This window comes from Tenebrio molitor, chromosome 8 (assembly GCF_963966145.1).
Source record: "Tenebrio molitor chromosome 8, icTenMoli1.1, whole genome shotgun sequence".
Taxonomy (NCBI): domain Eukaryota; kingdom Metazoa; phylum Arthropoda; class Insecta; order Coleoptera; family Tenebrionidae; genus Tenebrio; species Tenebrio molitor.
Genome location: NC_091053.1, coordinates 7,699,714 through 7,771,802, shown reverse-complemented (window position 1 = coordinate 7,771,802; position 72,089 = coordinate 7,699,714). Strand labels below are relative to the sequence as shown.

The 72,089-nt window shown below is 35.3% G+C and overlaps 3 protein-coding genes, 2 long non-coding RNA genes and 3 pseudogenes across 9 annotated transcripts in view; 5 read left to right on the top strand and 3 right to left on the bottom strand.

Moving 5' to 3' along the window:
* The window catches only part of LOC138137010 (uncharacterized), a 10,150-nt gene extending 2,854 nt beyond the window's left edge, over positions 1-7,296 (top strand). Inside the window, exons 2-3 of the mRNA XM_069056312.1 lie at positions 1,826-1,949; positions 6,764-7,296. Of these exons, the coding sequence (XP_068912413.1) occupies positions 1,826-1,949; positions 6,764-7,296 (657 nt within the window). The remainder of the gene's footprint in view (positions 1-1,825; positions 1,950-6,763) is intronic.
* Positions 7,297-20,049: 12,753 nt separating this feature from the next.
* LOC138137223 (uncharacterized) lies at positions 20,050-20,853 on the bottom strand. The gene is made up of 2 exons (XR_011161632.1): positions 20,354-20,853; positions 20,050-20,297 (listed from the first exon to the last, which is right to left on the bottom strand). It is a non-coding gene; the product is annotated as an uncharacterized lncRNA (long non-coding RNA).
* A 2,815-nt stretch (positions 20,854-23,668) lies between these two features.
* LOC138136885 (uncharacterized) lies at positions 23,669-24,767 on the top strand. Of its 3 annotated transcripts, none has more exons than XR_011161475.1 (5): positions 23,669-23,973; positions 24,034-24,174; positions 24,238-24,378; positions 24,442-24,586; positions 24,647-24,767. It is a non-coding gene; the product is annotated as an uncharacterized lncRNA (long non-coding RNA). The 3 variants fall into 3 exon arrangements; XR_011161476.1 differs by having other exon boundaries at positions 24,439-24,586; XR_011161477.1 differs by lacking the exon at positions 24,442-24,586 and having other exon boundaries at positions 23,670-23,973.
* Positions 24,768-42,443: 17,676 nt separating this feature from the next.
* Positions 42,444-44,021, top strand: LOC138136857 (guanine nucleotide-binding protein subunit alpha homolog). Its single transcript, XM_069056180.1, has 2 exons — positions 42,444-43,086; positions 43,839-44,021. The coding sequence occupies exon 1, from the start codon at positions 42,545-42,547 to the stop codon at positions 43,052-43,054; it is 510 nt and encodes a 169-aa protein (XP_068912281.1). The 5' UTR covers positions 42,444-42,544; the 3' UTR covers positions 43,055-43,086; positions 43,839-44,021.
* LOC138137009 (partitioning defective protein 6-like) lies at positions 43,379-49,693 on the top strand (annotated as a pseudogene).
* A 93-nt stretch (positions 49,694-49,786) lies between these two features.
* LOC138137103 (multifunctional protein r-like) lies at positions 49,787-53,238 on the top strand (annotated as a pseudogene).
* Positions 53,239-60,400: 7,162 nt separating this feature from the next.
* Positions 60,401-61,956, bottom strand: LOC138137008 (multifunctional protein r-like; annotated as a pseudogene).
* On the bottom strand, positions 61,653-63,153 carry LOC138137314 (guanine nucleotide-binding protein subunit alpha homolog). 3 transcript variants are annotated; one of them, XM_069056627.1, is made up of 3 exons: positions 62,909-63,153; positions 61,927-62,809; positions 61,653-61,703 (listed from the first exon to the last, which is right to left on the bottom strand). In XM_069056627.1, exon 2 carries the CDS (start codon positions 62,601-62,603, stop codon positions 62,193-62,195), a length of 411 nt encoding a protein of 136 aa, XP_068912728.1. In that variant the 5' UTR covers positions 62,604-62,809; positions 62,909-63,153; the 3' UTR covers positions 61,653-61,703; positions 61,927-62,192. The 3 variants fall into 3 exon arrangements, with proteins under 3 accessions (XP_068912728.1, XP_068912727.1, XP_068912726.1); XM_069056626.1 differs by lacking the exon at positions 62,909-63,153 and having other exon boundaries at positions 61,927-62,066; positions 62,116-62,842; XM_069056625.1 differs by lacking the exon at positions 62,909-63,153 and having other exon boundaries at positions 61,927-62,842.
* Positions 63,154-72,089: the final 8,936 nt, after the last annotated feature.

Sequence of the window (72,089 nt, the reverse complement as noted above, 5' to 3'; positions counted from 1 at the left end):
CGCCGTACACTAGGTCAAATGATTTTTGTTTGTAAAATTATAAACAATTCTATATCGGATGAAAATTTACTTTCATCTTTGAACTTTAATGTTCCTAGACTGAACAGCAGGAGTACGTTAACATTTTACTTGCCATGTGTCAATACTCGTCACTGTGCTAATGGACCCCTAGTTGAAATGTGCCGCAAAGTGGAATACCTATTGTTGTAATGTTGACATTTTTTGTTCCACATTAAAACAAATTAAAGATAAAGTATTAGAAAATTTGGTCAGTTTTGGGCGTGAATGAGTAATTTCTTTCTTTAGTATTAGATTTTTGTTTTTTTCTCTCTTATTTCTTTTTTGTTAATTTGTTATTATTGTATTTCGACTGAGTTAATTATATTTTAGTTAAATAATTGTTATCCTGTAATTAGTAGTGTGTACCTACTGTTGGATAATAAAATTATTATTATAAAATAAATTTATTATTATTATTATTATCCTAATTTTTCTGAAATTGTGAGATTGTTGGTCTTTCCTTCTCATTTTCTACATCCTAGACTGCTAAAGCTTCATCATAATGGTGAATAATAGGCTCATTATCCTTTGAATTTAATAATAGAGAAACAAGCTTTTTAACACCATGAATTGAAGATAGGAAAGCAGGGAGGCAAATATCGGAAATGCGGCGACTTCCCAGTGCACCAAATCTAATCTAATCTAATCTATTGTAAATCAGTTAAACGTAAATTAAGTATTCTTTCTAAAGAAAAATCAATTGAATTAACATAATTAGAAAATTTCCAAAATAAAGTTGTTCTTAATAAAAAATTAAAATTTGGTATGAAAGACAGTTCTTGATTAATATATAAGCCACGTGTCTGCTAAGAAGTTTAGCTTTGTTTAAAAGATTTTCAACTGTAATTAAGTATAGTTTTTTCGACAGTACAACAAGAGATCTCGCATTTGTGAAAGTTTAATTCAAGACAAATTTTCCTGGATTATTTGATAACTTTCTTAAAGTCGGACAAAACTACTTTTGGGTGATCAGCTAAATACCAAATATTCAGTTGAGAATCCAAAGATAAAATAATTGGTTGAATGGCAAGACTAAAAATCATAGGCCCGCAAGGATCTCCTTGCTGGGCTCCAACAGAAGAAGAAATTAAATGATTAAGAGTAAGAAAGTGGAGTTGACATTGCACTTCTTTTAGAATACAATCCCGTTCAACTGAGTTAAAAGCCTTTTTGAAATTTTTAAGAAGAATTTAATTTTTTAAATTAAGAAGAAAGAATTTAAGAAGAACTTTGCTACGGTTTTCGTCGTTATTCACAAAGGTTTTGTGTGGTATGAATTGCTGCGTCGCATCCTAGTTTAGTTGCCATTCCAAGTTGGTGTGCAGATAAATATGAATTTACAATATTAGGTACGACTTTGAAAACAGGCTAGCTTTGAAGTCAACTTCGTAAACAGTTTCCGATAGTGTACAAAATAATGTAATTTTGAATGTTATTGTTAGAAAGAGGTACTGTAGCAGGTAGTCCTGCCTACTTTCTTTGTGAGAGGGGTGAAATCACCCACTCTTATTTAAGTCGAGATATAGCGGTAAAAACCAGAGTCTACCACTATCCTTGGTACTTAACACTTGTACATCAACATTTTGTCATACAATAAAGTTTTTAAGTAGTTATACAAAGACGACTATATCATTTGAACGGCTAATATCACCACCCAACAGACATTAATCGTTCATAATTTTGGTCCTTCGAGCCGGATGATTAAATCCATATCACACGACGGTCGTCTAGTGTAATAACAAGTGTAATACAACAACAATTCAAGAAACAGTTTCGACACCCAGAGGGCAGCAACGATTTCGTCACCTTCAGCAAGGGCAAAAGGGCAGCACGAATAGTCACCGAATTGGGTAGCAGCGAAGCGATCATCACTCAAGACATCAACAAAGGTTAGTGGCTCTCAATCCTTTCAATTTCCCTTCCAAACTGCATTACTACGTACGACTTCTTCTATTGTTCCTAATTTCGCAAATTTTCATCTCGACCACGTAAATCAAATCAATCATTATGCCCGAGACATCCTTATTAGATGAATCAATTGCCAAATTAGAGGCTCTAAAAAGGAAAAGAACCTCATTAAAAGCTAGAATTACGCGTATTCAGAACTTTGTGTCTAATTTTCAATCAAATGATAATGATGTGTCTCCACTAGAAACTAGAAAAACATTCATCGAACAAATATTCAAAGAATATGACGAGGTACAGACTGAAATTGAATCACTCGATCTTTCATCAGAGGCGATTGAGACACAGACTCAGGACCGCGACGAAATTGATTTAAAGTATCTCGATGTATTATCATCAATTCAAACAAAAATTAGACAAACGACGCCTCCACCGCACACTGCGGCCACAGCGAATCCTAACGGTAGTTGTTCCAGCGCTAATTCACATTGCTCTAATCGTGATCAATCAATCAAATTGAATCTGCCAACTTTAAATTTAAAATCTTTCACTGGTTGCTATAAGGAATGGTTGTCATTTCAAAATTCATTTAAATCCATTATTGAAGACGAAAACAACATGCTAAACAACTGTCAACGTTTCCAATATTTGCGATCATGTTTATCTGGTGAAGCTTTGCGAGCAGTCGAGTCATTAACGGTGTCATCAGAAAATTATAATGTAGCGTGGGATATCTTAAAGAAACGGTTCTGCAACAAACGGCTGATCGTTCACGATCACATAATAGCCATCACAAAGGCACCCCAAGTAATTAAAGCCTCGCATTCGTCACTTAGGTGTTTTTTAGATACGTTGAATTCAAATGTTGCCGCGTTAAGACAGCTAGAAGTACCGATTGATACTTGGCACGCTCTTCTAGTCGTAATAATTGTGGACAAATTAGACGACAATCTTGCAAGAGAATGGCAGGCTACATTAACCGACGAGGTTCCAACTTACGGTCAAACGATCGAATTTTTAGAAAAGAAATGTCAGTTGTTGGAATCCTTAAATCTATTGCACCCCAAATCGAACGTCAATCCGAATCACAATAATGCAAAAAACAATATGTCACAAAAACGAAGCACTACATCTTATGTTGCCACAAACAAACTACATTGTACATTTTGTAAAAATGACGATCATACAATCTTTCAGTGCAATGAATTTACAAAATTAAATGTAGAGGAAAGAAACGCTCAAGCTCGAAACCTGAAGTTATGTCTTAATTGTCTAAGAACCAATCATTTTGTTAACAACTGTCAGTCCAAATTCAAATGCCGTAAATGCAATCAAAGCCACAATACGCTGCTTCACAAAGAAAGACAAATCACGCAAACCAATGAAACACCAGCACAGGTAGAAAGTTTAAACGCTCATTCTATGAGGTCCCAATCATCAATTATTTTGTTATCAACCGCGATCGTTCTCATAGAAGATCGTAATAATAAGTCACATAAATGTAGAGCTCTCCTGGATGCAGGGTCCATGAACAGTTATATTACGTCATCATTTTCCAAAAAATTACGTCTACAGCAGAAAGCCGTAAATATAACCGTTGGCGGAATTGGTCAAATTTCGACGAACATCAAACAGGCCGTCCAGGTAAACATCAAGTCTCAGTACAATAAGTTTTCGGCGAACTTAAGTTGTTTTGTTCTGGAAAAAATAACCGGAAATCTTCCCCTGGTGACCATAAACATGTCTGCAATAAATATTCCAAAGGAATTACAGCTAGCCGATCCGAAATTCTTAGAAACTGCACCAGTAGACTTACTTATCGGGGCTGATTTGTTTTGGAACCTTTTATGTCAAGACCGCAAGGAAATAACACTGAAGAACCATAACAAACTAATGCTGCAAAATACCCATTTAGGTTTCATTGCGGGTGGGTCACTAAATATGAACAATAACAATAGCTCAAGCACCTGCTCGCTTTCTCTAACGTCGGTAACCGACATTTTAGAGAACCAGGTGCAGAAATTCTTCGAACTAGAACAATGCAGCAACCCTTCCGAACAAAAATGCTTTTCAAATGAAGAGATTATGTGCGAGCAACATTTTATTCAAAATACGTGCAGACAAACAAACGGAAAGTTTCTTGTTAAACTGCCATTAAAAAATGATCCTCCAATTCTCAAGTCAAACCGCGATAGTGCTGTAAAGTTTTTTAACAATCTGGAACGAAACCTAAACAAAAGGCCTACACTAAAATCAGATTATGTGCAATTCATGCGGGATTACATCTCTTTGGGTCACATGGAGGAAGTTCCGGGTTGCGAATTAAATAAACCGAACTGTACATATTTGCCTCATCACGCGGTACTCAAGGATTCTACATCGACCAAGTTAAGAGTTGTTTTTAACGCGTCATTTCGCTCAGCTGATGCATTAAGTCTAAATGACAATCTTATGGCAGGACCTACAATCCAGCCAGAGCTTTTTGCAATTTTGTTGAGATTCAGAACTTTTAAATACGTCGTAAACGGGGACATAGCTAAAATGTACCGTATGATAGAAATACATCCCGATCACAGTGACTATCAACGAATTGTTTGGCGCGAGAACACCGAAGATCCGCTAAAAACGTATAGATTAACCACTCTAACCTACGGTACAAAACCGGCCAGTTTTCTAGCAACAAGATGTCTTAAAGAACTAGCTCTTCAAAACGTAAATCAGTACCCGGAAGCCGCTAAAGCAATTCAACAGGATTTTTACGTAGACGATCTTCTGACGGGAGGAGACTCACTTGAAAACCTAATCACTTTACGAGATCAAATAATTCAAATTTTAGCTCATGGTGGTTTCTTATTACGTAAATGGGCCGCCAATCATCCTGCATTAATTCCAGATAGTCACGAGCCTAATCTCAACGTCAGTTTCGATAAGGATGCTTACACTAAAACGTTAGGGCTTTTTTGGAATCCTAATCACGATTCGTTACGCTATCAGGTAAAACAGTGCGACATTCCGAAAAGACTAACAAAACGCGAAATCCTGTCTAAAACTGCCCAGGTATTCGATCCATTGGGTCTTGTGGCGCCAGTAGTAGTAAAAGCAAAAATAATCCTTCAACAGTGCTGGAGTTTGAAAATTGGATGGGACGATCCATTACCTGAAACTATTTATTGTGCATGGGTTAAGATCTTGCAAGAACTCGCTCACTTAAACGAAATCGAAATTCCCAGAAACATAATAAAATCAAGCCCCGTACAGGTGCAACTACATGGTTTTGGTGACGCATCGCAAATCGCATATGGCGCTGCTGTCTATCTAAGAACAACTGATCATAGTGGCAATCATCAAGTTCACTTAATTTGCGCTAAATCTCGTGTGGCTCCTCTTCGCGCTGTTACGTTACCACGCTTGGAGCTGTGTGCCGCCTTAACGTTGTCGCGATTATTTAATACAGTTTTACGAACGATAAATGTCAAAATTGATCAGCAATTTCTCTGGACAGATTCCACAGTCGTTCTGGCATGGATAAACGCTACATCTTCAAACTTACAAACATTTGTAGGAAATCGAGTTTCCGAAATTCAAACGCTAACGGATGCGAAAGATTGGTATCATGTCAAAAGCGAAAGTAACCCTGCGGATGTACTAAGCCGAGGTGCTTTACCTGGTCAACTCAAAACTAATAAACTGTGGTGGAACGGTCCTGATTGGCTGTCAGAAAACAACGACACTTGGCCCGTATCTAACGTAAATCTTTCGGATATTGAAATTCCAGAACGGCGAACTGTCACTCTGACCAATATTCATTCTCGCGAAAGACAACTACCGCTTCTTACAAAATTTTCAAATTACAAAAAAACTGAACGCGTAATGTCATGGGTATTACGGTTCATCAACAATTGTAGGAAGCCAAACCAAAGGCAAATCTCTAGTTCTTTAACATGTGAAGAATTAAAAGATTCCATGAAGGCCATCATGCGTTTAATTCAAGAAGTTGCATTCAACGATGAATTAGCTTGCCTTAAACAAAACAAACCGATTAACAAGAAATCACGTTTACTGTGCTTAAATATTTTTCTCGACAAGAATGATAATTTAATTCGCGCGGGAGGTAGGTTGCAAAACTCATCCTTAACTTACGATGTCAAACATCCCATCGTGCTACCAAACGATCACCATTTGATTGAGGCATTAGTCAAACACGTGCACATTGAGCAACTGCACGCTGGTGTTCAGGGAACTTTAGCCGCGTTACGTCAAAATTTTTGGATAATTTCTCCACGCAGTGTGGTACGCAAGATTTTGCACCAGTGTTTGCAATGTTTTAAAGTCAAACCAAGCGTTATGTATCCTATTATGGGTAATTTGCCCAAATCCCGTGTCGAACCAACCAGACCATTTTCAATCAGTGGCGTAGATTATGCCGGGCCTATTTACATCAAGGAATGTCGTGGTCGCAGTAAGCGTACTGTGAAGGCATATATTTGCGTCTTTGTCTGTTTTTCAACTAAAGCCGTTCATTTAGAACTAGTTGGTGACTTAACGACTCAAACCTTTTTGAATGCGCTAAAACGCTTCATATCAAGACGTGGTCATGTGTACCATCTTTATTCGGACAATGCTACAAATTTCGTTGGCGCCAATAGAGAATTACTGGAACTAAGAACATTTCTAAAGTCAGCTTCATTTAGTCAAATTACAGAAAATCTGGCTAATAAGGGTATCTCGTGGCATTTCATTCCCCCCAGATCCCCGCACATGGGCGGTATTTGGGAAATAAACGTAAAATCCATTAAAGGTCATTTAAAGAGAACAATTGGAGAAGTCGTGCTTTCCTACGAAGAATTGTATACCCTGTTAACAAGAATTGAAGCAGTCCTAAACTCCAGACCTTTGTGTCCCTTGAGTAACGATCCTAATGACCTTAATCCCATAACCCCTGGTCACTTCCTCATCGGAGAGCCATTAACTTCTATAAGCGAAAGAGATCTTACGACGACGAGGATCAACCGATTGACGCAATGGCAAAGAGTGGAACAGATGAGGCAGCACTTTTGGCACCGCTGGCAAAGGGAGTACCTTGTTCAAAACATCAATCGTTCCAAGCAGCTCCGTGGTTCCGGTTCCAGACCGTCTACCCCCGCCTTGGAAGTTGGTTCCATGGTGATTCTAGTTGAGGACAACACGCCGCCACTACAATGGAAATTGGGACGCATCGTAGAACTTCATCCCGGAAGTGACGGTGTTGTGCGCGTAGTGTCCGTAAAGACTGTCAATGGCATCTTCAAAAGAGCCACGCGAAAGGTGTGCGTTCTGCCAGCGAATGAATAGACTATGTTTGTATCGTGTAAATATTTGTTATAATTATGCATTAACCCTTTTTTTTACAATTGACTTCAATGTTTGTATTTTTTAATGTTTTTTGTCATGTTTATTATGTAACAATCCTTTTTCTAATAACCATGTTCGATCTTTGCTAATTCCAATATTTTTGAAGTCCGTGCCTTCAAGGGGGGCGGTATATGTACAAAATAATGTAATTTTGAATGTTATTGTTAGAAAGAGGTACTGTAGCAGGTAGTCCTGCCTACTTTCTTTGTGAGAGGGGTGAAATCACCCACTCTTATTTAAGTCGAGATATAGCGGTAAAAACCAGAGTCTACCACTATCCTTGGTACTTAACACTTGTACATCAACATTTTGTCATACAATAAAGTTTTTAAGTAGTTATACAAAGACGACTATATCATTTGAACGGCTAATATCACCACCCAACAGTGATTAATCGTTCAGATAGCGATCGGTCTAATTCCTCCATATTTCTTATGAAGGGCACATAAAGAAGACGCACCGTATAACAAATGACAAATTTCTGAAGGAAGTTGGCCAGGCAATAAAAAATTACACAGTTTTGTTAAAGCTCTTAGTGCCTGCTGACCTGCTTCACCCGCTGACAAAGATATAATATCTTTCAAGTATTGTGTGTGTATTTTACATAATCCAATGCACGTTAGTCGAGTGCTCGTCTCCATATAATCAAGCCGCATGAAGACAAGCCCCCTAGGGCCCCACTGACACCTAGACAGCCCCCGGTGTTGAAACCGGAGTGAAATAAATCAAAAACTCACGCCACAACAGCATTTTTAGTCGACCACATCATCATCTTAGCAGGCGACAAGAGGTGTTTTGCCTGGCACCTCCACCATTTCCACATTCTATCGTTCTAATCTACTATTGAAGTCTCCGGTCCGGCACCTCCACCAGATTCTATAGCACCGATGCAAAATGGCTGATAAGTGCTGCCAATGTGCTCTTAAAACAAATGCTAATGACAGGCCGTGTGCGATTGTTGTAAAATGCAAATGCACTACTGATGCACTGATCTCACTGATGACGACATTAACTTGCTACGGCGATCGCAATCTACACAGATAACTATCTTATGTAAGTTCTGCAAATCAGGTCTCTCGTCAGTTCGAGACCTAAAGCTGAACATAGAATCCCTCCAATTAAGTTTGAACTAACGTCTCTCTGCAATAGAGACTGCTATAAAATCGCCTATAATTTCTAAGGATCAAAAAGAGGAAATAATACGGGAGTCAGCCGAGAGATCCCTGCGCGCAGCGAATATAATTCTTACCAATGTTCCTGAGACCTCAAATGATCAAGATGTCACCGTGGCTAATAATATCCGTGAGTGTATTGACCCATCTGCCATCGTATCACCGGAAAATGTCACTCGCCTCGGTAAGAAAGTTCCCAACCATCCCCGTCTTTTGAAATTAAAGGTAAAGAATGTGGACATGGCTCGAATGGTACTGACGACCAGACTCCGTATTAAAGAAATTATTTTTTGTGTTCGTTTCCTGAGATACATAACCGGGAAAGTGGTATATAACTAAATACAGGGTGTCCCAGAAAAAGTGTAGGAGCTGTTAACCACATTTTCTGCTACGTTAGCTAATACTAATATTGAAAGAAAAAATGTTTAGGGTCCAAAAACGTTTGAGTTATAAAGGCTTGAAACTGACCAATTATGAAAGCCTCGCTCATACCTTGCTGCTACCTATTTTTTGATCGCTAGGAAACAGAAGAAGAATAGGGTGATGCAAAGCCATGAATATTCATCTGGTCTATTGTAAATTAGTAACGTCATTCATGACATTTGACAAGTCAATTTCAATTCAAAATTTCGTCTCTAAAAGGAAAGCGTGTATGCTACGAGTGGCTACGAAGTATGCAAATTGTTCAAGCAACACATTTAAAAGTAATGCAATATGTTGGAAAGTTTGGACACAACTTCTGCAAAATGACTTTAATAACTATTGAAAATTGAAACGAAAGAGGGTGAAGAAGTAGGTTTGCATCTTGGAGAAGAATCTTATGAAACTATTTGAGTTATTTATTTTTCCTAATGGCCCTTTCAATGTAGTACCTATAGTGTAGTTATTATGTCTTAATGACACGATGGTATAGTTTTCCCAGTTTGGTAAGGTTATGGCCCCCAATAAAAATAACAATGAGAAGATTAGTATTAGAAAACATCCATTGAACATATACATACTGAGCTTCCGAAGTTACATCACAATAACTCTAATTGTAACAATGTTATGTGGAAAATTTTTAAGCAATGAGGACGAATTTAGTGTCTTTTGGGAAAATAAACTAACAATATTTTTTAACATAAGCAACAAAGAACTTTTTATTAATAGCTCGAATAAATCAAAAAAAGAGAACTGAAAACAAATAAAATAAAACCAACAGAACAATAAATAAACGTTAAAGGAGTTGTTCAAAATGACCACCATGCATTTCTATACAAAGATTGGCTCTTCTAATTAAACTCCTTCTTGTATTCTGTAACATTTCTGGTGTAATCGTGCGATTGGCTCGGAATAAATGTAATTTTGCATATGACCCCATAAAAAGAAATCAAGAGGCGTTAAGTCCGGAGATCTCGCTGGCCAATGAATAGGGCCTCCTCGTCCTATCCATTGATTGGGGTACATGTGATGTAAAATATCTCTCACATTTCTTGCAAAATGTGCCGGAGCACCATCGTGTTGGAACCACTGTGGCAAATGCTGAAGGGGGACATTATCTAGCAGATCTTCCAAATTATGTAATTGTAATTCAGCATAATTTTCCGCATTAAGTATACGTGGCAGTTCCACAGGTCCTATCTAGAAATCAATTTATTTTACCATACGTAAATGACATTCTTACAATTTATTCTTACTATACGATCTCCTAAGATGCCAGCCCATAAATTTATGCTAAACCTATGTTGAAAAGCCCTTGGCCTCGTAGCATTAGGGTTTTCCCCAGCCCACACATGATAGTTACGACTGTTGAAAACTCCATTGCGCGTAAAACATGATTCGTCAGTAAAAATTACTCTGTCTAAAAAGTTTGGGTTGTCAGCATGTTGACGCAATAACCACTGGCAAAATTCCACTCTTGCAGGATAATCTTGTGGTTGCAAGTGTTGTACCTGTGTATAATGATATGGGTGTTGATGGTTTTCCTTCAGTACCCTTTGAACTAAACTTTTGGATACGCCATAAAGTCTCGAAATCGTGCGAATACTGGTTGTGGGTTCTTGTAAAAAAGCATCTAGCGCCATTTCTTCCACTTCAGGTGTTCTTGCTGTACGTGGCACGCCAACAAGACCATTTTTTTGCGGCATTAGAGACCCAGTTGTTCCAGCACGAGCGATCAAACGCAGAAATGCATTTGACGAAGGGTGATTCCGTTGGGGAAATCGTATGGCATACTGCCTCGTTGCCTCATTGGCATTTCTATTGCATTCGCCGTACATAATTACCATTTCAAGGTATTCATCAGGAGCAAACATTTTCACCAACACTATTTAGACCACGAGAATGGAAAAAACACTCTAAATAATAACGGACAAATACAAGTGACGTTTCTCGTGACAATTTATGTGACACTGACCCTTGACTAGTTGACCAGATATTTTTTCAAAGAAACCCAAACTTTCAATTTTTGCATTTAACTTGGCAACGTAACTTATACCTAAGAAATTAATTAGAAAATCCCTCACGATTAGCCAATTTAAAATGTTAATCATTTAAATTCTATTTGAGATCGAAATTATTTTCTTTCAAATACGCCATTATACTTCGCAGAAGAATCTGCAGTCCTCGGCTCCTACACTTTTTCTGGGACACCCTGTATATAAATTTTCCCGATTATATACCTAACTTGGAATCTGTCAAAGATAACCTCAAAATGTACAATAAATTGATGTTTTTTAAGATTTTGCCTAAACGAACACGAAAAATGTTATTCAATATTCGTGCGCTGTCAGTTTTCAGGTATTCCGCCTGTTTTGCAGCACCTGGCTGACGCCTCGTGCTTCAAATTTCGGCCTCATATCTAAAAAGTGATCTGACAGCGCTATTCATATGAAAATAACTATGAAACACCTCCGTGCTGAACTGAATCAGCGGCTTTCTAAATGTGAAAATCTCGCCATAAAATACATCGGCAACATACCAAAAATTATACATGAGAAACTGTTTAAAGCACGAACGAGTGTAGCGAGTGAGTGCCTTTAATAGATGAGATTACACAAGTCTGCACTGATTTCGATGTTTGCATAAAATTGACAGTTTTTGAACAATTTCGACCCCCTGATTACGAAAATGATCTTGGTTTTGCGCTATCACGTCTAGTTTTTTCACAAATCGTTTTTTCTTAAAATTGGAATGTTCACCTAGAATGAATGAATTATTTCAAAATTTCGATATTGTAATATCGGACAACAATATGGATATTCGAAATTTCCTTGTTTTATTTGTGAGTGGGACAGCCGGGCACGAGACAAGCATTGGACTCAAAAGAAGTGGCCTTTAAGAACTAGACTTGTACCGGGAAGCAATAATAAAAAATAATTTAGTTATATCCTAAAAAAGTAGGATTAGGTACCACCAAAGCACATCAAACTCTGATGAAGCAATTTGGAAAGGCTCTTGATAAAAATGGACAATGTTTCAAGTATTAATGTACAGTTACCAGATCTCTCCAATGACAAATTAAAAGAGGTTAGGACCTCAAATAAGATCTTTGTGCAAAGGTAATGATTTTCAAAATTCTATGAATGTTGTTGAAAGGAATGCCTGAACGGCATTTAAGAACGTCATAGAAAAATTGCTTGGAAATCACAGATGAAGACTACGAAAATATTGTAAGAATCATGTTTAAAAATTTTCACATCTTGGGATGTCATATGAGTTTGAAAGTGCATTTTCTATCTTCGCACTTAAATCTTTTTCTTACAAATCTTGGTGCTGTCAGCAAGGAACAAGGGGAACGTTTTGACCAAGATATAAAACAAATGGAGAGGTGATATCAAGGAAGATAGAGGGTGTGAATAATGGTAGACTTTTGCTGGATGTTACAGCACGATGTACCCAAAAAAAACATACAGCAGACAATCAATTAAAAGAAGTTTCCTCACAAAGCGTCAAAGACGCCATTCTCATAAGGAATAAAAAATTTAGTTAGATTTTTTACCCAGAATTATTATAAACATCTTATTTTCCTAAATAAATTGCTTAATTTTTTTTCTGTTAATTGTGAAAAAACCTGACGTGATACAAAAAAATGAATTATATTTTTGTAATCAGGGCTCCAATGTTATACAAAATCAGTTATCAAAATCAAAACATCGATTAAAAAGTTTTGTTTTGTAGACCTGTGTTATTAGTCGCCCATTAACAAACGAGTTGATTACAAAATTTTTTCGTTGACCGCAAACTTTTTTTTGTGACAAAATTTCAATTTGAAGCCAAATCAAAACCAATTTCATCTTTTTCGATAAAGATGAGACCTTATAAAATACCTTCATTATTTTTTGTCCTCACACATTCAATTTCACCTTTTGTTTTATAACATTAGAGACATAATTGTCTTTCAGTAATACTTGATTTGCCACAATTAGTTTATTTTTTCTTGCCTTAGATTTCTTGTTTGTTCATTGCAGCACTAGAGTTTTCTCATTTCCTTTGCCGCACGCTAATCGTCCACTTAAAATGCCAATTGCAACTACGGCAGCACAAAAATATAATTACAAACACCTTTGGACATTTGTTAGAGATGAGAAAAACCAGTCCCGAATTCCGGGTTCAATGACATTCAATCATTTAATTTATACCAAACCGAACGAAATTGTGGATAATTATACCAAATACTTTGAAAGTGTATTCAACCCCCACCGAGACGTGGGCAATCCAAATATTCATCACTTGCATCATACCGGGTATAGTCAAATCGATATTCCTCAGTTAACGATTGCTGACATTGAACCAGCCTAAAACTCACATCGTCTGCCGGCTTTGATCAGATTACCGCCTTTATTGTGAAGGACTGTTCCGCAGCTTTAATTGAGCCTTTGACTTTCTTATTCAACCTTAGCGTAAAATCGGGTATTTTTCCCTCTCGATGGAAATTCTCTAAAATAACTCCAATTTTCAAGTACGGTGACATTAGCATTAGATACATCCAATTATAGGCCGATAGCCCTTCTGTCTGTCGTTTCAAAGATCTTCGAAACTGCACTATACAACATACTTATCCCAACCCTGAAGCAGCTAATAACCGAAAGACAATATGGCTTCATTTCAGGGCGATCGACAAACACCACCCAATTTGTGGCTGAGGTCTTGGATAAAAATGTTCAAGTAGACTGCATTTATACAGATTTTTCTAAGGCCCTTGACAAAATTAATCACAATGTATTACTTAACAAGCTGGATGCCTACGGTTTCAGTCAAAAGCTGTTGACGCTCTTCCAATCGTACCTCACAGGCAGAACACAAGCGGTTGTCTACAATGGCTACACTTCTCATAGTTATTCACAGACCTCCGGGGTCCCGCAGGTGTCAGTACTTGGGCCTTTTCTCTTCTTAATGTATATTAATGACCTTTCTTACCACATAAATTGTAACTTCCTATTGTTTGCCGACGACTGTCAATCTTTACAAAAGGATCTCGATGTCATCAGCGAATGGTGTGCTGAGAATGATCTGCAACTAAACATTGCGAAATGCAGCATTATGACATTCTCAAGGAAAAAAACAAAGAATAGCTTATGATTACAAAATTCAAAATACCATTTTGTTGAAAAAGAGCCAGCAAAAAGATCTCGGAGTGACATTTGACGAAAGGCTTAACTTCAAGGAACACATAAACTTGATCATCAATTCATCTATGAAAATGTTGGGTTTCATTATTAGATCTAAGCTTTGTCTTCGATCCTCGGAAGTTCTAGTGCGCTTGTACATCGCTTATATCAAATCAAAACTAGAGTACTGCATCCTTATATGGTCACCATTCTATAATTACTAGAGAATACGTATTGAGAAGGTTCAACGAAAAGCCGCAAAATATATATTCAGTACTGTTTACGGTCATTTTCCTGCAAGAGTTTACAACCATACTGTACTCTTAAATATCTGTGGACTTGATCTCTTAGAATACAGACGTAATATTAACTTTACTAAATTTTTACTCAATATACTGAGAGGCAATATTGACTGTAGTGAGCTATTATCATGTCTGCGTCTTTATGTACCAACGTATAATTCAAGGTATCACTATTTTTGTATCTAAAAGCCAAAACAAATCTCGTGTTAAATTCACCAATTGTTAAACTACAGGCTGTGGGAAACAAAATTAACGCAACTTCTGATCTTTTTATTGATTCATATAGTGATATAATATTTAGTTTAGAAAACACACTAATTGTCGATCTTAAATCAAGCTTGTCATTCCAGTAAGTAATGAACTTCTCTTCGTGCCTTTCATTCTTGAAGAGCTAATTATTTAGAATTAGATTTAGATTTAGATAAGTTCGAATTTCTTTTTCTTTTTGTCCTGTAATTGGAATATGATTCTGTTTGGCAAATAAATGATTATTATTATAATTATATTCTTTTTTCATAACTTGTTATATACCGGGTGTCCCAACGGTTTGGCAAAGTACATACTTATAGTAGCGCTCGGCGAGTGACGGCGTTAAGATGAGTGATTGTTCAAAGTGCTCTAAATCTAGTAAAGATGAAATGTTACACTGTGATAGTTGTAAACGCTTCCTGTGTGAAGGATGTTCTGAATTATCAGCAACGGAAATGAGATGTATGCAACTAAAAATTAGAAAACTGCTGTTTTTGTGTGAAGCATGTAAAAATGGCCTTGGTGAAGTACCTGTATTAATAAAAGCAGTCTCGGAAATAAAGAAAGAAGTGTTGAAGTTGCAAGGATCATCATTGACACGTCAGAATAATCCGAGCAAGGATATGGAAAATAATCATGATATTATAAACGAGATTGAGGAAAGAAGCAAGCGACGTAAAAACGTTATCATAGCCAACATTAAAGAGTCGGAAAAAGTGAATGGACATGAAAGAAAAATTGATGATAAAAACACGGTAATAAAAATACTTTCACCTATAGGGATTACAATGGACAGGATCAAGGTTTTTCGTCTAGGAAAATTTAACAAAGAGAATAACCGTCTTATAAAAATTATCTTTGAAACGGAGGACGATGCCATCACGATACTAAAAAATAAGAACAAAATTAAGGTTCCCAGGCTACGGATATTTAATGATCAAACTAAAATGCAAATTGATTATTATAAAAAATTAAAAGGGAAACTACAGGCCATGCAAGACAACGGTGATATGAATAAAGGTATCAAGTACATAAATGGTAGACCCACCATAGTATCCACCACAGACCACCAGCCAATAAAAAACTAGAAACGTCACCTAATATACTTTACAACACCGATATGCTATATACTAATATTCAGAGTCTCCAAGGTCATATGGATCAAATAAATGAACAGCTAATTCATTACAACCCAGCTATTTTACTATTTAGTGAAACAAGAACTACAGTAGATGTCCGCAACAGTGAACTCTTTATTCAAAATTATTGTGCAGTGCGATGTGACTCCAATAGCAAATGGAGCGGTGGAGTTGGGCTTTATATAAAGAGAACAATATCTTTCTCGCATTATAAAACTTTGGTATTAGATAATAATTACTGGTGCAAAATTGTTATGGTATTTCTACCGTCGGGAAAGTGGCTAATTGGTTGCTTGTACCACTCTCCAAGTGGGTCGGATGCTAAATTTTTGGAAGATTTTGAGGGTTGGTGTGATCAATTAAGTGGAGAAAATCAAAGATTTATTTTAATAGGAGATTTTAATATAAGTTTTTTAAAGAATAGCTTCTACTGTAATAAATTTAAAAGTATTGTTAGGATATATGGTATAAAACAGCTGGTTGATAAATGTACACGCACTACGATAACTTCATCCAATTTAATTGATTTTGTGTTGACAAATGTCGAAAAAATGTTAAAAGTAGAAGTACATGACATACCAAAAATCACTGATCATAATATTATTACTGTAAACATATGTAATCAAAGTCAATATGATAATAATTGGAGTGAATACAGGATATATAGAAAATTAAACACTTTTAATTTGACGAAAATGAATAACCAGTTAAGCAGTCAGTTTTGGAATCTTGATTCTAGTAATGTAAATGAGATTTTGGAAGAGTTAGTCTATACATGTAAGAGAATTATAAACAACGTAGCACCTTTACAAAAAATAAAAATAAAAAACAGAGCAGTACCATGGTACGATGGGGAGGTTAAAAATTTATCTAAAGCTAGAGATGTTGCTTATAAAAAATTTAAGATTACAGTAGGTGATGAGGCTAGTCAATATTGGAAACAATATAAACAGTATCGAAACAAAGTTGTAAACCTGCTAAAAATTAAGAAACGACATTATTATACGTCCAATATAAATAAACATAGAAACGATTCCAGGATGATGTGGAAAACATTAAAGAAAATAATTAATAAAGATAATGATTATCTCCCAAATAATGTTAGATTTGAAAGGAATGACAAGATTGAAACGTACACCGATGACATAGCAATAGCTAATAATTTTAATACATATTTTGTAACGAGTATTTTAGAGTTGAATCGGAGTATAAAATGTAAACAAGATATTTCTTCATTAAAAACGGTCCGAGCTCAATGTCATTTTCATGAATTTTCCCTCATTAGTTTGCAGGACCTTGGTAACATAATCAAAGGATTAAATAATAACAGTAATTTAAATGAAATACTTAATGCTAAAATTATTAAAAGTAGTTATAAGGTGATAGGGCATGTTATTCTTAATCTAATAAATACCTCTCTCAGATACGGAGATTTTCCCAATGATTTAAAAAGAAGTTCTATCATTCCCATTGCAAAAGTTAATAATACAATTTTGGCAGCTGAGTTTAGACCGATTAATACACTACCTATCATTGAAAAGATATTGGAGAAAGTGGTTTATCACCAGCTAAGTAAATATATTAATGATAACAATTTGCTCTATATATACCAATCTGGTTTTCGTAAAAATCATTCGTGTGAAACGGCATTACAGATAACATTATCAAAATTTAAAAAAGCAATAGATGACAATAAAATTGTGATAGCTGTGTTTCTCGATCTAAAACGAGCGTTTGAAACTATAGATAGAAACTTACTCCTAAAAAAATTAGAAGACGTAGGATTGGGGGGTAGTGTGTTGAGTTGGTTTAAGTCATATCTTAGTGGTAGGACACAAAATGTTAAAGTAAGGGAGACAACGTCAACCAACATAACAAATAATCTTGGTGTTCCACAAGGAAGTGTTTTGGGACCGCTGTTATTTCTATTATATATTAATGATATGCATTTAAATGTAGTTTGTGATTTTCTAAATCTGTTCGCAGATGATACATTAATTGCGTGTATATGTGACAATATTGATCAGGGAATAAAAAGAATAAACGAAATATTAGAAAAGGTAAAAATATACTTAGAAATTAATAAATTAAAACTTAATGTAAGTAAAACTAAAGCCATGATTTTAACTACAGACAACAGGTACAAAAAAATCAATATAAATCAAATTAATATTATTATTGATAAGCAACAAATTGAAATTGTTAAGGAATTCAAATACCTGGGTTTTGTCATAGATAATACGATATCGTTTAATAGTCATTTTAGATATATAGTTGATAAAATTTCTAAAAAACTTTATTTTTTCTCTAGAATCTCAAATTTTGTAAATATAGATATTTGTTTAGTGATATATAAATCAATAATTTTACCACACTTTGATTTTTGTGCCTCTGTTTTGTATCTAATGGATAAAACAAAAGTTGGTGTATTACAAAAATTACAGAATAGAGGCATGAGAATAATACTTAAATGTAATAAATATACACCTATTCGACTCATGCTCAGCACTCTACAGTGGATGTCAGTGGAACAAAGATTGTATTATATGTCAATGATTTTTATGTTTAAGATGGTACATAACATGTTACCGGCATATTTTAAATGTCTTATTAAATTCAATTGTCAAGTTCATCGGTACTCAACTAGAGACAAGCTTGATTTAAACATAACTAAAGTCATGTTGAGCCGAACAATGAACTCAATTTTCTACAAAGGAATGAAAGAATACAATGAATTGCCGATGAATTTGAAAATTTTAGGCAATGTAGGTGAGTTTAAAAGACAATTATCCAGATACATGCAATTTTAGAGCATAGTTGTAGATGAATAATGGTAACTAAATATTGTAAAAAGTATATTGTATCGAGACAATAATAATAAAGTTCTTCTTCTTCTTCTTAAAAAGTAGATTTACTAAGTTAATATAAGTTCTTTGAAAAATATTATTATTTCATGTTATACATACAAGTTATGAGCACGGTTTAAAAATATTTTAGATTATACAGGGTGTTTGGTGTGTCGGTGGCAACACAAAGTTTATTTTTTTAAATGGAACACCCAGTATTTTTTTGCGTTTTTAGGGGCGCACTCGATTTCCCGTCTGACTTATTTCTTGTCATAAAGTAATGCAAGAATTCCCGTCAGGTAATTATCAACTGATATAATCCATAACTCGAGTTCCCGTCAATCCCTTACTTACCTACCCCTCTAGCCGTTGCCCGGTACCATTGTTGTTTACCATTACGTGGACCAAAAAAATGTTTAAAATTTTAAAAAGTTACAAATACCCTGTGATCAACAATTATACAGGATGTCTCAAAAATGGCGCCCAATCTCTTGAGGGGTTAAATTATTTGAAGAGTTGAGTTCAATTTCGTTGCGAATTTTTTTTCCTTTGACTATTTTCTAAGTTATACACATTTTAAAATAAGCAAATTTGGCAACATCGGTTGGTATGCACAATCAACTAAACCAATTCTCCTTTGAGGTCAATGTTGCCACTGTTATTTTAGCGTATTTTGCTAGGTCATTACTCTAAAAAGAATTACTTGGGTGTTGTTCCACTACCTAAAGGGGTCTTGGAAAAAGTAACATTGTAAAGTAATTTATAATTCAGCTGTAAAATTTGGTAATAAAGGAGATACATCTCTTTGAAATTATCATATTTAAGAGCAAGTTATACAAAATCTGTTGGTCCGATCAAATTTTGTATTGAGATTTACCTTCCCAGACTTCTATTCTTTAAGACCCTTAGGAGATTGGGCGCCATTTTTGAGACACCCTGTATACTTAGATAAGGGGCGGCTGTGACTTTGACAGTGTCAGATTTTTCGTATCTTTGCTAAGTCAGCTAATAAATGTGCAGGATTAAAGGGCCTATGTCCAAGCCCAGGTATAAAATATTATGCTGACAGGAACTCGTGTGCACCTGTTTTTGGAAAGCTTTCGTCAAAACAAAGAGGAAGATACCACATATTTAATGGGTCTAACTTCTACTGTTAGTAAACTATTCGCTCTTTTGTGTCCGGACAAACCAAACTTTGAAAATTTGGAGAAAATATAACAGATGATAATTATTTAGATTAGGTTTTTTTAGAACATTGTAAATATCGTCAATTTTACAGAGTGATCAACAAGGACTGAAGCTGTTGGCAACAATGACATCCTGATGAAAATTTCAGTGGAGTTGGTAGCATTACATTTTCAGTTGTCAGTTTTGACGGGCAAATTTAAACTTCAAAATCAAGTGTCATTTTTGTATCAATTTATTAATGAAAATGGTTTTTACACTAGAGCAAGACATTTTTATTGGTATGGCGTACTTTCGGACTGGAAATTTTGATGCTGCTAACGGTTGGCAGTATTCCACGGAGCACGGACGATACATTGCACCAATTTCAACAAATGTTCCCCGAGCCAGTTGGTACTTTGGGCGGCGCGGTACCTTATTCGCGTTTAGGCAGCATTGCACGAGATGGGTGCAACGTTACCTACAAACAGGTGATGTGAAAAAGGCAAAACCTACTGGTAGAACATTTACACTTACAGAAGATGTAGTTGAGAATGTTCGAGGTAGAATGGAACAAAACCCTCGAAAGTCAGTGCGAAAGCTTTCACTCCAAACAAGCGTGATTCTTATGTAAAACACACGCATCCAAAGTTCTTTGTTGGGTACGTTTAATGCAGGCCCTAATAATCCTTACCATTAAAAATCCCGTCATTCCTTTTCCTTACTTTACCGGCTTGTCATATGGAAGTTGCCTAACCATTTTAAAGAAGAAATTAAAGTTCCACCCTTACAAATTTTCCCGGATCTAATCCCTGCATCCCGCAGACTTTCAGCTCGAAAATAATAACGCATAAAACATGTTTCTGTTTCTCAGGGGGGGCATGCGTGCACGGCCTGTCGCTTTTATGAATATCGAAACAGTGGGCCATTATTAAGTACCGCTAATTACATTTTATACTGTTTTTGGTCGTTTTGTACGTATCGTGTTTTAAAACTACCAACTCGTAACATAACCTAAATTTTTTGACATTCACAACTTGCAGCGCTGTATTTCCTTCTTGAAAAACATTAAGATTTTTACTTAATTACGTAGAGGGCGCTTCAAACGCAAACTCTTTATTTAGTCATTTTTTTTTTAATGGAACATCATGTATTTCGATATACCGTTGGATAGCTCTTTCAATGAGCGTTCAAAAGATATGAGGTGTTTGGCATCTAAAATAAATAGTTTATCCACAAATTTCATTTAAAATATAAAAAAAATTCAGATTTTTCTTTAATTTAACTGAACCAAAAAAATACATTTCATCGAGTTTAATATTACTACAGATTTACAAAATAATTCAAACGAGAATAAATTTAACCTTTAATTGACCATATTAAATTCGAACTGTCATAATGACAGACCTTTATATTTGATATTTTCATGTAGCCCAATTTACTCCAACAAAATTTTGCTGTACTAGATTTTCATGAATTCGATAGTAGGTACAATAGAATTACCAACTGGTATCATTTGCACTACCGAAATGGAGCGGAATTTACTTGTATCGTGGGTTCCGTTTATCTTCTGCGTGATACAACAAATTGATCAAATTTTCTCTCAATATAAATTAATACACAGATCAATGATTCACAACTTTTACGTTGTGTCTTTATCACATAAGTATGTATTATGTATTATTATTATTAAAACTTCTTAATCCTCAAGAACAGCTCGGATTTTGATGATATTTTTTAATGTGTGTTTTTATACGAGTATATTATTTGAAATCAGAAACATTTTGGTTGGGGCACATAAATATTTATATTATTTAAACAATAATTATGCTATTTATGGAAAACATTCAGTTTTTCACGATATTTATTGAAACTTTGAATAGTAATGGGTATTTAAGTCTTGTTCTTTTCATTGTCATTATAAAAAACTTTAAATCATATCAAATTTTCCAAAAAATTTTACAAACAATATTGAATAAGATTTTTTTTTTAAATTATACTAGCAGGACAACCTTTTAGCGTTTAAAAGATACTTATCTTAGAAAGCCTTACAAAAAAAATTGACGTTCTACGTTAAATATTTTTTAATTGAGGGTATCTTAAACACTATTCTATTCTATTCAGTAAAATGTCTCAAGTGAGTCAAATCGAGAATCGAGCTGTGATAAAATTCTTAGTAAAGGAAATGTTGACTCCCTAAATTATCAAATAAAATTTGGATGACGTGTACAGGAAGTTCTCCTTCCTGTTCTGTAGTAAAAGAATGGGCAAAGCGTTTTCGTATGGGACAAGAGTGCCTCGAAGATGATGCAAGATCTGGTCGACCAGTAGAGGTTCACAGATGACAAAATTGCCCTTGTTGAAGAGTTGGAATTAAGTGACCGCCGTCATCAATATCAGAAATGGTTAAGCCTTCTAATACAAGTCTTCGCCAGATGCTGCTTGACCATTTGGGAATGCATAAAGTCAGCGCAAGATGGGTTGCCAAACTTCTTTCGGCTGTTCAGCGGCAACATCGAGTTGAATGTGCACGAACACTTTCAAAACTCTGTGGATCAGACCCAAAAGCTGTGTTGGAAACCATTGCAACAGGAGATGAAACAATGGTCTTGTACTATGATCCTCTGTTGAAAAAGGAATCGATGGAATGGCGACGTAAGGGTGAAACACCACCCAGAAAATTGAGAGTTTGTCAATCAACGAGAATGGTAATCGCCACAATTTTCTGTTATTGTCATTGCTTCTTATAGATTTTAAGGAAACTACTCGTAACACCACAGTCAGTGAAAAATGTTATGCAGCATTGCTTCATAAATTGCGGGAAAACATACGCGAAAAGAGACGGGGGAAGCTAACCAGAGGCGCCCTGATACAAGTCGTCATCCTGGATTTTGGGGTCGACCAAAGCGACCATCCTCCTTATAGCCCAGACATGATCCCTAGCGACTATTATATATTTGGATATTTAAAAAGAAATCTACGTGGGTGACATTTTAACGATGATAATAATGAGCTAAAAGCAGCAGTAGTAGCCCGTTTTGAGAATAAACCAAAATGATATTTTTTAAAGGAATTGGCTTGTTAGTTAAAAGATGTAACAAGGGTATTGAAGTGAAGGGAGATTATATCGAAAAATAATTTGAAAAATTTTGCTTTATTTTGCCTCCTTCGTAGTCAAGCCGGGTAATTCTGGCGCTACCCCGTATACCTCGTATACCCTATGTAACCACGATTTAGTGGGTTTCCTCATTCCAGCATTCTTCTTCTTACACATGGCCCTTACATTAAAAATTTTTAATACAAAGGATATTACATTTTGAAGAAGATTAAAGGAAAATTCTTTTATGCTTTTATGATATGTGATGTGTGAAAGTGAGTGTTGGTTGAACTACAACGATAGCAGGTTGCGATTCAGTTTAACAAACAGATTTGAAAATATATTTACGAGTTTTCAAAATACTTTAATGATGAATTACATATCCATTGTGCTGTTCATTACAAGTATGTACAGTTAGTAGTGCTAAAACTATATGTAAATAATATGTATACATAACGCATGTACAGTGCATTTTTTTTAACTGTTGCCATAGGGAATTGCATGGTAAAACTTATACCCCCTGTTAACTTTTGTTCTGATGAAAATATTCAAACCATTTTTGGAACAATGTTGGAAGATTTTTTAAACGATCGCATAGATTGCAATTCAATATCCTAAACTGTCAAAATAGTATATTAAGTTTAAAGAACGGTAATGACAATGTACGGATCGAAGACAATTGTTTATATTGTCTGAAATCCGTACATTGTCATTAACGTTCGTCATGCTTATGAGATTTTTTGCGCGATTGAATATTTATTACAAAACATTCCCAACTAGAATGCAATGCGATACGACGCCCTTCACATCGTGTTGCCACAATGTCGATTTTTGTATCGCGTTTCTAAGGCAATCTGCAAACAACTACCGCCATTGCAGTTTTTGTGCGCAAATATCGCCAGTTGTGTTGAAAAACAAGCAGTAAAATGAGTGATATTAGTGATTCCGAAAACGAAGTGGATATTGTAGAAGAAACTTTGAATGTGGGGTGCGTCACAAATAAAGAATTTTTGAAACTAACGACCTCAACGTGTAATTAAGAAGACAAGGAAAATTTGTGGTATGAAAATTTTGATAATACTAATGTCGCGGCAAGTTCGCTAATATTATTTTATTGCAGCGGCAAGGAATGCCGACCACAAGAGCCGTGTGAGTTTCCAGAAAGTGCTAAAATCTTGTCTTCAACTTCTGTCTACATAAATCAAGAATTTTCGAAACCAGCGAACTCAATATGAATTCAAGAAGACAAGGAAAATCCGGGGTATGAACATTTTGACAATTCTAATGTCGCGGCAAGTCTGTTACTAAAATTGTTTCATTGCAGCGGCAAGGTAGGCCGACTACAAGACCCGTGTGAGTTTCCAGAAAGTGCTAACATCTCGTCTTCAACTTCCGTCTACATAAATGAAGAATTTTCGAAACCAACGATCTCAATTTGTAATCAAGAAGACAAGGAAAATGCGGGGTATGAAAATTTTGACAATGCCAATGTCGCGGCAAGTTTGCTAATGCTATTTTATTGCAGCAGCAAGGAAAGCCGACTACAAGAGCCGTGTGAGTTTCCAAAAAGTGCTAACATCTTGTCTTCAACTTCTGTCTACATAAATGAACAATTATTTTCGAAACCAACAACCTAAATGTGTATCTAATCAAGAAGACAAGGAAAATGCGGGGTATGAAAATTTTGACAATGTCAATGTCGCGGCAAGTTTGCTAATACTATTTTATTGCAGCGCCAAGGAAAGCCGACTACAAGAGCTTTATGAGTTTCCAGAAAGTGCCCCCACATCTTGTCTTCAACTTCTGTCTACATAAAAATTATTATAATAATCGATTAATTTTGAATAAACTTTACTTACCGTTCTAGAACACCAAAAATTACTTACCATCGAGTTCATCGTTACAGTGCGTCTATCGATATTTTGAAACGACTTTTTAAACACTAGTTAACATTTTGGGTCGTTTATGATGGTCTCATTACTAGGGGATTATTTACCTACCCCGTAACAAAAACTCTCGATGGTACCTGCGGATTATTGAGGATGGGTTACCCACTATTTTTACGACAATCTTTGTTAGCTGGCAATAAACCACTGAAGGAAGCAAAAGGTCGTTTTAAAATATCGATAGACGCACTTTAGCAACGAGTAAACAGAGCTTACCATCTTGGAAACAGACGTGGTAAACAACCAAATAGAGTACAATCGCGCAAAAAAGTTGTGAAAAAAATATTTATCTAAAATTTTGAATATAAACTTACAGACTCATTTTCCAAGGAGGTATCTCAGGTATCGAACAAAACCAAATACAGCTTGACCAGAATAGCTTGGCGCCTGAGATGCGCCGACCAGGAAACGAGCGAGTGTCTGTAAGACAAGGATGTGGCTACGGTTGTAGGTGCGGCACACTCAACGAAGCAAATCTGCTGAAAACAGCCCGGACATGCTGTTCACTTGAAGCTTGAAGCGCTGATTTTAGCCCGATTGTACACGATCTGAACACTTCCAGACACAACAAACAAGTGCGCTCCGCTAGTGGGCGGGACTTCAGTCCACTGTGTCACTAGCCAAGCTGTTCTGGTCGACCTGTACACACTCGAGAGTAAGGCCGATTTTGTTCACTTGAATTGCATGGTCCACTCCGCTGCGCGTCGTGGTCGAACATGCAATTCGCGTGAACAATAGTATACTCGTATTTCATGCCGCCGGCCATTATCGACGGTTTTGCCGCCGGGAACGTAAAATTCCCGGCCTAGTACTTACAAAAGTGACCTTGATTAGAGAATGGGCAGGCAGCATTGAATATAGCCAACGGACTCCATTTCGGCTCAGGGACGCGAGGGTCGCGGGTTTGATTCCGTTTGTAAAACAATTTTTTTACTTTTTAAAAATGATTTAAATTTGTCGGCATGAAAAATTTTGTGGATTACACGTCCAGAAAATGTTTTGGAGAGTGCTCGTGTTGCTCGCCTCGGCTACGCAATATCACTCACACTCGCAAAATATCATTTTCTGTGATCCAAATAACTATTGTAGGCCTAGGCAGTAAAGTGACATTTTTCCAGGCTGAAAGAAGAAATGTACAGGCGAGCTTTAGCGAGCCTGGACACTTCTTGAAGCCTGGAAAAATCACTTTGTGGCCAAGGTTGACACATTATTTTTCTTCCTACACAACATGACTGCAATAATTTTATACTGAAGCTGATATTTGCCTCTTGATTTTTCCGGTAGCAAATTAAGCGAAACGTCGAGCGCTTTGTCTTGCATTTCAGGCGGCGTACAATACAAATATTTTTATACAAATAAAATTTGTTTTGTGTGTCAACAAACTGTCAACAATAAGCATTTGATATAATAACAAAACAAACAGTCCGAAACGCAGCGGCACCTACACACAGTTAGATATAACTTTCTGCAGAAATCTATATCTGTTGGTAATTTTAAAATAAAAATTTACTTATATTAGATTTTATTAACCAGGTTATATTATAAAAAGAATACAGCTTTTGTTTGAACCAAAAAAGTTACCTAAAATCGTAAAAATCTTTTTTTTTTGTAAATTTAATTTAACTTATTATTGCAGTGCCCTCTATTGAAAAAAGTAAAAAAATTTACTGCCTAGCTATTTGTGTTTTTTTTTTTGCAAGACTAGCCGTAGAAACACCTACTTTCTCGTCCCTATGGAGACGGTAAAATTGAACTTCACCATAGTGTAGGAAGAAAAAGATTTTTTTCCCTACCGGTTAGAAATGTAGGCTGTGGATACCTCATTTGAGGTGAGAAAATTCAACTTTTTCGCTAAGGTGAGAAAGTTAATCATGAAATGTTTATGGTAAAACTGTCCCAAAATACAAATGTCAAAAGTGTCAAAAGTGAAATAAGTTATTGATAAATGAAAGCCAATTCAATAAAGCAAGTTGGTAGATCAATCATATAATCTGGAAAATAAACAGATAAGCTAGGTAGGTAGATTACTTTATCCTGTTTATATCAAATTTTCGAACAAACGTCAAATCTTCAAATGCGATGACAAGTTAATTAAACAAATAATAATAATAATAATGTTTATTTGCCCAACAGTTCTGGAAGAACCAATTACAGAGCAAAAATGACAAAAAAATGACATTAGTAATAATAATACATGAAACTAAATTAATGCTAAATGATATTCATCCTAACATTTATTTACAAAATAGATCGTAAGAGATTTTCGAAAATAACACCCAGAAACGTAATAGATGTCAAAATCTTTACAAACTGCATTGTACAGACTTGACATAGATTGAATAGGTGCACGAAGTAGGGTGTTAGATCTAGGCATAGCCGCATACAAAGGCAGAACGTTTCTATTATTAACTCGAGGAATACAAAGATATAATCTCTGAAGTAGATCAGCACAATCAATTCTACGAGTATAATGGATCAATTTATGAAGGAATAATAATATAATAATTTTTCTCCTATTAGCTAATGACAAAAAGTTAAATTGCTCGTAAAGAATATGATTATGAGTTCCCACCAGAAGAAATACACCAAATACTTTGAAATGCAAGTAGATTAAAAATTTTCTTTGAACAGCCTCGATAGAAGTTACGTGACATTGATAAAAGGGGTTCCAAACTAAACAGGCATATTCCAAGCAGGGAATGACATAAGTTTTGAATAATAGTTGAAAAATTTCAATGTTGGTGAAGTCCCTCGAGTTTCTAATTATGAAACCCAACATACTTAATGCTTTATTTACTGCAATGTCCATATGATAGTTAAAATTAAGTCGTTCGTCAAAGTATATACTATCGCGGCCACGGAATTTTAGCCGTCATATTAGGATCCTGGAAAATGTGATGCGCCCTTCAGTGACTAGGGTTTATCCCAATCAAAACTTTATCTTTCAGCAGGACAACTGCTCCGTGCATACGTCTCATAGGGTAGCAACATGGTTCCAGGATCAAAATATAAACGTCCTCGCCTGGTCCAGTCGTAGTACAGATGTGAACCCGATAGAGAATATGTAGGGTTTTTTGGTAAGGCATTTGCAAAAACAGAGACAAATTTATCGTAATAGACAGGAACTCCTTACTGCGATCACTGATGCATGGCACGCGTTACCTCAGGACTACATCAGAAATCTATGCCTTTCCATGCCCAATAGACTAAGAAAAGTTTTAGACGCAAATCGGGCAGTTACAAAATACTAGTTTCTTTGCATGTTTCTAATACCTACCTATTTATTATGTTTTTTTTTTATTTTTATATTTATCATCCCTACCTATTTACGCTTTCTTTCTCTTTGTCAACATTAGGTTAATAAAATATCATTGTTTGATCGTTTCTTAAAGTAGCTTTACAAGATATCGCATTATGTGCAGGAAGGCATGTTTGTGCTTATTTAATGAAAGGCGTTATGCAGCACATGCGCACCTGCGTTAGGGTGCACAGATCTTACCGAGACTACAGAGAGCTAAGATTCAAGAAGATCCAAGAAAGTCTTGTCTTGAATCCGAGGGGAATGAATCTTTTTGCCTTATTCCTGCATATACATGTAAATATGTGTGTGCCTGACTTGTTGCAGGCAATGAGGAAGCGCGTTTTCATGCAAGTCAGTCAGCGTCAAAATGACAAGTCTTGAAATAGCAAAAAGTGAGGTTAGGAATACGTAAGGGCCGCTTTACATCTCATGTCAATGGAATGACAAGTGACGGCCAAAATTCCGTGGCCGCAATTGTACCAAGATCCTTAATAGTATTTTCGCGTTTTAAAATTAAGTTATCTATATGATAGTTAAATAGCAATGGTGACTTTTTATATGAATAAGAAACAACTTTACACTTTGAAACATTTAACGCTAATTTATTAAGTATACACCAAGAAGAAAGTCTATTCAAGTTTTCCTGCAAGGTCAATGCATCAGCTAAGTTATTTATGGTGGAATACATATTATTATCATCAGCATACAAGAGACTACCGCAGGTTAATGCGGAAGGTAGATCATTAATAAAACATATGAACAATAACGGTCCAAGATTGGAGCCTTGCGGAATGCCTGATGTAGAATGGTACAAGAACGAAGAGAATCCATTATCACTGACAAACTGCTGTCTATTAAATAAATATGATTGTAATAGATGTAAAACTTTGTTACTTATACCGAACATGTCAAGTTTAGATATGATTAAGCGATGATCAACGCGATCAAACGCCTTGGCAAAGTCAGTATAAATAGTATCAACCTGTGCACCTTGATTAATTGATTCGGATACGTACTATGGCGGCCACAAAATTTTGGCCGTCACTTTCTTGACATTCAAGAAAAGTGTAAATAAACCTTTAGGAATCGTAACCCTACTTTCGATTCTTGTCATTTTGACAATCAATTTAAACTGTTTGAAGCTCAGATATTCCAAAAATCCGACATGAATGAACAAAATTAGAGCAATCGTACATAGATAACCTGAGGTAAACGTTCTGTGTAGTAGAAATGACAAAATAATTTTGAGTTTTGAAATTTACTATCCAAAAAATAACGTTCATAATCAAGACGGTAATCATGATGACAATAAAGTACGGATTACAATTTTTTTTTTTTTAATTGTCAGTCAATGACGGCCAAAATTTTTTGGCCGGCATAGTACTGTGAGAAGCAGGCAAGCTTTGTAACTGTAGAACGTTTTTTAGAAAACCATGTTGTTGAGGGGAAATAAAGTTAGTTATGTACGGGTAAATATATGAGTATAAAACGATTTCAAAAATCTTGGAAAAATTGGATAGAATAGATATTGGGCGATAATTGTCTATAATAGAACCATCACCGTTTTTGAAAACCGGAATAATTTTGGATATTTTCCACAAAGAAGGAAATTTAGATTGCCGAAGAGAAGCATTAAAAATTGTCAACAGCGGCTGAATAAAAATGGTTTTACAGTCTTTTACCAAGAAGGCTGGTATTTGGTCATGTCCTGCAGTGAAAGAATTCTTAATCAAGGTTATAGCTGCAGAAATATCAGTTTCAGAAATTTGAATTATATTTAAAGATTAGCCCGATACTACATTAACGCCCGAGATCAGGGGATCTGGATCAGATGCTATAAAGACAGATTGGAAAAAGGAAGCAAATGCATCAACTATATTTTGAGGTGCATCAAAGACATCACCATTGCACGTTACTCTTCCCGGAATTCTAGAGACACCTTTTTTTGAGTTAATATATGACCAGAATTTACGTGGATCATCTCTTATGTTATTTTGTACGCTACTTAAGTAAGCAACACGCGCAGAGGCGATTTGCCTTTTGATCAACCTGCGATATTCCTTAAATCTCTGGTAATAATATGCATTATTTGAATTCTTGAACTTGCGAAAAGAATCGTACTTTAGTTTAATGTTATTAATAATAGAAGAAGTGAACCAACATGGAAATTTATTATTTTTTCTATTATTTGTGTTGTGAACTGGAACGTGCTTATCTAGTACGTTATATAAATATTTGTAAAATTTGTCAACAATAACATCGATCTCAGAGTAATAATTAAGAAATGACCAGTCAGTAGCTAATAGATCCTGATACAATAGGTCGTAATTAGCTCTCTTAAAATTGTAAGTTTTAGCATTATTAGATGGAACGAAATTTATATCATAAGTAGACAAACATACAGATATTGATATATGATAACCCAGCCTACTATTCAATTCTCAAAATTTTCGTTTTAATCAGGAATATAACCATCTTTTTTTGACTTTTTTCAACGAAGTTGTGCCGGTAGGGTAAAAAATAGTATTAAAACCTTGTTAAGAAAGTGCCCTTGCAGACCTTAGGCACTTAGAAACCTCGCCTACGGCTCGGTTTATAATCTTTGCCTGCGGTCTGCAAGAAAGCACTTTCTTACCTTGACTTAAAATATACTATAGCTTCCTCTCTCGGACGTAGACGAGTTCCTCCCAGCGGTCAGTTTACACGACAGGTGGTCGGTACTTGGCTGTTATCTGTAGACGAGTTGCTCCGGCTTATTGTCGCAGGATTAAGGAAGGCGGCAGGTATATTTTTATATTTTTTAGTGCAAGATAAAGGAATATTTACTAAATATTAAAATAAAATTTTTTTTGTTCGACATTGTGGAGCCTTTAAGGGGCTCGTCGAACAAAAAATCCTTGTATTCAACTCGTTCGTGTGTAAATTGGGCCTTTCTTCGCACTCGTGGTCCCTTAAAATGCTCCTTGTAATATTATTACAACGTAGGTTTATTGTGATAAGAAATTATTTGTACAAAATTTATTCTAGGGAGTATTTCATTTTCATTTTTTTCTATTAATTTTTGTAATGTCTCCTTTTTGTTTCTTACGTCGTTTCTCAACTTTTTCATTCCTCTGTTTGCAAATTGAATTTTGCTATACGTATATGTTTGAAAACTAATAAGTACATCTAAAAAAGCAAAAATGGAAGGATGACTAGAATAAAAATTATTTTTTAAATGTGCAGATGATAATTACCACCCCTGCAAGGCAGTCTAATCCCCAACCCTTCGCTACCTGCATCCTAGATTAGGATATTTTGGGGACCGGGAGGAACTCGTCTCCGCCGCCTCTCTCGTAGTGTAAATAACTATTCTAGCGCGCCGGAATAATATGTAGTACTATTGGGAGCATGGAATTTCCGGCAGCAATTTATATGTCATTTAAAAAAAACCAGTGTAGTCTAAGCTTTATTGTCATAATATTTTTTTTGACTGAACTTCAAAATAAACTGTCACAATTTTGCACAATTATTTTTCATTTTAGTTATTGATTTTTGATTTCCAAAGTTTAATAAAAGACTGTTCAGTTTTCAGAAAATCACATCAAAGGACTTGCAACTTTTCAGGATTGATGCATGCAATTTGTCAGAATGAGTTGTGACAATAGTAGATATTAAAATGAGGTTATGCACCTAAAGCCTATTTCACATCTTATATCAGTCAAATTTTAAGTCTGGCCGAAATTCCGTGCCCCCAATAGCACGTCGAGCGGTCCCCAGAATAGCGTCCCTTTCGGCTCAACCAGCACCTGACCATCTCCATTTTTGACTTTTGTCACTTTCATTTAAAAAATAAATAGCGAGATCTCCTCGAGGCTATGATCAAATTAGCTTTTGGAAGCAGAACATCTAAACATTTATTCATTAAAAAAAAAACAGAACCTAAAAACGTTAACGCACAAGTAACTCAACAAATTAACGGAAATTGTCAAAGGAATTGTTCAAAGTGTTTTCCTTCGACTGCAGCTGGACAATGTACCAAGCGATCTTGAAAATTTCTTCGCGTGTTTTATAAATGTCGCACTGTAATGGAATTACAAGCTTCAGTTATTCTTGCCCTTAATTCCTCCACAGTTTCTGGTTGACCTCTTATGCGTTTTTTTACTGTTGTCTAAGGGAATTACATAATTGCATGGTAAAAATGATACCCTCTGTTAACTTATGATCGACTGCAGATTTGGTGCTAATTTTTATTTTTGTAATAGATCATTAATAAGACTACGTAATGCATATTGTTTGAACAACGACAAGCAGTTTAATTTTACTAATTTTACTCTTCAATGTTGAAATTAATGAACGTAAATAATTTGACAAAAAACGTGGTATGCGATATGGGAACAAAAATTAGGTTTTATATTTTAATTTATTATTTATTTTAATCATAGCCTCGAGGAGATCTCGCTATTTATTTTTTAAATAAAAGTGACAAAAGTCAAAAGTGGAGATGGTCAGGTGCTGGTTGAGCCGACAGGGACGCTATTCTGGCGACCGCTCGACGTACTATTATAATTCCGGCGCGCTAGAAAATATTTTTTTCACAACTTTTTCGACAGTTTAGGATATTGAATTGAATCTATGCGATAGTTTAAAAAATCTTCCAACTTTGTTCCAAAAATGGTTTAAATATTTTCATCAGAACAAAAGTTAACAGGGGTTATAAGTTTTACCGTGCAATTCCCTATGGCAACAGTTAAAAAAACGTATTTCTCGATTCCCGTTGTACCGCATTTTTAAGTTGTAAAAATTGAATTTTTACTAAAAATTTTAACTTGACAACTATCTTTATACTACAGTTTCAATATAAAATATTCCCTTTGGAATGAAAATCGTGAAAAACTGATTTTTTCCATAAATAGCAAAATTATTGTTTTAACAATAGAAATATTTATATTCCTCCTCCAAAATGTTTCTGATTTCAAATAATATATCAAAACAAATATTCAAAAAAAAAATCAGCAAAATCGGACCTGTTCTTGAGGATTAAGAAGTAAAAACCTTCATTGACTCGACTATGTGGGAATTTATCAAAAAATCTTGAGAGTGAAAAGTCTATTAAGTTTTTTTAGCCTTATGTATTAGATACTTCAACTTTTCAAATAACATTCTTGCATTTTTTTTATTAATTTGTTGGAAGTATAAACCAATTTCACAACAATCAAAAAATAACTGTATATGTATTATACATTCAGAGGACTTGCTTTTATTAGATATGTTTCTTGGAATTTCGATTTCGTTTAAGTGAGCAAGTTCTTGTAAAATCCTAATCCATGCACAATAAATACTTTCTGGCAATAAATCGTCCCATCTTACTCCAGCATTGTTGAAGGATTGTCTGTGCTTTTCTGTTTTTACTCTTACTGGGGCCACAAGACCCAACGCATCGAACACCTGAGCAGTTTGAGCCAGATTTCGGGTTTTGTTAATTTTTCAGGAACGTCATATTGCTTTACCTGATACCGTAACGAATCATGACTAGAATTTCACAAAAGCCCTAACGTTTTAGTGTAAACTGACGTTGAGATTAGGTTCATGACTTTTTGGAATTAATGCAGGATGATTTGCGGCCCATTTGCGTAACAAGATTCCACCATTGGTAAAAGTTTCAATTATTTGATATCGTAAAATGATTAGGTTTTTTTTTTTGGTTTGAGATTTGGAGGATTAGTTATAAACGGCAAGTAGTTTGCACAAAATATTGCTCAGATGGGTTATTGCAGTGTTCTACCCCAAAGAATTTTTGTACCTGGTTTTCTAAATTGTCGTTTACTGATGCTAAGGATAGGGAGCAAATACTTGAGCTATTGTTATTATTTATACGTATTTAGTAATCCGCTTGCAATGAAACCAAGTTGGATATTTTCACGTATTAATTTGTTACGGATTGATTTCTCTAGGGTCTTGACTAAAAGGGTCCAAAAAAGGCCATCCCCTATGAGTAAGTCTATTGGTGCAGATTCCGAGAACTTGAGATCGGTTATATAGCAGTAATTCTCTTGGAATATTTATTGAGGACATATTTATGGTTGCTAAGAGAAGATTTTCAGTTATCTTATCTAGTAGTAGGTAATAAAACTTGCCTGCTTTGACACTGTCTTTTCCGAAACTCAGTGAATCTAAAACTGTGTTCAATATACATATAGGGATCCAGCATGAAACATTGTCTGTTTTTAGGTAGGTACATTAAATAATAATAATGTCTTAGATATGTGGAAGGAAGCTCTCCAACACATTACCCCAGAAATGTGGAAGCTTTAATATTTGCTGTCAATACGGGTGAATCATTAAACGAATTTGATTCAGAAGACAATATTTTTTTTATGTAGACATACATACTTATATTTATATTTTATTTATTTATTTACTTTAAAGTATTCATATACCTACATAATGGATAATTTATTAATTGCTCTTATTTCTTCATTTCGTAATCTTATTTCTCAAAATCAACAATTTTTTGGTCACTGACCGCAAAATTTGTTTTCATTTCTTTTTTATTTGTGGATATTTTAACGTATCTTTCTTTTGCTCGTCGATAAGATGGTGAAAATACACTCAGTCAGTCACTCAGATACATTTATTTCCAGCTTGTTTATAATACATACATTTCATCTTACAATTAGGCAACAATAATTATACAACGTGTCTCAGAAATAAGTACATTAATTTTAACTGGTAATAGAACTCGTTAATAACAACAATATATTTTGCATATATTTTTTTCCTAGACCTTATAGTTATCCAATTAAAATTATTGAAAGATTTGGCACAAATTTCGTTACCCGCCTATGGGGATTAGTGATTACTTGTTTCGCCGATACCGATAAGCGAAGAACAAAAAACAAATGCAAGAAAACTTTCACTTGTTTCTTGCGAACTTAAGTACCTATAATGATTAGGGTGGAAGAGAAAAAAAAGAATCATGTGGTAGATATTAATTGAAAACAATTTTAATAATAAATATTTTAAACTGACCCTAATGAATTGCCCATACTATACCCAAATTCATAATGACAAAATGTCTACGAGTATTAATCTGCAAAAATTGTCATGAAGTAATTAGAGTACTAATCACTTAATCAGTAATTAGTGTAATCACTAACCATTACAAGAAGCGTTCAAAGTGATCGCCGTTATTGTCATATTGTCAATACAATAATGAAGGCGCCGACAAAATACTTCTTCCACACTTTCCAACATTCCTCTGTTATTGCGAATTGTTGTAATGTCTAAGGCAGCATTTTCCACCGGTTTTCTTTAAAACTTCCGTTGTCAATTGGGATCGAATATATACCATGTCAATAAGTAGCACGGAAATTCTCTAGACTCGAGGAGTACTCCCGACGCTTCACCACAATATCTATGTATTCACTATAATAAAATACTCGAAAATAAACTCGCCATTTTCACAAAATTTTAGCTTAAATCACAGAATCAACACGTAAACACCTGCCTTGCGGAGTCGAACAAAACAAACTAAAAACTACAAGTCGACCGGAGAGCGTAAAAACTGTATTCTAATTCTAAAAACACAATGTTTTGCGTTGATTTTACAAAAAGTATTATTTCACGGTCACTGCCATAGGGTCAAATAACTAGAAAATACGAGTAAATGGATAGCTCGTTGATTTATGGGGGGGAAAATACTGAAATGAAAATTGTAATTCGAAACAATGATACATAAAAATTTTGTTGTTCTTGACGAGAACTGTCACTGGTTAAAATTAATGTACTTATTTCTGAGACCCGTTGTATAATGCAAGGGCGCTGTTGAGGCTTAGGACCTTTTCAGCGTTGGGAGCATTAGAAATTTGGTGTTTTTTCAAGTTTAAGAAAATTTATACCTATTGAATATCAAAAGTTTGCAAGAATTTAAAATTAGGAGAATACAAAATTAGTACCTAGTTTATTTAACGAGTTGGCGTGAAAATTGGGCTTTTTTTGGTATGAGTGGGCCAGTTCAAAACGGGAGTGAAACGAGTCAAAAAAAAACCCAATTTACACACTAACGAGCTGAATACGACGTTTTTTTGTTCGACGAGCCCCTTAAAGGTTCCAAATCGGTTAAAATCTTTAAAATTAGATTGACGTTTGGTTTTGACACGTGGTGACATTTCTCAAAATCTGTTCACATAGGAGAAAATTCTCACATTTTGACAGTGTTGAACAAAAAAAATATATACAGTATGTCCACAAATTGAGTTACAAAGATGTATGATTGACAAAAAAATTTTGAATTTGAATTTTGTATTCAAATCAAGGAGGCTTTGGTGGTTTAGATAAAGGCAAAACTAAAAGTTGTTCACAATGTAAAATGATCGCCTTACGCAAAATTTCAGAAACATTGGCTTACTTTTATGAAACCGTGTCTGCTCATTGTTTGGAAACCCAATTAAAAAATAAATAATAATAAAGTCAATTCCACTTTGTAAAGCTCTATTTTTAAGTGACATTTGGGTATTTTCTTCAACTTAATGAAAAACTAAAACGGATGCTCCATCATTTTCGTCTAAATATTTTCTTATTTTTTTAACATTTAGACTGGAACCAGTTTCCACAAATTTTTTCACTAATTTTCGGATGGCCACGTCAGAAATTGTTGTTTTAGGATATTTTTCGTTAAAAATGTTAATCACTTCACGATAGCAAAGATCGCCAGTAACATAACCTGAAAACAAGCAGATCAGGAGTGACTTTTTCTGAAAAAGAGATTTTTTTTTTCCTCTTTGTAACTCAATCCGTGGACATACTGTATATTAAAAGGAAAAATGGTTTGTTCTTCTGGGGATCCTTGGTGGTTCTGGGGGTCTTTCAGTCCTTGGTGGGGTGGGGCTTCTGGAAGGTCCAGTCGGTTCCTGGGGGTGGTGTCGGTTCTTGTATATTCTGTCGGGTCCTGGGGGCTCCCGTGGGATCTTGGGACCTGAAACAAGGAGACGAAACAGAATCACAAAAAAAATGGCGGGAGATACCTGGTCGGGAATCGATGTGCTGGGCAAGTCCTGGTGTCACATGGCCAAGAGTTTTGAATCCACTATCTAGCTCCTGGAGGTTCTCGGATAGCTCCATGCAGGAGAGAATGGCATTTGGGGGGGGGGGTGCTTGAGTTTGAGTTTGGGAAAGGTTAATGTTGCAATAGTCCGAAGAGTTTCGTTAAATTAAGCATTTTTAGTTTCTCCATAATTTCAACGAAATATACAGATTCTTAAGATCAATTTATTAGAGGTGAAATATTTGTCAGTTGTAAGTTTTAATGTTTCTTAAAATTTTTGTCCGCACAATAATCCTTAATTGTGGTGATTTAATACTCAAATGAAATTTGCCGTGGGTCCGTGAAAAGATAATAAACGTCTAACTGGGGAAAATCGCCCCATTCAAACACGTGTTGAGGAATTTTAGTTGATTATTTCATTCATGTGTCTAGCAATCAATTGCGTGACAAATATTGACCAATCAAAACGAGAAAACAAAAAATAAGCCGATAAAATTTCTCTAAAATGCACACTGTGCAATAATCGGATAAAAAATGTCGGTACCTGATTTTTTTTTAAATAAATTATTTTGAATAAAAAGGATTGGAAATAATGCGTTTGTTTTTATTCTATTCAGGAAATAAACAGCCGTATAATTCAAATATTCGAGCTCTTTGATTGGCTTAAATTTTTCGAAGGAAATAGTCACATATTATATCCCAAGTGCAAAATTTTTTAACATCCATAAATTATTCGGTCAGAAGACCAATTATTATCAAATAAAAGCCCTCGACTTCGTCTCGTGCTCTTATTTGATAATAATTGGTCTTCTGACCTCATTTATGGATGTTTTCGTTCATTAGCAAAAAATTTTCCGATAAAAAATTTTGCACTTGGGATATAATATGTGAGGATTTCCTTCGAAAAATTTAAGCCAATCAAAGAGCTCGAATATTTGAATTTTAGCCAATAGCGATCCAATTACAGCGATAATACTGCACTAGTACAATTATCGATAATTTGCACTAGTGCAAATGTGATAACCGTCAACGACAACATAAAAATTTAAAGAATAATCAATTTTTAAACACAGAATTACGTTTATTTGTACTTACTTATCATGTAAATTTTTCTCAGGAAATAGTCTGCCAAAATATTCTCTCGTGCATGTCAAACTGTCGATCGAGAGAAACACCAAATTAACATTCACTAGATCAAGTTATTTTTTGTAAAGCTCACATTTTTGTCAAATGTAAAATCGAATGGCGAGAACTGTATATTATCAACAAAAGACTTTATCGTCGAAAATAACCAAAATCGTTTGAATTTGCATTTAGAAAAGTAACAGAACCAAACAGAAAATGAGTTGGTAAAAAACACAGAAAGGTAACATAATTTAGTTCAAAATTATGGTGGAAAACAAAAACGGTTCCATAAAATCTTCAAAAATATGGAAGAGCTATCGCGATTGGCTGAAGTAATCCATTTTGAATCTAAGGAAGTGGATTGGTCATTTTGGTCGAGTAGGGGTGAGAAAGTGGGGTGTTTGAGAAAAAGGAAGCGGAATCATGACAGAGGGTCTCTCGGGGTTTGATTTCCAAAGTAGCTGGAGGTACCGCCGTGACCACGTGTTTTATAATTACAAGGTAAATTATTTCTCTAACTCTTTTACTCTTCTACTTTATTAGCATTGAAGAGTTAATTTCTTGCACTAAATTAAAAGTATATCAGAAGAAAACGTTCTTTTCAAAATTTTTCATTTAATTTGTTTTAACTTCACCACTCGCCAAAGTAATAATAATTGTAATAACCAATATATGTCATTAGTCTGTGGGTTTGATCTCCAAAGTAGCTGGAGGTACACTTCTATTAAAAAAAAAACGTACAAGTAGTGAGCACAATTTTGGCTAGATTGCCATATTGTAAACCTATCCTTTAATTGTTGTTACTTAGAAACCTGTAACAAAACCCATGCTGATAGCCGGATTTTATCGATATATTTTTCAGAGATTTTAATGTGTGCAAATGTTTTGCCTTATTTATTAGGCAAGTATTACCAATTACTGAATTACTACAAACACAACTCAAACTTTTATTCGTAAATTTATAGAAAAAGGCAACTCTCAACAATCTAACAACAATTTAAAAATTTATAAAAAGCAATTTTCACACATTTGACATACAACAAAATGTCAGTAATACCGTAATACGTTTTCTTGGAAACGATTAATTAATTTTATCCCCATTTACATTAGCTCTCAATACGTGTACGCTTTTTTTTTTAATAGAAGTGTACATTCAGGTTTAGTAGACCACGTATTTTTTACTACTACAAGGTAGTAATTCTTCTAGTTTTCTACTTCATTTACATTGAAGATTTAATTTCTTGGACTAAAGTAAAAGTAAATTAGTTTCTTCGAGAATTCAGAAGAAAACGTTCATTTTGCTCTAAATTAATTTCTCGCTAAGGTGATATAATAATTGTAAATAATTTTTTGAACTCACTGAGCCGTATAATTTCCCTTTCATTAAAGTTAAAGAACGTCGTTAAGTTATTTTGTCTCTGTCTAACATAGTGCCTGGCATATACTCTCACTTTGTCTAATCAATTATTTAGCTAATGAAAGGCTTAACGAATGGAAAATCATACGGCGGCCCATTAACTTTAAAATGACATTTCGCAAACACAACACAACTAAGCGGGAACGTAGATTTCGCGCACTCGTGCTTCAAAATCATCCAAAAAGCACTGGCCTTTTTGAGCATTCTGAAAATAATTTGACTTGATAATAATAAAATCTGGTTTGCAAAATATCATTTCTCCAATTTGGATGTTGAAAATTTCGAAAAAATGAAAATAAATCCCATTAATTCAACTGACACTTGGGCAAGCGCCATCTATTCACTAAATTGGAAACCATTGAGTAATCATTTAAAAATACAAGAAGAAAAATGTTCCTTTCAAAAAATATTGTACAAACCTCGATGCGCACTCGGTTCGTAAATACCTAACTATTTTTTTTTCATTATTTGTTCCCTGGGATCTCTTGAAACACCAAATCATTTATTAATTTCACTCGTTTATTTATAAATTTTGTTGGGACCACTCAAGCATGTTTTCTTGTTAAATTAAATTTAAGTGAAACGTATTCAATTGTTTAATTTAAGTAGCTCTTCAAACAATGCGGCCTCTCGAATGATCTTAATTTATTAATTTTTTTCTTTTTTCAAAAATATCAGAGGAAAAAATAAGAAGATGACACCAAAATCCGCAAAGGTCGCAACTTTGCAAAGTGCATTTCGTGTTGAACAATTTGTGAAAATGATTTTATCTTCTATTCTCGAAAATGTCCAAAAATAAGATTTAAATCAAAACTGTGCTCAACAACAAAACCGAAGTAAAAAATTAAGTTTTGAATTATTAAATTTATGGGTCCAATAAAATTCTTTTGCCTGAATTAGGATACATCAGGAACTTAACTATCTTTCAAGCGAAAAGACGAGGAATAAACCAAAATGAATTGCACCTTCCATACAACATGGCAGGTCTGGAAATTGCAGAATTTAGAGACTCACGACAATGCAAAATCCCTTCTAATAAAGTCGATAAAAAAACTGTTCAGTAGCAAAATCCAAGTAAAAGGAAAGTGAGTATTTGATTGTATTATTACAAATTCCTCAAACTGAAATTGTTGTCGCAGGTGCACATCAAGGCTCCATTGAACAGGGTGTGCGTGATATGGTGCCTGAATCTGGAGTGGCTGGACGAGAGAGAGTACTGTGACGACCAGATCGACAGGTATGACAGAGCAGCGGGGCTACACATACAGGTGAGTCACAAGGTTTAGTAGATATTCAAATCCCATACATATTTTGAAGCTCCCAAATGCCAATTTAAAACTATATGATGTGGTTTAAAATGTTAAGGGGCCTCATCTCGAAATCGTGGCCTTATACTTAACCAATGTAAACGCAAATTACTCCTAAAAACTTCAAATTTGAAGTTGAAAAGCTCGACGTTTCTATCGATTCCTTTTGACATAATCAAGTGCAGGGAAATCTTGATTTTTCGATTAAGGCAATAAATTGGTCGTTACGATTAATCGTAACAATTGCGATTTCAAAATTGCTCCTAGCGGTCTCATTTTTAACTTGTTTGAGTTCTAAAGTAGCTCATTGTAATCATGAATGTATAATCTAATGCAGAGAAATCTTCGTTTTCCTTAAAATCGGTTAAATTCTGCCTTACAAGGCAAAATAAAAAACGAAACTCATTGTTCGAAAGAGTGATGATGGCAACCAACAATATCAGCAGCCCATGATTTATAACACCCATTAGTTGAGCCAAGGGGCCGGCCGACTTCTCTCTGCACCGAACTAATTTCCATTTTACTACCTACGAGTATTACTTCGAATACAAGTTATACTTTTAGCCAAACACCGAGCAATCATTTAAAAAATAAATCGAGTTTGCTTTGGATCCTATGCTATAGCATGGGTTGCCATAGGTAACACGCCGACTCGATTTATTTTTTTATTGATCGTACCGTACTTCCTGATTCTTTGTTATTTATTCTTTTCCACACCACGATAGAGGTAGAATAAAAGGCGCGTTTTTTTAACGTGGTTTCTCCGATAGGCATAAACCACAATGCTGTACAAAAATGTAGATATATTTTATATGCGACGATAAAATTTAATTATCGGCTGCCAAAAAATATATAATAATAGGTTTATTAACGGCAAACAATACCATGTAACAGTGGAGAACAAATAAAAAAAAAAAACAAATACAATAACATAACAAAAGCAATAGGTACTCGTGACAACTCCCTAAACAGCGTTTCTTAAACTAATTTTAAAACTATTATATTTAATATTATAAAATTCAACATTATGAGAATGTAAATTAACATTCCTGCAGATTCTGGATTCCAATAAACGGAATGGTTCAAAATAAACAATTCTGTAAGTATGTATAATAATAATGATTAGGTATAACATAAATATTCAAGGCCGCAGCCAGATAATAATAATAATAATGATATCAATAATTTTAGCACTGCCATGCCATTTTCCATAATATAAAAAATGCTATAATATTTACATTTTCCTCATATGAGATTAATATAGATTGTTGTTGTAGTATTTTGAAGTTTTGCTTTAACGCATCAATGAAAAGGTATCAAGGATTCTACAAATTTTGAATGCAAATAAAAACATTAGAACATATGTGATATGAAAGTAGTGGTATTCCAATAAACGGAATGGTTCAAAATAAACAATTCTGTAAGTATGTATAATAATAATGATTAGGTATAATATAAATATTTAAGGCCGCAGCCAGATAATAATAATAATAATAATGATATCAATAAAATGTCCACTTTAATGTGGTCGTGTCCGTGTTGTTTACGGTTCAAGTTCAGCCCCGAGGAGATAGAGCAGCGGTACAAGTCGCTGGAAATCGACAAAATGCTGGAGAAGGACAAGCAGGCCCTCAAACGCCAAGTCAAGCTGCTCCTGTTGGGCGCTGGGGAGAGTGGCAAGTCAACATTTCTGAAGCAGATGAAGATCATCCACGGAATCAAGTTCGAGAGCGAACTCGTGATGGAGTACCAGCAGATCATCTACCAGAACGTGATCAAGGGGATGCGCGTCTTGGTGGACGCCAGAGACAAACTGGGGATCCCGTGGGGCGACCCCTCGAACGCCGCCCTCGGCAAAGAAATGCTTCAGTTTAACGCACCGGTGCTCGACTCCAGGACCTTCATCCAGTTCTGTCCCCTGCTGGTCAAGCTCTGGAGGGACAGCGGCATCCTGAGGGCCTTCGACCGGAGGAGAGAATTCCAACTGGCTGACGTGTTTGGAGCTTGTGGTGGAGCTTAACGTTCGGAATCTTGATAAAGAGACAGACACGGGTGAGTAAACACCGAAGAGCGACAATGAATAAGAACGGCAATCCGGGATGGAGTTGCGGTCCTGGAAGGGCGTTTAAGTGCACCAGAACTTGTTTCTGAACTGTCGTTTACGCATTACATTAGGGCAAAATGTCCACTAAACTTTGTCCTACTAATCGGACTTATTATGGGTTGGAAGGCTCTCCTTCGGACGATTTTATTATATATCCATGAATTTCGGTGCGACCAGATTTGGGTCCGAAACAACCGAAAAGCTCGACTTTTCTGAAAAATGCAGCGCCATCTATAGTCCATGTCAATGCAGGCGCGTAGCCAGGGGGGGGCCTGGGTGGGCCTGGTCCACCCCAAAATTTGCCGGCCCACCTGTGTGCCCACGTTGGGGAAACTAAGAAAATATTTTTGAATTAAATAAATGTTAAAAAAAAAATTTTTAGAACAAGAAAAAAAAAAAGGCAGAATATAGCCTAAGGGAATCCGTTTGGCTCAGGGACGCGAGGGTCGCGGGTTCGATTCCGACCCAGGGCGAAAAAAAAAAGGCTATATTCTATCTCGTGATTCGGAAGTCACGTTAAGCCATTGGTCCCGGTCTATTGAGTTGGTCATCATGCCCCTCATAGATTTGTAAAACCAGTCCTAGACTATGTAACAACATTTCAATAATTTTAGCACTGCCATGCCATTTTTCATAATATAAAAAATGCTATAATATTTACATTTTCCTCATACGAGATTAATATAGATTATTGTTGTAGTATTTTGAAGTTTTGCTTTAACGCATCAATGAAAAGGTATCAAGGATTCTACAAATTTTGAATGCAAATTTGGTTAAGAGATGAAAATAAAAAATGATGGAATGCAAATAAAAACATTAGAACATATGTGATATGAAAGATAATTTAGTGGTATTCCAATAAACGGAATGGTTCAAAATAAACAATTCTGTAAGTATGTATAATAATAATGATTAGGTATGATATAAATATTTAAGGCCGCAGCCAGATAATAATAATAATAATAATGATATCAATGATTTTAGCACTGCCATGCCATTTTCCTTCTGCTTGCTTGTTGTATAAGCAAGCACCGGATGTGCCTGCTGACATTGGATAAGGAAGTCAAAGTGGTAGCCGAGTATCGGTGTTAATGTTTTTTGTTTCTTCGAAACCTACAGTTCACTAAATCGAAAGTGTCCTTATTCACCATTTGGAACCCGCAATGTAAATATTTTGGTGTTCACTAAATTGGAAGGTTCATTAAATTGGGTGTTCACAAGATCGAGCGGCTGGTGTACTTAGAAACGACACATGAGTAGGTATTTATTTTTGGTGTAAATTGTTGTTGCAGTTTTTATTGACCCAATAAATTTCGTTTACCCTAATTAGGATTTATTATATTTATATATTTAATACTCTTTGTTATTTAATTGATTCTTTGTAGTTTGACGCAGAATTTGGGCGATTTTCCATCGAAAGGGACCTTCAAGCCCCGTTCGAAGAATTTCGAGACTTGCTAGAACGTCTCCATCGTTTACGAGACATCGCTCGACCCAAGCGACCAGCATTTATTACCTATTAACAATGATGATAATTTACGCAGAGCATTAACGAATGCAAAACCCTCTCTGAGGGTGACCATACAACGAAAAGGTACTTAAAAAAATGTTCTTGTCAAAATCCATTGTGACTTACACTTACAGGGCATAGTCTTGTAGAGTTGAATGGGTACGGATTACGGAACCATCAAGCCGCGGAACTTAATATCTACCATATTATGTGGTACTCCAGGAAAAACAAAAACATTAGCCATATCCAATCCACATGATTTTCGACAAGTGTCATCCATTATAGATGTGGATATTGTGCCTGAAACTTGCAGACGTGTGAGATTGCTGAAGCATGGCTCAGATAAACCGCTTGGATTTTGCATCAGGGATGGCACCAGCGTGCGAGTCACACAAAGTGGTCAGTATTCACAGTACGTATTTGGAAACGACACATGAGTAGGTATTTATTTTTGGTGAGAATTGTTGTTGCATTTTTTATTGACCCAATAAAGTTCGCTTACCCTAATTAGGATTTATTATATTTATATATTTATTTCATCCTGTGTCAAATTTCAATACTTTACGTCATCAGTTTGAATCCGGGAAAACGCAAAAAACGGCCGGACGCCGGTTAAGTGTTGCCATTGGAATCACAAAAGTAGCAATCGTAATAACAATTATTCAGGTTTAAGAAATGTTTTATTCAAAACTAGATCTAAATACAAATTAATAATTTAACTATTTCGGCCACAAAGAAGATGATGCACTTACTTTCACTAAAAACGTTAGTTTACAAATAAAATAATACAACCATTTAAACCACATCTAAAAAATAGGTCAGCTTCCTAGACCTCTTCCGTAATTTTCTTCACATTATTTTCTAATTTCCATTTACAAAAATGGCTGAATTGTTTTTGATACCTTTCACCAGACTTGCTACTCTTGCTAGGTATTAAGTCAGCACAGGCTTCTGCAGATTTTCTTACAATTTCTGGAGGATTTGCTTTAGAAGTCAATTTGACGCACCAAATTAATTCAACAAAATAAACAATTGCCAAACAGCCGTTGCTAATCATGTTCCAAAAATGTGACTAGATTTGGAGCATTTGTTGAATTATTTTGGAAATTAATTTCAATGTTTCTTTCAAACAAAATTTGAGGCAGGATGAAATAAAATACATAACGAGATTCGTCCGTGAACTCTTTTTACAGTACTCGTTTCGAGTTTCAAGACTCGGCTCCTTCCTGGCCTCGTCCTTAAACGTCTCACTCGTACTGTAAACTATGAGTTCCCGGACTTATAACGTTAATTACTACCTATAGTCCAGTCAATATAAACATTCGACCTTGCAAAAGGTCATGTAGTTCTGATTTTTTAATATGTTCTTTGGACCTCAGCTAAGAGTAAAAAACCAAATTTGCAACTTCGAAAGACTTGTGCGCGCTGCGTGGTAGCCGAAGAACAGCAAAATTTTCGCACTATTTTCAGTTTTTGCTCAATATCTCTTAAGATATGAGTCTAACAGAAAAAGTTGAAGAAATCTTTTTTAAACTAGATTAAATTCACTTCAGTTTGAGGCCTAAGCAAACTTTGTGCGTCCAACAGTTTCCGAGATACAACTCTTCAAAAATTTTGTATTTTTTCCAAGAAGTGAAATTTTTTTGTTTATTTCTCTTTTTTTATTAAATATCGTCAAAAATACTCGCCCCATGAGAAAAGTCAAGGGCATTGAACTTGAAGCGTATTTATTTAGCTTTAAACTGAGATCTGATGGGCAGCTGCAGGTCCAGTGCTTCTCTAAAACCTCGAAAAAGGGAATTTGGGAAAAATAAATGAAAACAAGTTTTCAGCGAATCAAACATCACGTATAGGGCCTAAACCGATCAAATAAGTTATTTTAACGTAATTTAGTATGTGTGGTTAACAACTTGAAGGGAGTCTGTGAAGTCGGTGGAGAAATACTGCCTTCAGCGCCAGACTTGTTCTCATTGTATGGAAAATCATCAACTACCCCAAGTATGCTCCTTTGGAACGGGTTCATTAAGCAGGTGAAAAGTGGTCTTGATTTTTATGGCTCAAAAATTATTTTCCTCTCATTTATCCGCACCCCACCTACTGATTACGATACAGTGTTCATATCACCTTTTGAAGCCACTGAGAGAAGTAAAGGTCATTTTCAAAAAACCTGCTTCGTTACTTTTGATCAACCACTGTTCTTTAAGGCCAGAGATATTGTTGAGGGTGGCCAACATTCTGAGTTAAGCTGCGTGGTTGTGAGGCATAGAGAGTTCCATCTCCTCATGTCATTCATGGGTTGTATCGGTGCAATAATGGCAGGGAGTTGCTTGAAGGTGCTATTTTATGACTATTTATACAGATCACAGGCCTGGACAAGATGCTGAATGGTCATGCCTATTCACGAGCTGTACGAGCACACATTTTGACTAATCTGATATTGGCTGGCATTATTTTGGATGAGGTAGACTTGACTGGGAAAGAAAGAGCCGAAACTGAGAATAAGCTACGTGAGAGTGAGAGGTCTCTCATCTTGTTTGTAAAGGAAAATAGGACTTACCAAAGCCTAAGAGCTAAATTCAAAACTGCATTGCATAATTTGGAAGGTAATCAAAGCTGTGGGACCAATATTTTCACACGTCTACTCCCGTAAAACTATTCATCCAGGCAGGGTGATTAAGAACCTTCACCTGTATACATACTATCGATAAAATGCTACCTTGTTTTCATTCAGTTGGTCACTATTTCTTCACAAAGAGTGCCCACTTATATTTGCAAGATATGATGGCTCTAGAACAGCGGATGGATCCAATTGAGTTTAAGATATTCATAGAACAAAATTTTACAATCCGCCGATCCGATAAATTTTGGCCCGACATATGGTCAGATTTGATTGCTGGTGTGGTTTATGAAAAGCTACGGTGGATTGGCACATGCGCGTGGAATCTCCAGCAGTGAGCTAGCACAGTGGACCGTGAAAATGGGGTTCATGATAAACATACTTGTATATGCCAGGACATGTACTCGCCGAAGCTCAAATTAAAGCGCGCCAATGAATGAGAGGAAAATAATTCTTGGTCGATCAAAATCAAGACCACTTGTCACCTGCTTCATGAACCCGTTTCAAACGAGCATACTTGGGGTGTTCGATGATTTTCCATACAATCAGAACCAGAACAAGTCTGGCGCTGAGGGCAGTATTCCTCCACCAACTTTACAGACTCTCTTCAAGTTGTTAACCACACATACTAAATTATTAAGTTAAAATAATTTATTTGATCGGTTTAGGCCCTATACGTGATGTTTGATGCGCTGAAAACTTGTTTTCATTTATTTTTCCCAAATTCCATCTTGCGAGGTTTTCGGTTATATGCCACTTTTGAGAGAAGCATTGGATCTGCAGCTACCCGTCAAATCTCAATTTAAAGCTAAATAAATACACTTCAAGTTCATTGCCCATGACTTTTCTCATGGGGCGAGTATTTTTGACGATATTTAATAAAATAAGAGACGTAAACAAAGAATTTTCACTTCTTGGAAAAAATATCCAATTTTTGAAGAGCTTTATCTCGGAAACTGCTGCATGCACAAAGTTCGTTTGGACCTCAAACAGTAGCGAATTTAATTTGTTTTAAAAAAGGTAACTTCAACTTTTTCTGTGAGACTCATATCTTAGGAGATATTGAGCAAAAACTGAAAATAGTGCAAAAATTTTGCTGTTCTTTGGCTACCACGCAGAGCGCACAAGTCTTTCGAAGTTGCAAATTTGGTGTTTTACTCTTGGCTGAGATCCAAACAACATATTAAAAAATCAGAACTACATGACCTTTTGCAAGGTCGGACCCTTTTTTATATTTATATTGACTGGACTACTATTAATACGCTTTGTTATTTAATTGATTCTTTGTAGTTTGACGCAGAATTTGGGCGATTTTCCATCGAAAGGGACCTTCAAGCCCCGTTCGAAGAATTTCGAAACTTGCTAGAACATCTTCATCGTTTATGAGACATCGCTTGACCCAAGCGACCAGCATTTATTACCTATTAACAATGATGATAATTTACGCAGAGCATTAACGAATGCAAAACCCCTTCTGAGGGTGATCATACAACGAAAAGTGACTTACACTTACAGGGGATAGTCTTGAAGGGTTGAATGGGTAGGGAACCATCAAGCCGCGGAACTTAATATTTATTTGTGATTCCTCTTTCGCTCTAATTAACAACCACAATTACGGATTGAATGAAAACGCTTTTTTTTGTTTGCTTTTTCTTTTATTTTTCTCGGTTTGTAACCGCAGGGTTGGAGAAGATTCCGAGGATTTTCATATCGCGTCTTGTGTCTGGCGGTCTAGCAGAATCCACCGGTCTTGTGAAGCCGGCCAATCACAGAACGGTTGCTCCGGTACGGCGAGGGAGCTTCAGTAGAAATTCCCAGCTGTCCAGTGGTTCTCAACAGTTAAACACCACGGCCGGTAAGATTAAAGAAACATTCCGCTTTTATTCCAAATGTATTTGCGATTGGAGAGTAAATAATAATAATAGTAATAATAATTTTAGCAATTTGATCCTAGCCATCAAACAGCCGTTCAGCAACTCTCTGAACCAAGTCAAATGCTTAAACATGCGGTGGTCAATTTAATCAATTTATAAGACGACGCTGATTTAGCGACCCTAGCGATACCAGAATTGATCAAATTGTTGAACCATAAAGATCAAGTAGTGGTTTCGCAAGCTGCCATGGTGGTACACCAATTATCAAAAAAAAGATGAAGATTATTATCGTGAAGTCGGCCAATTAGAGAACGGTTGCTTCGGTGCGCTGAGGCAGATTCAGTCGAAACTCTCAGCTTTCCAGTGGTTCTCAACAGTTACACACCACGGCCGGTAAGATTAAAGAAACATTCCGCTTTTATTCCAAATATATTTAAACCTTAGTTTTAGACTATTTACGAAGTATTCAATATCCGGAAGTGCGGACCAACAGGAAGATGTGGTCGAAGCAAAGCTGTGGACAGCGATATGGCGTCGAAGCTACATAGTGTACAGTATAATCGAGGGTATTTGATAACAATACATTATGATAACAATCATTATTATTTTAGAAACAAGGTAAGAGATATCAGGCGAACGTTCACATCAAAGACAACGGAGAACCACCACATGAAGCGCCTAATTGTATTTCTTAGTGGTAGATTCTGACAAGAAACCACCTTCAATTGAAGTACAGCTTGACCAAAATAGCTTGGCGCCTGAGATGCGCCGACCAGGAAACGAGCGAGTGTCTGTAAGACAAGGATGTGGCTACGGTTGTAAGTGCGGTACACTCAACGAAGCAAATCTGCTCAAAACAGCCCGGACATGCTGTTCACTTGAAGCTTGAAGCGCTGATTTTAGCCCGATTGTACACGATCTGAACACTTCCAGACACAACAAACAAGTGCGCTCCGCTAGTGGGCGGGACTTCAGTCCACTGCGTCACTAGCCAAGCTGTTCTGGTCGACCTGTAGTAGATCATCAAAATGTCCTCACATTGAAAGAAAACGAAAACGATTTTGAGAGATCTCTTATTTCGCTTGCCGCCAAGTGAGGTTAAAATTTTTCTCAATTTTATTAGAATCGAATTCGTATAATTTTAGTTCAAATATCAACGACACGAGTGTGGCTTTTGAGTTAGTGAAAGACAAAACGATTCAAACCAATAAAGATCAATCTTTTGTGTTGAGTCCAAGCGGACTCACTTCAGCAACCATTACATTAGCACGTCCCTTGGACTACGAAAAACGAAAACGTCATCGGATACCAATTGACCGTTCGTGCTCCAAACAAAGACTCACTGTACGCTTCTGTCAATATAATAGTCAAAGTAGAAGATGTCAACGACGAAATTCCAACTTTCATTCCTGTTCGAAATCGACCCGCAGACAGGCGTGATCACGTCGAAAACGTCGTTCGACAGAGAAAAAGAAAAAGTTTTATCACGTGACCGTACAAGCACGTGATTCGGCACTGAGCGCCCTCTTCCCCAACAAAAACAAGCCGAATTCGGGACATCAGACGTTCCAAATTAGCATCGAAGATCAAAACGATAATCAACCCAAGTTCACGAAGAGTATTTACGAAATATTCAACATATCCGCAAGTGCGGACCAATAGAAAGATGTGGTCGAAATTAAAAGTGTGCTCAAAAAAATTGAAGGAAAAACGGTGGGTTTTTGAATGGGTGGTCGCCAATAGAGCCGATTGGAGAGTCAATAATAATAATAATGATATCAATGATTTTAGCACTGCCATGCCATTTTCCATAATATAAAAGATGCTATAATATTTACATTTTCCTCATACGAGATTAATATAGATTATTGTTGTAGTATTTTGAAGTTTTGCTTTAACGCATCAATGAAAAGGTATCAAGGATTCTACAAATTTTGAATGCAAATTTGGTTAAGAGATGAAAATAAAAAATGATGGAATGCAAATAAAAACATTAGAACATATGTGATATGAAAGATAATTTAGTGGTATTCCAATAAACGGAATGGTTCAAAATAAACAATTCTGTAAGGATGTATAATAATAATGATTAGGTATAATATAAATATTTAAGGCTGCAGCCATATGATAATAATAATAATAATGATATCAATGATTTTAGCACTGCCATGCCATTTTCCATAATATAAAAAATGCTATACGCAAGGCGTTAACGAAAGCAAAACCCCTTCTGAGGGTTATTATTATTATACAGAGAAAAGGTACTTGAAAAAAATGTTTTTGTCAAAATCCAATGTGATGCACTTACAGGGGATAGTCTTGAAGAGTTGGTATGGAACCATCAAGCCGCGAAATTTAATATCAAGCATATTAGGGGGCACTCCAAGAAAAACAAAAATCCCTTGGATTTTACATCAGGGATGGGACCAGCGTGCGAGTCACGCAAAGTGGTCAGTACTCAGAATTAAAAAAAAAAAAAAAACACTATTAATAAAATATATTTGAAATTGCCAATTACATTAGTTCTTTGATAATAGTTATATCATAAATATACAGTACATAGTAATAGTAAATAAAAGAGTGTAAATTGTTTTTGAAGAAATTTTGTTTTTTATCACTGAGAGTTTAATGAATGTCTTACTTTGCGAGGCATTTTTAATAACACGTTCAAATTTTAGCTGCGAGTTTGCGTACTTTCAAGGACATTAAAAATGATGGATAGACGAATGGGATTTTTAAGAAACTACTGTCGGGTAACAAAGTACACTTTTCCAGTACTAAAGACCTTCACGTTGATAATCGCCTGCGCGCCGTGACTTCACCTACTCCTCCTTTGATCGGTGGAAGGATCAGAACTGACAGTTTCTCGCATTTAGAACCAGGACATCACGGTCACAGCCTCACGGGCAAACACGTTCTCTCGGTTGACATGTTCACAAAAGACCAACTGAACGACATCTTCAATTTGGCCCAGACCTTCAGAGTTTACGTAGGAAAGGAACGATCAGTGGACCACATTTTGAGAGGCAAAGTTATGGCGTCAGTCTTCTACCAAGTCAGCACCAGGACTAGCTGCAGTTTTGCTGCTGCTATGCAGCGATTAGGCGGAGGTGTGATCTACATGGACGAAACCAGTTCTTCAGTTAAGAAAGGAGAAACTCTAGAAAATTCGATTGCTGTCATGGCGGGATATGCTGACGTTGTTGTATTAAGACATCCTACACCTGGATCGGTCCTCGTAAGTGTTTTTCTTACCCAAATTGTGTTAAATTTAAGGTATATTAATTTTCAGCGAGCTTCTCATCATTGTCGCAAACCTTTGATTAACGCCGGCGATGGAATCGGCGAGCATCCGAGTCAAGCATTGCTCGATATCTTCACGATTCGTGAAGAAATCGGTACTGTCAACGGGTTAACGATTACTTTGGTTGGCGATTTAAAAAATGGACGTAGGTACTGTACATCCGCTCGCGCGATTATTGACATTGTACAACGTTCAGTTGCGATACGTCAGTCCTGCCAGTTTGAAAATGCCAAGTCATATAGTAAATTTCGTGACTTCCAAACAAATACCTCAAGAAGAATATAATAGTCTTGAGGAGGTGCTTCCTGATACTGACGTGTTGTACATGGCGCGAATTCAAAGGGAGCGGTTCAGCTCTCAGGAGGAATACGATAAGGTGAGAATGTTCTAGATAGCGAGATTAGGCTAATGTCAAGGTTTTAGGCTTGCGGACATTTCATCGTAACTCCGCAATTAATGACCAGAGCTAAAAGGAAAATGGTGGTGCTTCATCCGTTGCCTAGGGTGTTCGAAATGAGTCCCGAATTCGATACAGATCCTCGAGCGGCCTACTATAGACAAGCCGAATGCGGAATGTGTGTACGCATGGCCATTTTGCCGATGGTGTTAGGTAAATGTTAAACGTATAAGGAATTGTTAGGAATTTTATATAAATAAATACACCCTAAAATGGCATATACTGTTTTTGTTATTTTACCATCAGTCTTTTCGTTATAATGTTATAAATAATAAGATTACAAGGAAGAAATATTTATATGTAATAAGGTACATTAAATAATAGTTGTTTATATCTACTATAGGCTCTGCCATTTCTATTGAAACACCACCTGTTGGATTTTTCCTAAAATTTAGCAATGTGTAATAGGTTCGCTTGGTTGTAAAACGACTTTTAGTGAGAAATTTGAAATTTTGACATTTTCTAGTTCCTAAAACGTGAAAGCAGATCATCCCTGTCAAAATAAGTATGATAAATTGATAAATCAATGATCTAACTACACATTTAGCAATTATTTTTCTCGTCGACGCATCGTGCATTCTTAATACGGTGCGATCAATTAAAAAATAAATCGAGTCGGCGTGTTACCTATGGCAACCCATGCTATAGCATAGGCATCAAAGCAAACTCGATTTATTTTTTAAATGATCGCTCGGTATAATTTAATATACAGGGTCCCCCAAAAAAAAGACGAGTCTATAGCTCCCTTATTTATCGGAGGATTTTAATTATATATACACCAAATTAAATAGTTGTTAATAGGCTACAAAAATGATTAACAAATTCACGTATAGCTCCAAGGGCTTTAAGACTAAACTGTCAAAAAAAATTTTCAAATAGGATTACATACTTTTTTTTTTAGTAATTCTGATAGAGATTTTAATTCTGAAAACAACAATGTATCACAAGTATAACTTCACATAAAAAAAATAACACTAACTTTTGAAATAAATGACGAGTACCAAGCGAAAAGCTATCAAAATGCATTGCGTTACAATGTAATAACCAAATTAAGGTAGCTGGAAAAACAAATGACAAATAATAACATGTGAGATTGCGCAGATATGCCAAATTCCAAACAACAATTCACAGCAACAATATTATTCAAAACACCTTTAATTTTTCTTTTTCTGAACGGGGAATTCAAACCACTGACAGGAGTACCACGCTACCACGTCAAAACATTTAGGTTAAGATCAACTGACAGTTGACAGCACAAAAGTACAAAACAGCAGCACACTGAGCCGCTACATAGGTAGCAGAGCGGTAGATAGCGGTAGCGCTTTTGCTGCTGAATGATACCAATGTTTAGCGCAAAATGGAACATAGACGATAGTAGCGTTTTTACATTTTTTTTTTGTGAATTTTTGGCATTTAAGTGTATACTTGTGATACATTGTTGTTTTCAGAATAAAAATCTCTATCAAAATTACTTAAAAAAAAATATTTTGACAGTTTACCCTTGAAGCCCATGGGGCTATACTTGAATTTATTAGGCCATTTTGTAGCCTATTAACAACCACTTAATTTGGTGTAGTACAGATAATGAAAACCTTCCGATAAATAACGGAGTTATGGACTCGTCTTCTTTTTTAGGGACACCTGTATATAATAATTTAATATAAATGTTAAGAGAAATATAAAAAAATTACGGCTGGGAGACCTACCACTACAAATGTGAGCGGGTGGTTTTTAGCGTGGATATCTGTCGTGGTTAGTGTTCCTGCTGGAAGGTGGAGGGTAAAACCCAAGGGAAACTCAAAGAATTTTAATCAATGAACAAGGAAATTACAAAATCAGAGGATTGGCGCCAGTTTTGGAATCTTGAAGGATTTTGCCTCTCAGGTGTGATTGGGTAATTTTGTAGACAGCAATATCAGATATCTGGAAAAAGAAATTGGTATTATGGGGGTATGTGGGCAATATGGGACAAGATTGTAAAGATTAAAAAAAAAACAGGAGTTTGGGGAACTTAAAACTCACAATTGAATGAATTGGGGAAAAGTTTAAGTAAATAATAGCTTTACATTTTTACATTTTTGTGAAAATGTCTCTTGCCAACCCATACGAAAGTCCCTAGTATAATATGAAAGCTTGAGCGGCTGAAATTCAGGAATTAGTAAAGCAAAGTAGATAAAATAGTATATTACACTCGTTTAACAAGACGTGTTATCTCATTCGTTCCGTTAAAGCACTTCTCGCTACGCTCATAGTGCTTTAAACACACCCATGTCATAATACAACGTCTTGCATTAAATAAATATTCACTACGTGCTTACTTACACTCATTCCCTACAACCTACAATACTTAATGACAACGTCAATCAATTCAAAGTAGGGTTAGAGCAGAAAAGGGTCATTTCACATTAAAATTCAAGACAGTGATGTTGATGTCTCAGTTTATTTGCTTCCAATAGTACATGACGCGGTTTTCGCTTTGCAAAAATTTCAAATAATATTGAGAATAAAAATGAATTTTTATAAAATAATCAAAATAATCGAAGAAAGGACGCTTCGCGGTCATGTTACAAACTAAAAACCTCGCGCTGTAAAATGTAACCCACCGCATACGTAATGTAAATAACTATTTTTGAAAAATATTTGGATTGGTGTATTTTTATTTTTCTAGTTTTTGAAATTATAAATTTACGTTCCAACATTGTGACTTTTCTGTAATGAGAAGCAGACAAAAATAATCTGTAAAAGCCCAAAGCTGTGTCTTTTACAAATCTATTTTTTTTAATCAGCAACGAGTAGGTAATACACGAAATTATCGAGTTGATGAAAGTTTTATAAAAATTACTGTAATGATCCAAACTCGATCATTATGGACACAAGCCATTATAGTTTTACTTGAAGAAATTGCCTAGTTGAAGGCTCTAGGAAGCTTTTATTCTTTTTAAGTTAAATATGATCACTGATCAGACTCTACTAGACTCTTTAACCATCTGATTGATTTTATATGTTTTCTTTTTCTCTTCTGGTTAAGCTCTTCCCAGTCTTTCTCTTACAATTGCGATCACAATTTAAGCATAACAAAGTCCTCACCGTTCACAAACTAGTTACAATTTCCCATAAGCTGTTTGGAAAACAGGAACACGTCAATAGTTTCATAATTTATGCTAAATAAATAAATAAATAAATAAATAAATAAATAAATAACCAAAAATGGATAGATTGGGATAATAGGTATAGCTAAAGCCAGGCAAAAAAATGTTTATAATCTTCACCAGGAAACGGAAGAAGTTTCTTCTTTGGCAAGAACGAAATGTGGTTTGTTATGATTGAAAATTAGCTGAGCGCTTTTAACCTAGAGGGGTATGGAAAATTGACTGTAGGGGTACGATGAATTGAAACTTTGTTCATGGAAGGTACAACAGTTGGCTTCAAAAAAAACGGGAAATGAAATTTGACCTAATGTGAATTGGAAATTTAATTTGTCAATTTATGTCAATTTGTGTCTGTTTGACAGTAGTATTTCTGACACATAAGTGCAGTTTTTTAAAATAAATTCTAAAAGGCCGTTTCAAACTATAAAAATTTAATAAAATCTGACAGACCTTTTTCTGACAGTTCCCGTTTTTTTTGAAGCCAACCGTAGGTATAATGAAATGGCGGCGTAGCGCTAAGTAAGTACTATTTACTACCTTAAAAATCTTGGTAAAAAGTGAAATTTGCATGGGCCTGTGAAGTGAACCGGAATCACAAGAAATTTGTCCTGACCTGTGCATACATTCTGCATCTGTAACGGATTAGCAAAGAGCTGCACGAGCGGGACGCGTCATCGTCGAAATGAAAGAAAAAAACTTTTAGGTTAGCATTCTTGGTGTTGCAAAAAGCTTGAGTTACACGATGGTTTTGGACAAAAGATCAAGCGCAGTGGGAGTTCTGAAAAACAGAAGACAAAACTGGATTGAATTAACCTATTTTAGCTTCATTGTTAGTAAAAATTTAAGACCAAATTTTATAATTTTTTTTGTTCGACACCGTCAGAATTAGAGAATTTTCTCCTATGTGAACGGATTTTGATAAATGTCACAACTTGTCAAAACGAAACGTTCAGCTAATTTTAAAGGTTTTAAGCGATTTGGAGCCTTTAAGGGCTCGTCGAACAACAAAACGTTGTATTCAACTCGTTTTTCACTCGCGTTTTAAAATGCCCCACGCGTGCAAAAAAAGGCCCAATTTACACACAAACTCGTCAAATAAACTACTATAAACGATGTAGAATGCAACAAATTAAATAAGAAACATGTAAAATAAAAAATAAGTTATAACAAGTGTTCAAAATGACCTCCTTCCATGTGAAGGCATAGGCGAGCTCGTTTTATTAAATTTTCCCTTTCCAGTCTAATCATATTAGGAGCAACAGTAGCCAGTGCTTCATGAGTTCGGTCATTCAATTCTTCTAAATTATTGACAGGTTCGCGATAAATATAGTTCTTCAAATGGCCCCACAGAAAATAATCCAAAGGTGTGAGATTCGGCGATCTTGCAGGCCAATTTACAGGTCCACCTTGACCTATCCACGAATTTGGATATCTTCTGTCAAGTATTTGCCGCACTTGTCTAGAGAAATGTACCGGAGCTCCATCGTGTTGAAACCACTCATTCAAGAAATGTTGTAGTGGGACATTTTCCAATAATTCCGGCAAATCTCGTTCTAGGAAGTGTGTGACCAAAAGTTGGCCAGTGACTGCACCGGGCTCTCAGGGGGTTTTCGGGGCATAGGGTGTGGGTTCACAAAATAAAAAAATGGGCGCCAGGCAACTTGCTTTTGAGCTGGTTTCAAGCTTGTCCAGTTGCCGGGACAAGGGCTCTGATTTTACCCGCCTAGGGAGTATAGTCCAATTTTTACCCTTTTGAGGTGACGTCACGATTTCCTTCCTCACTTTCTCTTTATTGAAACGACAGAAACAGAAAAAAACAAAAAAAAGGCACGTTTATTTATTGATGGTCACTTTGAGGTTATTTTATGCTCCTGTCAATTTGACAATTTTTAATTTCTTTCACTTATTACATTGATTACAAACATAACCTTTCGAAGCAATTGTCAACAAATTTGACACATTTATAGTTATTTATGATCAATTCAAATTTGTTTCTGATCCTAGCTCCAACATACGTAAAGTTACTAGATAATGACGTCATCGCAAAAGGGTAAAAATTGGACTTTATGAACAGATACTCATATCAGTGGCGGCTGGTCAGGGTAGGCAAGGTAGGCACCGCCTAACCTTCGAAATTTAGAAAAATAAAAATTTTATTTTAATACTGTTACGTATATTGTATTAATTTTAATTCTCATTTTCATCGGATCTTTTTGTAACTTTTCTAATGAAGTGCGAAATAAGTCGTGCGCCGTAGCTATCCATCTCATTGCTCTGCTCAGCCTTTAGCGGGTCGGCCATTTAACCTAGAAAACAAATCTTCGATTTCGGCAAAGTTTACAGACGTTTATTGAAGTTGTAAGCAATAATTATCCCAGAATAAGTTGTAAAATGGGTTTTACCATTAAAGAGAAGGCATTTTTATTAGATTATTTTCGAAAGAGGATGAAACAAGAAAATGAAAACTAGCCTTACTTTGTACCCCCTTACACCGAAGAATTTCAAGCCAGATGTCCGAACCAGATGGTATTGGTTATCAACAAGTTTATCAATGTCTTAAAATTATAGTGCCTAATTTTAGCAAATCATTATCCATCATTAAGAAGAAGTAAGGTCAGTCATTAGTTCAAATTTTAGAAATGGTGCAAAATGTTGGACAAATTATTAAGGAACATCCCTCAACTTCCATAAGGCGTTTAAGACAGCAAGTTAAATTGTGTAATGGCACTTATCAGAAAATTTTTAAGAAGGATATTAATTTGTTTCCCTTTGTGTGTTGTAAGAAATAAAACCCACACATTACCCTAAACAAATTGACAGCTTCATAAGGGTTTTTGAAATTATGAGAGGCGAGTTTGATTCTGTCTGGACCACAATGGAGAATATTTTGAGCAGTTTTTGTGAAAACTTATTTTTTGACCTTGGAGTAATTGAAATGTTTTAAACACTGCTAGAAAAATACGAGTAAGTTCTCAATTACCCAAAAAGAGAATAATAACTTTTACACTTACAGAAAACAACAAAACAAAGTAAAAAATAATTATTTTTAAAATTTTTTAACTCAAGATTGTGCCTTATGAAGGAATTTTGTGTAACTGTGTGTTTTTTCCTTAATCAATAATAAATAATAATTAATTATAACTTGCTTTTAAATCTATTATTCATGAATTACAAAAAATGTATAAAGGCAATTTATAATAGATTTTTGAGAGGTAGGCAACCAACAAAACGACTGTGCACAGCAAGTAAATAAAAGCGGCTGATTCATGTTCGAAATACGTTTCGATAAAACAAAAGATGAGGTAGCGGCTCAGTGTGCTGCTGTTTTGTAATTTTGTGCTGTCAACTGTCAGTTGATCTTAACCTAAATGTTTTGACGTGGTAGCGTGGTACTCCTGTCAGTGGTTTGAATTCCCCGTTCAGAAAAAGAAAAATTAAAGGTGTTTTGAATAATATTGTTGCTGTGAATTGTTGTTTGCAATTTGGCATATCTGCGCAATCCCACATGTTATTATTTGTCATTTGTTTTTCCAGCTACCTTAATTTGGTTATTACATTGTAACGCAATGCATTTTGATAGCTTTTCGCTTGGTACTCGTCATTTATTTCAAAAGTTAGTGTTATTTTTTTTTTGTGAAGTTATACTTGTGATAGATTGTTGTTTTCAGAATTAAAATCTCTATCAGAATTACTAAAAAAAAAGTATGTAATCCTATTTGAAAAAATTTTTTGACAGTTTAGTCTTAAAGCCCTTGGAGCTATATGTGAATTTGTTAAGCCTTTTTGTAGCCTATTAACAACTATTTAATTTGGTGTATATATAATTAAAATCCTCCGATAAATAAGGGAGCTATGGACTCGTCTTTTTTTTGGGGGACCCTGTATATTAAATTATACCGAGCGATCATTTAAAAAATAAATCGAGTTTGCTTTGATGCCTATGCTATAGCATGGGTTGCCATAGGTAACACGCCGACTCGATTTATTTTTTAATTGATCGCACCGTATTAAGAATGCACGATGCGTCGACGAGAAAAATAATTGCTAAATGTGTAGTTAGATCATTGATTTATCAACTTATCATACTTATTTTGACAGGGATGATCAATGTCAAAATTTCAAATTTCTCACTAAAAGCCGTTTTACAACCAACCGAACCTGTTACACATTGCTAAATTTTAGGAAAAATCCAACAGGTGGTGTTTCAATAGAAATGGCAGAGCCTATAGTAGATATAAACAACTATTATTTAATGTACCTTATTAGATTACATATAAATATTTCTTCCTTGTAATCTTATTATTTATAACATTATAACGAAAAGACTGATGGTAAAATAACAAAAACAGTATATGCCATTTTAGGGTGTATTTATTTATATAAAATTCCTAACAATTCCTTATACGTTTAACATTTACCTAACACCATCGGCAAAATGGCCATGCGTACACACATTCCGCATTCGGCTTGTCTATAGTAGGCCGCTCGAGGATCTGTATCGAATTCGGGACTAATTTCGAACACCCTAGGCAACGGATGAAGCACCACCATTTTCCTTTTAGCTCTGGTCATTAATTGCGGAGTTACGATGAAATGTCCGCAAGCCTAAAACCTTGACATTAGCCTAATCTCGCTATCTAGAACATTCTCACCTTATCGTATTCCTCCTGAGAGCTGAACCGCTCCCTTTGAATTCGCGCCATGTACAACACGTCAGTATCAGGAAGCACCTCCTCAAGACTATTATATTCTTCTTGAGGTATTTGTTTGGAAGTCACGAAATTTACTATATGACTTGGCATTTTCAAACTGGCAGGACTGACGTATCGCAACTGAACGTTGTACAATGTCAATAATCGCGCGAGCGGATGTACAGTACCTACGTCCATTTTTTAAATCGCCAACCAAAGTAATCGTTAACCCGTTGACAGTACCGATTTCTTCACGAATCGTGAAGATATCGAGCAATGCTTGACTCGGATGCTCGCCGATTCCATCGCCGGCGTTAATCAAAGGTTTGCGACAATGATGAGAAGCTCGCTGAAAATTAATATACCTTAAATTTAACACAATTTGGGTAAGAAAAACACTTACGAGGACCGATCCAGGTGTAGGATGTCTTAATACAACAACGTCAGCATATCCCGCCATGACAGCAATCGAATTTTCTAGAGTTTCTCCTTTATTAACTGAAGAACTGGTTTCGTCCATGTAGATCACACCTCCGCCTAATCGCTGCATAGCAGCAGCAAAACTGCAGCTAGTCCTGGTGCTGACTTGGTAGAAGACTGACGCCATAACTTTGCCTCTCAAAATGTGGTCCACTGATCGTTCCTTTCCTACGTAAACTCTGAAGGTCTGGGCCAAATTGAAGATGTCGTTCAGTTGGTCTTTTGTGAACATGTCAACCGAGAGAACGTGTTTGCCCGTGAGGCTGTGACCGTGATGTCCTGGTTCTAAATGCGAGAAACTGTCAGTTCTGATCCTTCCACCGATCAAAGGAGGAGTAGGTGAAGTCACGGCGCTCAGGCGATTATCAACGTGAAGGTCTTTAGTACTGGAAAAGTGTACTTTGTTACCCGACAGTAGTTTCTTAAAAATCTCATTCGTCTGTCCATCATTTTTAATGTCCTTGAAAGTACGCAAACTCGCAGCTAAAATTTGAACGTGTTATTAAAAATGCCTCGCAAAGTAAGACATTCATTAAACTCTCAGTGATAAAAAACAAAATTTCTTCAAAAACAATTTACACTCTTTTATTTACTATTACTATGTACTGTATATTTATGATATAACTATTATCAAAGAACTAATGTAATTGGCAATTTCAAATATATTTTATTAATAGTGTTTTTTTTTTTAATTCTGAGTACTGACCACTTTGCGTGACTCGCACGCTGGTCCCATCCCTGATGTAAAATCCAAGGGATTTTTGTTTTTCTTGGAGTGCCCCCTAATATGCTTGATATTAAATTTCGCGGCTTGATGGTTCCATACCAACTCTTCAAGACTATCCCCTGTAAGTGCATCACATTGGATTTTGACAAAAACATTTTTTTCAAGTACCTTTTCTCTGTATAATAATAATAACCCTCAGAAGGGGTTTTGCTTTCGTTAACGCCCTGCGTATAGCATTTTTTATATTACACACAGAACTGGATAAAGGTCCTGGAGTCGAGCACCGGTGCGTTAAACTGAAGCATTTCTTTGCCGAGGGCGGCGTTCGAGGGGTCGCCCCACGGGATCCCCAGTTTGTCTCTGGCGTCCACCAAGACGCGCATCCCCTTGATCACGTTCTGGTAGATGATCTGCTGGTACTCCATCACGAGTTCGCTCTCGAACTTGATTCCGTGGATGATCTTCATCTGCTTCAGAAATGTTGACTTGCCACTCTCCCCAGCGCCCAACAGGAGCAGCTTGACTTGGCGTTTGAGGGCCTGCTTGTCCTTCTCCAGCATTTTGTCGATTTCCAGCGACTTGTACCGCTGCTCTATCTCCTCGGGGCTGAACTTGAACCGTAAACAACACGGACACGACCACATTAAAGTGGACATTTACAGAATTGTTTATTTTGAACCATTCCGTTTATTGGAATACCACTAAATTATTTCCAGTTCACAGAGAACACCAGCGGCTACACGCTGGATGTTTTCAATGTCGTCGAATAGCAATTGAACAAAAATGGGAATAACCATCTGTTGTCGAATGATCGCTCTATTGTGGGATTCTCGGGGTAATATGTGCAGAGCACCGACGGTTCCTTCGACAAATTATTGATGTCATTATTATTATTATTATTATCTGGCTGCGGCCTTAAATATTTATATTATACCTAATCATTATTATTATACATACTTACAGAATTGTTTATTTTGAACCATTCCGTTTATTGGAATACCACTAAATTATCTTTCATATCACATATGTTCTAATGTTTTTATTTTTATTCCATCATTTTTTATTTTCATCTCTTAACCAAATTTGCATTCAAAATTTGTAGAATCCTTGATACCTTTTCATTGATGCGTTAAAGCAAAACTTCAAAATACTACAACAATAATCTATATTAATCTCATATGAGGAAAATGTAAATATTATAGCATTTTTTATATTATGGAAAATGGCATGGCAGTGCTAAAATTATTGATATCATTATTATTATTATTATCTGGCTGCGGCCTTAAATATTTATGTTATACCTAATCATTATTATTATACATACTTACAGAATTGTTTATTTTGAACCATTCCGTTTATTGGAATACCACTAAATTATTTCCAGTTCACAGAGAACACCAGCGGCTACACGCTGGATGTTTTCAATGTCGTTGATACCAATTGAACAAAAATGGGAATAACCATCTGTTGTCGAATGATCGCTCACATTCATTTTGATAGAAATAACTATGATAATATATTGGCTTATTTTGGTTTAAGTACTTTAAGATCCAGACGCATTCAATTGGATTTATGCTTCTTTTTTAAAGTAATTAATTATATGATTACATGTTCGTCAATCTTAGGCTTATTTTTACTTCATGTGCCTCAATGTAATTTCAGAAGCGTACATCTGTTAGTTGTTCCTTATCATAGAACCAAGTTAAGGTCGCCTTTATCCAGAATCTGCAGGAATGTTAATTTACATTCTCATAATGTTGAATTTTATAATATTAAATATAATAGTTTTAAAATTAGTTTAAGAAACGCTGTTTAGGGAGTTGTCACGAGTACCTATTGCTTTTGTTATGTTATTGTATTTGATTTTTTTTTTATTTGTTCTCCACTGTTACATGGTATTGTTTGCCGTTAATAAACCTATTATTATATATTTTTTGGCAGCCGATAATTAAATTTTATCGTCGCATATAAAATATATCTACATTTTTGTACAGCATTGTGGTTTATGCCTATCGGAGAAACCACGTTAAAAAAAACGCGCCTTTTATTCTACCTCTATCGTGGTGTGGAAAAGAATAAATAACAAAGAATCAGGAAGTACGGTACGATCAATTAAAAAATAAATCGTGTCGGCATGTTACATATGGCAACCCATGCTATAGCATAGGCTCCAAAGCAAACTCGATTTATTTTTTAAATGATTGCTCGGTATTTGGCTAAAAGTATAACTTGTATTCGAAGTAATACTCGTAGGTAGTAAAATGGAAATTAGTTCGGTGCAGAGAGAAGTCGGCCGGCCCCTTGGCTCAACTAATGGGTGTTATAAATCATGGGCTGCTGATATTGTTGGTTGCCATCATCACTCTTTCGAACAATGAGTTTCGTTTTTTATTTTGCCTTGTAAGGCAGAATTTAACTGATTTTAAGGAAAACGAAGATTTCTCTGCATTAGATTATACATTCATGATTACAATGAGCTACTTTAGAACTCAAACAAGTTAAAAATGAGACCGCTAGGAGCAATTTTGAAATCGCAATTGTTACGATTAATCGTAACGACCAATTTATTGCCTTAATCGAAAAATCAAGATTTCCCTGCACTTGATTATGTCAAAAGGAATCGATAGAAACGTCGAGCTTTTCAACTTCAAATTTGAAGTTTTTAGGAGTAATTTGCGTTTACATTGGTTAAGTATAGGGCCACGATTTCGAGATGAGGCCCCTTAACATTTTAAACCACATCATATAGTTTTAAATTGGCATTTGGGAGCTTCAAAATATGTATGGGATTTGAATATCTACTAAACCTTCTGACTCACCTGTATGTGTAGCCCCGCTGCTCTGTCATACCTGTCGATCTGGTCGTCACAGTACTCTCTCTCGTCCAGCCACTCCAGATTCAGGCACCATATCATGCACACCCTGTTCAATGGAGCCTTGATGTGCACCTGCGACAACAATTTCAGTTTGAGGAATTTGTAATAATACAATCAAATACTCACTTTCCTTTTACTTGGATTTTGCTACTGAACAGTTTTTTTATCGACTTTATTAGAAGGGATTTTGCATTGTCGTGAGTCTCTAAATTCTGCAATTTCCAGACCTGCCATGTTGTATGGAAGGTGCAATTCATTTTGGTTTATTCCTCGTCTTTTCGCTTGAAAGATAGTTAAGTTCCTGATGTATCCTAATTCAGGCAAAAGAATTTTATTGGACCCATAAATCTAATAATTAATAACTTAATTTTTTACTTCGGTTTTGTTGTTGAGCACAGTTTTGATTTAAATCTTATTTTTGGACATTTTCGAGAATAGAAGATAAAATCATTTTCACAAATTGTTCAACACGAAATGCACTTTGCAAAGTTGCGACCTTTGCGGATTTTGGTGTCATCTTCTTATTTTTTCCTCTGATATTTTTGAAAAAAGAAAAAATTAATAAATTAAGATCATTCGAGAGGCCGCATTGTTTGAAGAGCTACTTAAATTAAACAATTGAATACGTTTCACTTAAATTTAATTTAACAAGAAAACATGCTTGAGTGGTCCCAACAAAATTTATAAATAAACGAGTGAAATTAATAAATGATTTGGTGTTTCAAGAGATCCCAGGGAACAAATAATGAAAAAAAAATAGTTAGGTATTTACGAACCGAGTGCGCATCGAGGTTTGTACAATATTTTTTGAAAGGAACATTAGTATTTTTAAATGATTACTCAATGGTTTCCAATTTAGTGAATAGATGGCGCTTGCCCAAGTGTCAGTTGAATTAATAGGATTTATTTTCATTTTTTCGAAATTTTCAACATCCAAATTGGAGAAATGATATTTTGCAAACCAGATTTTATTATTATCAAGTCAAATTATTTTCAGAATGCTCAAAAAGGCCAGTGCTTTTTGGATGATTTTGAAGCACGAGTGCGCGAAATCTACGTTCCCGCTTAGTTGTGTTGTGTTTGCGAAATGTCATTTTAAAGTTAATGGGCCGCCGTATGATTTCCCATTCGTTAAGCCTTTCATTAGCTAAATAATTGATTAGACAAAGTGAGAGTATATGCCAGGCACTATGTTAGACAGAGACAAAATAACTTAACGACGTTCTTTAACTTTAATGAAAGGGAAATTATACGGCTCAGTGAGTTCAAAAAATTATTTACAATTATTATATCACCTTAGCGAGAAATTAATTTAGAGCAAAATGAACGTTTTCTTCTGAATTCTCGAAGAAACTAATTTACTTTTACTTTAGTCCAAGAAATTAAATCTTCAATGTAAATGAAGTAGAAAACTAGAAGAATTACTACCTTGTAGTAGTAAAAAATACGTGGTCTACTAAACCTGAATGTACACTTCTATTAAAAAAAAAAGCGTACACGTATTGAGAGCTAATGTAAATGGGGATAAAATTAATTAATCGTTTCCAAGAAAACGTATTACGGTATTACTGACATTTTGTTGTATGTCAAATGTGTGAAAATTGCTTTTTATAAATTTTTAAATTGTTGTTAGATTGTTGAGAGTTGCCTTTTTCTATAAATTTACGAATAAAAGTTTGAGTTGTGTTTGTAGTAATTCAGTAATTGGTAATACTTGCCTAATAAATAAGGCAAAACATTTGCACACATTAAAATCTCTGAAAAATATATCGATAAAATCCGGCTATCAGCATGGGTTTTGTTACAGGTTTCTAAGTAACAACAATTAAAGGATAGGTTTACAATATGGCAATCTAGCCAAAATTGTGCTCACTACTTGTACGTTTTTTTTTTAATAGAAGTGTACCTCCAGCTACTTTGGAGATCAAACCCACAGACTAATGACATATATTGGTTATTACAATTATTATTACTTTGGCGAGTGGTGAAGTTAAAACAAATTAAATGAAAAATTTTGAAAAGAACGTTTTCTTCTGATATACTTTTAATTTAGTGCAAGAAATTAACTCTTCAATGCTAATAAAGTAGAAGAGTAAAAGAGTTAGAGAAATAATTTACCTTGTAATTATAAAACACGTGGTCACGGCGGTACCTCCAGCTACTTTGGAAATCAAACCCCGAGAGACCCTCTGTCATGATTCCGCTTCCTTTTTCTCAAACACCCCACTTTCTCACCCCTACTCGACCAAAATGACCAATCCACTTCCTTAGATTCAAAATGGATTACTTCAGCCAATCGCGATAGCTCTTCCATATTTTTGAAGATTTTATGGAACCGTTTTTGTTTTCCACCATAATTTTGAACTAAATTATGTTACCTTTCTGTGTTTTTTACCAACTCATTTTTTGTTTGGTTCTGTTACTTTTCTAAATGCAAATTCAAACGATTTTGGTTATTTTCGACGATAAAGTCTTTTGTTGATAATATACAGTTCTCGCCATTCGATTTTACATTTGACAAAAATGTGAGCTTTACAAAAAATAACTTGATCTAGTGAATGTTAATTTGGTGTTTCTCTCGATCGACAGTTTGACATGCACGAGAGAATATTTTGGCAGACTATTTCCTGAGAAAAATTTACATGATAAGTAAGTACAAATAAACGTAATTCTGTGTTTAAAAATTGATTATTCTTTAAATTTTTATGTTGTCGTTGACGGTTATCACATTTGCACTAGTGCAAATTATCGATAATTGTACTAGTGCAGTATTATCGCTGTAATTCGATCGCTATTGGCTAAAATTCAAATATTCGAGCTCTTTGATTGGCTTAAATTTTTCGAAGGAAATGGTCACATATTATATCCCAAGTGCAAAATTTTTTATCGGAAAATTTTTTGCTAATGAACGAAAACATCCATAAATGAGATCAGAAGACCAATTATTATCAAATAAGAGCACGAGACGAAGTCGAGGGCTTTTATTTGATAATAATTGGTCTTCTGACCGAATAATTTATGGATGTTTGAGTTCATTAGCAAAAAATTTGCCGATATTAAAATTTTGCACGAGGGGTATACGGCTGTTTATTTCCTGAATAGAATAAAAACAAACGCATTATTTCCAATCCTTTTTATTCAAAATAATTTATTTAAAAAAAAATCAGGTACCGACATTTTTTATCCGATTATTGCACAGTGAGCATTTTAGAGAAATTTTATCGGCTTATTTTTTGTTTTCTCGTTTTGATTGGTCAATATTTGTCACGCAATTGATTGCTAGACACATGAATGAAATAATCAACTAAAATTCCTCAACACGTGTTTGAATGGGGCGATTTTCCCCAGTTAGACGTTTATTATCTTTTCACGGACCCACGGCAAATTTCATTTGAGTATTAAATCACCACAATTAAGGATTATTGTGCGGACAAAAATTTTAAGAAACATTAAAACTTACAACTGACAAATATTTCACCTCTAATAAATTGATCTTAAGAATCTGTATATTTCGTTGAAATTATGGAGAAACGAAAAATGCTTAATTTAACGAAACTCTTCGGACTATTGCAACATTAACCTTTCCCAAACTCAAACTCAAGCACCCCCCCCCCCCCAAATGCCATTCTCTCCTGCATGGAGCTATCCGAGAACCTCCAGGAGCTAGATAGTGGATTCAAAACTCTTGGCCATGTGACACCAGGACTTGCCCAGCACATCGATTCCCGACCAGGTATCTCCCGCCATTTTTTTTGTGATTCTGTTTCGTCTCCTTGTTTCAGGTCCCAAGATCCCACGGGGGCCCCCAGGACCCGACAGAATATACAAGAACCGACACCACCCCCAGGAACCGACTGGACCTTCCAGGAGCCCCACCCCACCAAGGACTGAAAGACCCCCAGAACCACCAAGGATCCCCAGAAGAACAAACCATTTTTCCTTTTAATATACAGTATGTCCACGGATTGAGTTACAAAGAGGAAAAAAAAAATCTCTTTTTCAGAAAAAGTCACTCCTGATCTGCTTGTTTTCAGGTTATGTTACTGGCGATCTTTGCTATCGTGAAGTGATTAACAAATTTAACGAAAAATATCCTAAAACAACAATTTCTGACGTGGCCATCCGAAAATTAGTGAAAAAATTTGTGGAAACTGGTTCCAGTCTAAATGTTAAAAAAATAAGAAAATATTTAGACGAAAATGATGGAGCATCCGTTTTAGTTTTTCATTAAGTTGAAGAAAATACCCAAATGTCACTTAAAAATAGAGCTTTACAAAGTGGAATTGACTTTATTATTATTTATTTTTTAATTGGGTTTCCAAACAATGAGCAGACACGGTTTCATAAAAGTAAGCCAATGTTTCTGAAATTTTGCGTAAGGCGATCATTTTACATTGTGAACAACTTTTAGTTTTGCCTTTATCTAAACCACCAAAGCCTCCTTGATTTGAATACAAAATTCAAATTCAAAATTTTTTTGTCAATCATACATCTTTGTAACTCAATTTGTGGACATACTGTATATATTTTTTTTGTTCAACACTGTCAAAATGTGAGAATTTTCTCCTATGTGAACAGATTTTGAGAAATGTCACCACGTGTCAAAACCAAACGTCAATCTAATTTTAAAGATTTTAACCGATTTGGAACCTTTAAGGGGCTCGTCGAACAAAAAAACGTCGTATTCAGCTCGTTAGTGTGTAAATTGGGTTTTTTTTTGACTCGTTTCACTCCCGTTTTGAACTGGCCCACTCATACCAAAAAAAGCCCAATTTTCACACCAACTCGTTAAATAAACTAGGTACTAATTTTGTATTCTCCTAATTTTAAATTCTTGCAAACTTTTGATATTCAATAGGTATAAATTTTCTTAAACTTGAAAAAACACCAAATTTCTAATGCTCCCAACGCTGAAAAGGTCCTAAGCCTCAACAGCGCCCTTGCATTATACAACGTGTCTCAGAAATAAGTACATTAATTTTAACCAGTGACAGTTCTCGTCAAGAACAACAAAATTTTTATGTATCATTGTTTCGAATTACAATTTTCATTTCAGTATTTTCCCCCCCATAAATCAACGAGCTATCCATTTACTCGTATTTTCTAGTTATTTGACCCTATGGCAGTGACCGTGAAATAATACTTTTTGTAAAATCAACGCAAAACATTGTGTTTTTAGAATTAGAATACAGTTTTTACGCTCTCCGGTCGACTTGTAGTTTTTAGTTTGTTTTGTTCGACTCCGCAAGGCAGGTGTTTACGTGTTGATTCTGTGATTTAAGCTAAAATTTTGTGAAAATGGCGAGTTTATTTTCGAGTATTTTATTATAGTGAATACATAGATATTGTGGTGAAGCGTCGGGAGTACTCCTCGAGTCTAGAGAATTTCCGTGCTACTTATTGACATGGTATATATTCGATCCCAATTGACAACGGAAGTTTTAAAGAAAACCGGTGGAAAATGCTGCCTTAGACATTACAACAATTCGCAATAACAGAGGAATGTTGGAAAGTGTGGAAGAAGTATTTTGTCGGCGCCTTCATTATTGTATTGACAATATGACAATAACGGCGATCACTTTGAACGCTTCTTGTAATGGTTAGTGATTACACTAATTACTGATTAAGTGATTAGTACTCTAATTACTTCATGACAATTTTTGCAGATTAATACTCGTAGACATTTTGTCATTATGAATTTGGGTATAGTATGGGCAATTCATTAGGGTCAGTTTAAAATATTTATTATTAAAATTGTTTTCAATTAATATCTACCACATGATTCTTTTTTTTCTCTTCCACCCTAATCATTATAGGTACTTAAGTTCGCAAGAAACAAGTGAAAGTTTTCTTGCATTTGTTTTTTGTTCTTCGCTTATCGGTATCGGCGAAACAAGTAATCACTAATCCCCATAGGCGGGTAACGAAATTTGTGCCAAATCTTTCAATAATTTTAATTGGATAACTATAAGGTCTAGGAAAAAAATATATGCAAAATATATTGTTGTTATTAACGAGTTCTATTACCAGTTAAAATTAATGTACTTATTTCTGAGACACGTTGTATAATTATTGTTGCCTAATTGTAAGATGAAATGTATGTATTATAAACAAGCTGGAAATAAATGTATCTGAGTGACTGACTGAGTGTATTTTCACCATCTTATCGACGAGCAAAAGAAAGATACGTTAAAATATCCACAAATAAAAAAGAAATGAAAACAAATTTTGCGGTCAGTGACCAAAAAATTGTTGATTTTGAGAAATAAGATTACGAAATGAAGAAATAAGAGCAATTAATAAATTATCCATTATGTAGGTATATGAATACTTTAAAGTAAATAAATAAATAAAATATAAATATAAGTATGTATGTCTACATAAAAAAAACATTGTCTTCTGAATCAAATTCGTTTAATGATTCACCCGTATTGACAGCAAATATTAAAGCTTCCACTTGGTCTTCTAAATGTTGTTCTCGATGCCAACATTCTTTACTTTTGTGTTCAGTGTGCCGCACTGAATTTTTCCACATTTCTGGGGTAATGTGTTGGAGAGCTTCCTTCCACATATCTAAGACATTATTATTATTTAATGTACCTACCTAAAAACAGACAATGTTTCATGCTGGATCCCTATATGTATATTGAACACAGTTTTAGATTCACTGAGTTTCGGAAAAGACAGTGTCAAAGCAGGCAAGTTTTATTACCTACTACTAGATAAGATAACTGAAAATCTTCTCTTAGCAACCATAAATATGTCCTCAATAAATATTCCAAGAGAATTACTGCTATATAACCGATCCCAAGTTCTCGGAATCTGCACCAATAGACTTACTCATAGGGGATGGCCTTTTTTGGACCCTTTTAGTCAAGACCCTAGAGAAATCAATCCGTAACAAATTAATACGTGAAAATATCCAACTTGGTTTCATTGCAAGCGGATTACTAAATACGTATAAATAATAACAATAGCTCAAGTATTTGCTCCCTATCCTTAGCATCAGTAAACGACAATTTAGAAAACCAGGTACAAAAATTCTTTGGGGTAGAACACTGCAATAACCCATCTGAGCAATATTTTGTGCAAACTACTTGCCGTTTATAACTAATCCTCCAAATCTCAAACCAAAAAAAAAAACCTAATCATTTTACGATATCAAATAATTGAAACTTTTACCAATGGTGGAATCTTGTTACGCAAATGGGCCGCAAATCATCCTGCATTAATTCCAAAAAGTCATGAACCTAATCTCAACGTCAG

Coding starts and splice junctions, on each gene's coding strand:
- LOC138136857 (XM_069056180.1), top strand. CDS start 42,545: ATGTCCACTTTAATGTGGTCGTGTCCGTGTTGTTTACGGTTCAAGTTC.
- LOC138137314 (XM_069056627.1), bottom strand. CDS start 62,603: ATGTCCACTTTAATGTGGTCGTGTCCGTGTTGTTTACGGTTCAAGTTC.